The 60,948-nt window shown below is 43.8% G+C and overlaps 2 protein-coding genes across 8 annotated transcripts; one reads left to right on the top strand and one right to left on the bottom strand.

Moving 5' to 3' along the window:
* The first annotated feature begins 1,029 nt into the window (after positions 1 to 1,029).
* On the top strand, positions 1,030 to 18,822 carry ndufb2 (NADH:ubiquinone oxidoreductase subunit B2). Of its 4 annotated transcripts, none has more exons than XR_010976875.1 (5): positions 1,030 to 1,173; positions 3,981 to 4,125; positions 6,928 to 7,025; positions 8,704 to 8,773; positions 18,595 to 18,822. XR_010976875.1 is itself a non-coding variant. In XM_068050726.1 (4 exons), the coding sequence occupies exons 1-3, from the start codon at positions 1,085 to 1,087 to the stop codon at positions 7,000 to 7,002; spliced, it is 309 nt and encodes a 102-aa protein (XP_067906827.1). In that variant the 5' UTR covers positions 1,030 to 1,084; the 3' UTR covers positions 7,003 to 7,025; positions 18,595 to 18,822. The 4 variants fall into 4 exon arrangements, 2 of the variants coding, with proteins under 2 accessions (XP_067906827.1, XP_067906826.1); XR_010976874.1 differs by lacking the exon at positions 18,595 to 18,822 and adding an exon at positions 8,901 to 8,996; XM_068050726.1 differs by lacking the exon at positions 8,704 to 8,773.
* prdm4 (PR domain containing 4) lies at positions 15,158 to 52,912 on the bottom strand. Of its 4 annotated transcripts, none has more exons than XM_068050721.1 (12): positions 52,865 to 52,912; positions 51,620 to 51,686; positions 50,861 to 50,991; positions 46,502 to 46,687; positions 37,990 to 38,787; positions 36,115 to 36,264; positions 35,223 to 35,341; positions 31,642 to 31,727; positions 29,160 to 29,287; positions 27,883 to 28,149; positions 19,209 to 19,377; positions 15,158 to 16,802 (listed from the first exon to the last, which is right to left on the bottom strand). In XM_068050721.1, the coding sequence occupies exons 3-12, from the start codon at positions 50,988 to 50,990 to the stop codon at positions 16,490 to 16,492; spliced, it is 2,346 nt and encodes a 781-aa protein (XP_067906822.1). In that variant the 5' UTR covers position 50,991; positions 51,620 to 51,686; positions 52,865 to 52,912; the 3' UTR covers positions 15,158 to 16,489. The 4 variants fall into 4 exon arrangements, with proteins under 4 accessions (XP_067906822.1, XP_067906820.1, XP_067906821.1 ...); XM_068050719.1 differs by having other exon boundaries at positions 52,058 to 52,904; XM_068050720.1 differs by having other exon boundaries at positions 52,650 to 52,904.
* Between the last annotated feature and the right edge of the window lie 8,036 nt (positions 52,913 to 60,948).

Raw genomic sequence — 60,948 nt, 5'->3', positions numbered from 1 at the left:
GCCCGGCAACCAGTGCCCTGGCCCCAGCCCCGGGAACCAGTGCCCCAGGAACCAGTGGGCCCGGCAACCAGTGCCCTGGCCCCAGCCCCGGGAACCAGTGCCCCAGGAACCAGTGCCCTGGTCCCAGCCCCGGGTACCAGTGCCCTGGCCCCAATCTGGTTTGTTAAGCAAACCAACATTTGCAAACCATCACAAACCAGAAGCATAGATGGGGAAACTGAATTCCTCCATCAAGCTCAATGTCGAACCGCTTCTTTTACTGACAGACTGCACGTACAGAGAGAAGTGGAATTGCTGCTTTGTGGATTATTTTGGAGCTTTCCTCCCCCCCATCACCAGACCCCACTCCTCAACACCATACCCTGCCCTCTCCTTACCAGAACCTGCCCCTCCCCAATCACCAGAGCCCACCCTTACCACATTCTGCCTCACCATCACCAGAACTAGCCCCTTCCCAGATCCCACCCTCCCCAGACCCTGTCCCTCCCCATGCACCAGACCCCGGCTCTCCATCAGACTACACCCCCCCCCCCATAATAACCCCACCCCTAACCAGACCCTGCCTCAGCCTCTTACCAGTCCCCATCTCAAACCCCACCCCTCATCCTCACCAGACCCTGGCCCTTCCTATAACCAGACTACTCCACTCCCCCCTCACAACACTTGGTCCCTCCCCATCACAAAACCCCGCCGCTTCACATAAATTCTGCCCCTCCCTTTACTGAGGCCCGTCCGTCGCATCACCGTACCCCTCCATCCCCCTCACAACTCCCTACTCCTCCCCTCACCAGATCCCATCCCCGCCCCTTACCAGGCCACACCCCCTCGCCATCCAGACCCCGCCCCTTACGAGACCGCCCCTCTCCTCCCTCGATCCCGATCCAGATCCAGCCCCCCGGTTGAATTCTGTGGCCTGCTGTTGTTCAATAGAGGCTGATGTTACTGATGGGTTGTTGTTATCCAATTGACGCTGCTGTTATTGACGGCTTAGTTTTTGTCCAATAGCGACTGCTGTTACTGATGGATAGGTGTTGTCCAATAGAGGCTGCTGTTATTGGGGGTTATCCCATGAACAGCAGACGCCATGTCTTTAATGAGGGCGTTGGGGGCAGCGCTGTGGAGTGGGAGCCGGCTTCTGCAGGGTCGAAGCTCGGGGAGGCTTCTGGTTAGAAGGTGAGTGTCAGTTCTTTAACTGGATGCAGATGAGAGAAAACAAGTTCACACTGTGGCTGTGGTTAGCGAGAGGAGGAGGACAGCAGGAAGAGAGAGGAGAGTGTGGAGGGCAAATACTAAGTGTCACTACGTGCTGAGGATCTATCTGTTCCCAGCTTTGCGAAGGGTGGGTCTTGCCTCGTTGCCACAGAATGCTTCAGAAAGTTGGACCGTGCTGTACCACTTGAAAAGGTTTGTGGAGAAAAGCACCTTTGACCATGTGAAGTGGTCTGCATGTAACATCCCCGAGGCACTGCAGGAAAAGGAGATGGTGGGTGCTGTTGGATGGTTCCTCGCAGACTGTCAGTCATTTCGCAGAGTACCTCATCGCCAGAACTTTCAAATAAGTACCAACATGTAGCTTGCCTTGTCGTGAGAAGGGCCCTCTGTCAATTCCTTCATTAACACCCAGAGTCTCTGCTACTGTACGCTGCTCTCGATGCAGCTGTGGTGGGGAAGAGACATTGACCACCACCTTCTAGAATGTACCATTGCAAAGAAGGTCTGGAAAGAGATGCAGTGATTTTTGTCAGGTTCATTCCTATCAGCTCTGTAACGCAGATGTCTGTTCTGCGGGTTTCTCCCAGGGATGCACACCAAGACAAACATCAACTGCTGCTGAGGACCATCAGCTTGGTGAAGGACGCTCTTTGGTTTGCCCGAAACCTGTTGGTCTTCCAGTGCGAAGAGCTCTGCACGACTGAGTGTTGCAGATTGGCACATTCCAAGGTCCAGTACTGCGTGCTGAGGAACATGCTAAAGCTTGGGGCAGACACCCCAAAGGCTTAATGGGGGAAAGGCCATAGTTTAAGGCCCTCCTGCCATAGTACACTGAGGGACTGTATGCATCAGAGAATGTTTGACCTGAAATGTATGTTATAAATATAACTTGTAATTGTAGGGGTAGCATGGCACCAAATACTCTATTGAAAGAAATTGCACTTTATGTAATGCCAATTTGAACTGTTATGTAATGTACTTTTACAAATTTTATGAATGAGGTATATTTGAAAAAAATTCTAGTAAAAATAAAAGACTTGCATTTATAAAGTGCCTTTCATGATCTCAGGATGTCTCAAAGTTCTTTACAGACAGTGAAGTATTTTTGATGTGTAGCCACTGTTGTGATGTAGGAAATATAATGTAGCACTGCAAAGCTTTGAGTAGGAGGCGTTTGGTCCTTCTAACCTTTTGACCATTTCTTTCCCTAATTCTAGAACTGATAGCCCCTTTATTAATGAATCCAGGTCCTTTAAAATAAAAACCATGTATATTTGTTTCATTACTCCTGCCATTTGTTGCACAAATCCATTGCCCTCTTAAAGTGCAGTTTTTCTTTCCACACCTATAACCTTAAACTGTGTCCACCTTGTCATCAGATTGTGTGTCAGATACAAGAACTTCCCTGAGTTCAAAGTTTCCACACCTGTGAAAATCGCAAAGACCTCTTTTGAAAATGATAGACAACTCTCAACTTACTTGTCCACCGCGCATCCCCCCCACCCCTAATTCTTCTGTCAAGAGAATAATGTCACAGGATAGATCAACTTTCCTTGTAGATCAGCCCTTTTTATTCAGGAATCAACATAGTAGTTCTCCCTCTGGATTTCCTCCAATAATTGTACTGTTTTCCTTTGATATGAAGACCAAAACTGAACACACTGTTCCAGATGCAGCCTCAGCCAGGTCAGGCACAACTTAGGTCAAACCAATATTTTATTTACTTTCTTGACCACCTGTATGCTGAACAGATTGTTTAAATGACCTATCCACCACAACCTAAGAACTCTTACCTACTGTTATCTCAAGCATGTATTCATTTAATGGTACTTCACATTCTTGTTGGCTCCTCTACTTAATTTCGTAGCTTTACATTGGTTGGTATTGATTTCCATCTTGACCTCTCCTCTCCAGGTCCTTTTGCATTGTTGCATCATTGACCACTGCAGCCAGTTTGGTGTCAGTTACACATTTAGTTACCGAGGGGCCAAATGGTATACTCCTGTTCATATGTTCCTAGTTATAAAATAAAACAAACACCAGTGTAAATGTTTTAAACCTGAAAACAGAAATTGTTGCAAAGACATAGTAGTTCTGCCAGCATCTGAAAATAGTAAAGGCAAATTAATATTTTGGATGTAGCTGCTTTTTCAGAATTGTCTCCAGTTAGAAGTATAGAGATAAATGCTGTGCTGGATATTATTCTTAGACCCTTGGAAATGATGCAAGTGTCCTGGTGCTCAGGAACCAATTGTATGGGTTGCAATAGTAAACTTAAATCCTGGAGTATCCCTTAAAGTTCAACCCTGATTTACTGAATTTGACTTACTCCTGAGACTTTTTGTGGTAGGTTGCAGACAGTACTGCAGGGAATAGTGAAAGAGAAATGCATCGAACAAACTGTTCAGGAGAGTAGAGAGGCCCTTTACATTATGTCTGTCCTCTTCTGTTGTTTTTTAAGTCTTCGGTCAGATCAAAATAACAAAATTTGAAAAGAAAGCTATCTTTGAGGCCTTTTTGCGCCCTGAATGTTTGGTCAGTGTAGTCCCCTCTTTCGCTGCTCTGCAACCTCGATTATCTGCCAAAGGGGTCCCCACTGTTATGATAGTTGAGGTTCTGCTGTAACTACCTTCCGTGGTCCAGTAAAATTTGAGGTTTTCTTGGATATTTTATTCCTTTCCCTCAGGAGATTAATTTGGTGTAAATCTATGACAATATTTATGTCCACGTTTTTTAACATATCCCTATCTTAACCCCTCCTTTTTCAGAGCTGGTGGTGGGGTCCATATTGAGCCCCGATATCGGCAATATCCACAACTGACCAAGAATCAAGTAATGCAGGCCGAGCTTCTCAGTAGTTTCATGTGGTTCTGGATTCTGTGGCACCTATGGCATGACCCTGCCGCAGTCTTTGTGAGTACTTTATGAACGTCCAATGTTTCTTGTTACTGTAATGTCCTATGATTTTCACTTCACAGTTTAGGAAGGAATGACATTGTGTCTTGCCTGGCTCTTAATATTCACCATCAAATTGCCAATTGTTTAGGGGGTGGTTCTGTTTTTAAAAAAAATGTACTTTGCCAGTTTTAGTACTTCAGTGTTATTCCAGGCGATACTTAGAACATAGAACTGACAGCAGTAGCAGTGGTACAGTATCTCATTTTCAATTTAAGGAAATTCAAAACAGATTGAAGACATCTGAGCAGCTAATTTGTTGAGTTGGAGATGATAGCGTGGAAGGGAAAACAAGGCAGGAAAGTGTGAGGTGATACATTTTGGTAGGAAGAATTAGAGACAATACAAGCTAAATGGTACAGTTTTAAAGGGGTTGCAAAAACATTTGGGGTTGTTTGTGCACATAACATTGAGGGTGGCAGGATAGGTTAGCAAAGCAGTTAAAGATCTTGGGCTTTATAAATAGAGGTATAGAGTACAAAAGCTAGAAAGTAATCTTAACATACATAAAATGCTAGTTCAGCCCCAACTGGAGGATTATGTTCAATTCTGGGCCACAGACTTTAGGAGTGACCTGAAAGCTTTGGGGAGGTTAAAAAAGAGTTTTACTTGAATAGTTCCTGGGATGAGGGACTTTAATTACATGGATAGATTGAAGAAACTGAGGTTGTTCTCCTTGGAGCAGCAAAAGCTAAGAGGAGATTTGATGGAGGTATTTAAAATCATGAAGGGTTTAGATAGCATAAATAAAGAGAAACCGTTTCAATGGCTGAAGGATTGATGACAAGAGGGTGCAGATTTAACACAATTGATAAAAGAACCAGAGGAGAAACTTTTATGCGATGAGTGGCAGGATTTGGAATACAATGCACGATGGGTAGGGTAGAAGGGTTATTTGGGACCTTGGAGGATGGTCATCCCTGCTGTTTTGTAAGAGTTCCAAACTTGGGGTTACGAGCCGTGGCCAATGGCAGAACCAGAAAATTTCGGTGCTGATGGTGGAAGAGCTATAACCTCGAGGGACAACAGCTGCTTACAGGTGGCAGATCCGTCAGGAAGAGGATTTGTGCTTCCTTTAAAGCACACAGGAAAGCAATTGGAAACCACCTTGTGTACATTTTTCCGAGTCATGTTTCTCATTTCTCATGTTAGTTTAAAAAAAAGTTTCTCACAAGCAACTGAGGAGGAAAGCGCAGGGCCGTGAGGCATGGAGATATGAGCAGAGGACCTGCCCTTGGGCAGATCATTAGCCTGATAGGGTGTTGGACACAGATTCAATAGTAGCTTTCAAAATGGAATTCGATAAATACTTGAAAGAGAAAAAATTGCAGGGATATGGGGAAAGAACAAGGGATTGAGATTAACTGCATTGCTCTTCAAAAGAGAAGGTGCTGACTTGAGAGGTCAAATGGCCTCCTTGATTGTTGTACTATGATTCAATTCTGACAACAACTCATTTGTTTAGCACCTTTAATGGAGTAAAACATCTCAAGGCAATGCACAGGAATGCTATCAAACAAAATTTGACACTGAGCCATGTAAGAGTGAATTAGGACAGATGACCAAAAGCTTAGTCAATCAGGTAGGTTTTAAGGAGATTAGAGAGAGGTCATTGAGGGACTTGAAAACAATGCTGTGAATTTTTAAAATCAAGGCGTTGCTGGACCAGGAGCCAGTGTGGGTCAGCGCGCACAGGAGCAATGGGTGAACAGGACTCGGGTGCCAGGTAGGATACAGGCAGCAGAATTCAATAAACTTTTAACAAACTGCCCTAGTTATGGTAGTATTTGTTGTACTGATAACTTCTGAATCACAATCTAATAGAAATTCATGAAAGTTTGACTTGAACATTCCTTTTGATACCTCCTGACCTCAATTCTCATTCCACTCTAGCCTGAGGGGCTGAGTTGGCGCAAAACTTTTTTTTTTTTATTCATTCATGGAATTTGGGCATCGCTGGCTAGGCCAGCATTTATTGTCCATCCCTAATTGCCCTTGAGAAGGTGGTGGTGAGCTGCCTTCTTGAACCGCTGCAGTCCATGTGGGGTAGGTACACCCACTTTGCTGTAGGAAGGGCGTTCCAGGATTTTGACCCAGCGATAGTGAAGGAATGGCGAAATAGTTCCAAGTCAGGATGGTGTGTGGCTTGAAGGCGCACTTGCAGGTGGTGGTGTTCCCATGCATCTGCTGCCCTTGACCTTCTAGGTGGTAGAGGTCGTGGGTTTTGAAGGTGCTGTCTAAGGAGCCTTGGTGCGTTGCTGCAGTGCCTCTTGTAGATGTTACACACTTGCCACTGTGCGTCGGTGGTGGAGGGAGTGAATGTTTGTAGATGGGATGCCAATCAAGCGGGCTGCTTTTGTCCTGGATGGTGTCGAGCAACCTGAGTGTTGTTGGAGTTGCACCCATCCAGGCAAGTGGAGAGTATTCCATCACACTCCTGACTTGTGCCTTGTAGATGATGGACAGGCTTTGTGGGCTCAGGAGGTGAGTTACTTGCCGCAGGATTCCTAGTCTCTGACCTGCTCTTGTAGCCACGGTATTTTTGTGGTTTGTCCAGTTCAGTTTCTGGTCAATGGTAGCCCCCATTGATTTCCTGTTAATATCAATCTTTAGTTATTTCTCCATAAATTGCAGCAGAATTAAGCAAGCTGTAACAAAAGCGTCCTTGGCATTCTTGGATATATTATTGATTTAAAAGTAAGATTGTGTTTAATCTATTATCTCCTGACCAAATTATTAACAGCTAACACTTTATAACAGGGTCATTTCCCTTATCCTGATCCCTCCAAATGGACTGATGAGGAGCTGGGCATCCCTCCAATTGATGAGGAATAACTTGAACTTGTTTTCCTGCAATGGTAAGTTTAGAGGATCTACAGTCTGTACTTGCAGAGTTGGAGCAGTACCTACAACAACAACTTGTATTTATATGTCATCTTTTAACATAAAATGTCCCAAGGCGCGTCACAGGAATGTTATAAAGCAAAATTTGACATCCAGTCATGAGGCAGTATTAGGGCAGATGGCCAAAAGCTTGGTCAAGGAGAGGGGTTTTCTGGAGCATCCAGGAGAGGAAATAAAGTTGGAGAGTCTGACATTTAGGGAGGGAATTCCAGGTCTTGGAGCCTCGGCAGCTGAAGGCCCGGACAAAATATATCCTAGACTGTTGGGGGAAGCAAGAGAAGAAATAGCGGAGGCACTGACCAATCGTTTCTGGCTACAGGCATGGTGACAGAGGACTGTAGGAGAGCTAACTTTGGACCATTGTTTAAAAAGTGAGAAAAGGATAGACTGTGTAATTATAGGTCAGTCAGCTGAACCTTGGTTGGAAAATTATTGGAAATTCTGAGGGACAGGATAAATTTTCATTTAAAAAGATACAGATTAATCAAAGACAGTCAGTACGGATTTAAGGGAAGGTTGTGTCTGATGAACTTGATTAAATTTTTTGAGGTGGTAACAAGGAGCATTGATAAGGGTAGTGCATTTGATGTAGTCTATATGGATATATCAATGGACTAGCCAGGTGAGCAGAATAGTTCAATCTAGAGAAGTGTGAGGTTATGCATTTCAGGTAGGCTAACCAGGCAAGGGAATACACAATAAATGGTAGGATATTGAGACTTGTAGAGGAACAGAGGGACCTTGGAGTGCATGTCCACAGATCCCTGAAGGTGGCTGGACAGGTAGTCAAGAAGACTTACGGGATACTTGCCTATATGAGCAGTGGCATAGAATATAAGAGGTTAGAGGTTATGTTAGAAATGTATAAAACACTTGAGGCCACAGTTGGAGTCCTGCATGCAGTTCTGGTTGCTGCACAATGGGAAAGATATGATTGTACCAGAGATGGTACAGAGGAGATTTACGAGGATGTTGCCTGGACTGGAGAATTTTACTTCTGAAGATTGAATAGGCGAGGGTTGTTTTCTTTAGAACAGGGGTGTATGAGGGGAGACCTAATTTAAGTGTGTAAAGTTATGAGTGGTCTAGATAGTGAATAGGAAGGTCCTATTGTTCTTGGTTGAGGGGTGTGGTACCTAGGGGTGTGGATTTAGGGTAAGAGATAGGAGGTTTAGAGGGGTTTAGAGGAGAAATCTTTTCACCCAGGTGGTGGTGGGGATCTGGAACTTACTACCTGAAAGGGTGGTAAAGGCAGAAACCCTCATCACAATTTAAAAAGTATTTGGATTAGCGCTTGAAGTGCTGTAATCTACAAGTCTACGGACCAAGAGATAGAAAGTGGGATTAGGCTGCATAGTTACTTGTCAGCCGGTGCAGGCACAATGGGCCTGCTACTGTGCTGTAAATTTCTATGATTCTGGGGTTTGGTTCCATGGGAGTTAATAGATTACCAGTACCTCCCTCAAGTGACCTTTCTTCATGTCTGAATGAAGATGGTGACTGCCAGAAGACAATTTGACTGTGGAGAACACCACCACAAAATTTGATCCTGTCCTCAACCTGTATCCAAATAAACAGGAGCAGGGTCACCAATCCACGTTGTTTTTGTTTTTCTTTTCCTTTTCCCTCCAGGCTCCCCACCTAGAAAAAGTATAGCACTCAGCGAACAGCCAGACCAGGAATCAAACCCTGAACCTTTCTGGTCTGTATGTCCATTAAACAGTCACTTACCTGCTGAGCCATTAGGCAACAGTAGATTTTTCTTGTAAATATTTGTATGTTTAAAAACTTGGATGCCTTAACAGTGTTTTCATATCTTTCTTCCACAGTGTTTCTTCTGTGGGCATCTCTGCAGAAGTTCAACTGACGCTTGGAGAAACCACCTTTATTATAAATTAAATTGGAATAAATATATATTACCTGGACAGTCATCTTTTGTGCAATTTCTTCCATCAGAAACTTTAGTTGTAATTATATACTATACAAAGCAGGTCCATGTACAGTACCAAAATGAGTGTTCTCTGGTAAATACTTCAGTGTTTATTAGCTTCTGTGATGCCTTTGCTGTTGGTCTGGGGAGTGGGTGGTTGGAAAGTTGTTTGACTGTCTCTCCCGTGATTTATTCTATACCTCCTATGGCTGTTAAGAATAGTAATTGTCACTTAGTAAACATGCACTGATTGCATTGTTGACCAGTGCTTCAGTGTGAATATCTTCAAGTATCAACTACAGAATGTTTTACCTGCAGACAAAAGTTATTAGGTAGCCAAGAGTTCTTTTAATGTTTAAACCACTGGAACTGTATTCATGTTTTTATGAGATTACTGCCAGGTAATTAATATTCTGCACTGTGTGAAGAAGGGAGTTTGGTAAGTGAGTGAATTTTAAGGGTTAATCTCAAGACTAGTTTTTGTTTTGTTTATGTCTAGCAATTAATTGAAATTCCTGTTTCAGTTAAGAGGTAAGTTAGGTTTCTTGCAGTTTGAAACAGGGGATACTAACATTCAGAGTAGCCGTAGCTAGTTTTAGATAGCTAGCTTAAACTGGTTTCTGAGCTCTAGCAGAGCTGACACAGCATTGTTTTCAGAGTATAAATTCAGGAGACTCTGCTGCTTGTCTGCACAGTGTGTGAAGAAGTGAGTTTGGTAATAGAGGGAGTGTGGGAAGGAGGGGAACAATAAGAAAATAAATCTCAGTGCACAGAGTGTAAAGTGGGTGTTGCGTGAGTGAGGGAGCGCTCCTTTCTTCCACCTTTTTTCAGCCTCCAGTAGCTGCCTCTGTCTTTGGTACAGGGGAAGAAGTGGATTGGTTAGTAACTGGTAAGTTATTTTACTTATAGTAAGTTTTTAAAGTTACGTTATGGCAGGTCAGCTTGGCCAAGTGGAATGTACGTCCTGCGGTATGTAGGAAGTCATGGACGCACCATGTATCCTAGACGGACACATCTGCAGTAAGTGTCACTGCTTGCAGAAGCTTGAGCACCAGGTTTCGGAACTCGAGCAGCAGCTAGAGTCACTGTTGTGCATCTGCAAGGCAGAGGACTACGTGGACAGCACTTTTAGGGAGGTGGTCACACTGCAGGTTAGGAGCATGCAGGCAGAGAGTGAAAGGGTGACCAACAGGCAGTCTAAGAGAACCAGGCAGGCAGTGCAGGAGTCCCCTGAGTCTATCTTGCTTGCTAATCAGTTTTCCATTTTGGATACTGGTGAGAGCGATGGTTCCTCAGGGGAGTGCAGCCAGAGCAAAGTCCGTGGCATCACTGGTGGCTCAGCTGCACAGGAGGGGGAGGAAGAGGAGGGGAAGAGCAATAGTGATAGGGGATTCGATAGTCAGGGGCTAGACAGGATTCCTGCGGCAGTAAATGTGACTCCAGGATGGTGTGTTGCCTCCCTGTTGCCAGAGTCAAGGATATCAGAGTGGCTGCAGGACATCCTTCTGGGGGAGGGTGAACAGCCAGAGGTCGTAGTTCACATTGGTACCAATGACATAGGTAGGAAGAGGGATGAGGTCCTCTAGATTTTAGGGAGTTAGGAAGGAAATTAAAAAGCAGGACCTCCAAAGAGGTTAGCTCAGGGTTACTCCCAGTGCCACATGCTAGTGAGCATAGGAATTGGAGGATTGATCGATTGAACACGTGGCTGGAGAATTGGTGTAGGAGGGAGAGCATCAGATTTCTGGGGCAGGTGGGACCTGTACAAGATGGATGGGCTACGCCTTAACAGGACCGGAACTAACATCCTCGCAGGGAGATTAGCTAGTGCTGTTAGGGAGGGTTTAAACTAGCTTGGGGGGATGGGAACCTGAGGGGTAGTTCAAATTGGAAGGCAGTAAAGCTGGTAACAGGAGGTAGAAAAGTAGCATGTGACATTAGAAGCCAAGCGAAACAAAGGCGAGCATCAACTAGGCTTAGAATGCAGAATGTCAAGAAGACACGGTTAAGGACACTCTACCTTATGAATGCTGCGTGCATTCATAAGGTAATGATTTAAAGGCCCAAATAGAGGTAAATGGGTATGATCGATTTGCCATAATGGAAACGTGGCTACGGGGTGACCAAAACTGGGAACTGAATATTCAAGAATATTCCACATTTAGGAAGGACAGGCGTAAGGTGGCGTTGCACTGATAAGGGATGGTATCAGTACATTAGTAAGAGAGGATCTCCGATTGGAAGAACAAAAAGTGGAATCTGTTTTGGTGGAGCTAAGAAACAGCGAAGGGCAGCAAACATTGGTAGGAGTTGTTTATACGCCACTGAACAGTAGCGGTAGTGTGGGGCATGGAATTAATCAGGAGTTTAGAGAAGCATGCAGCATAGGTAATACAGTTATCATGGATGGCTTCAGTCTGCATAGAGACTGGGGTAAACCTAATGAGCACTTATGATGTGGAGGATGAGTTTCTGGAGTGTGTTAGGGATGGTTTTCTAGAGCAGTATGTTGAGGAACCAACTAGAGAACAGGCTATTTTAGGTCCAGTATTATGTAATGAGAAAGGGCTAATAAACTTGTAAAAGAACCTTTAGGGATGAGTGACCATAATATGATAGAATTTTACATTATGTTTGAAAGTGAGGTTGTTCAATCTGAAGCCAGGGTGTTAAATTTGAACAAAAGAAATTATGAAGGTATGAGGGGCAAATTGGCTGAGGTGGATTGGGAAAATACATTAAAAGGTGTGAAAGTACATAGGCAGTGGATAGTCTTTAAAGAAATATTACATTGTTTACAGCAACTATACATTCCTTCAAGGCACGAATACCCCAAAAGTAAATAGTCAACCATGGATAACAAAGGAAGTTAAGGATTGTAAAGATTAAAAGAAAAGACCTATAAAGTTGCCAGAAATAGTAGTTAACCTGATGATTGGGAGGATTTTAGAATACAGCAAAGGAGGACGAAGAAATTGATAAAGGGAGAATAGAATATGAATGTAAGCTGACAAAAAATATAATGGACTGTAAAAGCTTCTATAGGCACGTAAAAAGGAAATGTTTGGCTAAGACAATTACATTGTCCATTACAGGCAGAGTCAGGAGAATTTTATAATGGGGAGTAGAGAAATGGCAGAGAAGCTAAATGATTACTTCGTGTCGGTCTTCACTGAGGAAGATACAAGAAATCTCCCAGAATTAGAGATCCACGGGATTAAGGAGAATGAGGAATTGAAGGAAATTAATATTAGTACGAAGGTTGTATTGGAGAAATTAATGGGGCTGAAGGTTGGTAAGTCTCCAAGACCTGATATCTTACACCCCAGAGTGTTGAAAGTTGTAGCGCTGGCGATAGTAGATGAATTGGTGATTATCTTCCAAAATTCTATAGATTCTTGAGCGGTTCCTGCAGATTGGAAGGTCGCAAATGTCACCCCACTATTTAAGAAAGGAAGGAGAAAGAAAATACGGAATTACAGACCTAGCCTTACATCGGTCATTGGGAAAATGCTAGAATCTATTCTAAAGGATGTGATAAACGGACACTTGGATAATATGATTGGGCATAGTTAACCTGGATTTATGAATGGAAAATCATGTTTGGCGAACATGTTAGAGTTTTTTGAGGGTGTTACTAACAGAATTGATAAAGGGGATTCAGTGGCTGTGGTATACTTGGATTTTCAGAAGGCTTCTGATGAACTCCCCCAGAGGAAGTTGGTTAGCAAAATTAAAGCACATGGAATAGGAGGTAATATACTGGCATGGATTAAGGATTGGTTAACAGGTAGAAAGCAGAGAGTAGGAATAAATGGGTCATTCTCGCGTTGGCAGGCTGTGGGGTACCACAGGGATCAGTGCTTGGGCCCCAGCTGTTTAAAATATATTAATTTGGATGTGGGGACCAAATGTATTTCCAAGTTTGCAGATGACAAAAAAAACTAGGTGGGAATGTGTGTTGTGAGGAAGATGCAAAGTGGCTTCAAGGAGATTTGGACAGACTTCGTGAGTGGGCAAGAATGTGACAGATGCAATTTAATGTGGAAAAATGTGAGGTTTCCCACTTTGGTAGAAGGAACAGATGTGCAGAGTATTTCTTTAAATGGTAAGAGATTAGACAGTGTAGATGTACAAAGGGATCTGGGTGTCCTTGCCAATGTCACTGAAAGCTATTGTGCAGGTGCAGCAAGCAATTAAGAAGGCTGATGGTATGTTGGCCTTTACCGCAAGAGGATTTGAGTACAGGAGTAGTCAAGTCTTGCTTCAATTTCATAGAACCTTGGTAATACCACACCTGGAGTACTGTGTGCAATTTTGGTCCCCTTAGGGAGGATATTATTGCCATAGAGAGTGCAACCAAGATTCACCAGACCTATTCCCAGGATAGCGGAACTGGGCCAGTATTCTCTAGAGTTTTGAAGAATGAGAGGTGATCTCATTGAAACCTACAAAATACTTGATAGACTGGGTAGATGCAGGTAAGATGTTTCTCCTGGTTGGGCAGTCTAGAACCAGGGGACACAATTTCAAAATAAGGGGGAAGCCACTTAGGACAGAGATGAGGAGAAATTTCTTTACTCAGTGTTGTGAATCTTTGGAATTCTCTACCCCAGAGGGATGTGGAAGCTGTCATTGAGTATGTTTAAAGCAGAGATTGACAGATTTCTAAATGCAAATGACAGATGGGGATATGAGGATAGTGTGGGGAAAAAGGCGTTGAAGTGGAAGATCAGCCATGATTGTACTGAATGGTGAAACTAAGATGCCTATGTTTTAAATGTGAAAATCAATCTAAAAGTAATCCCTTCAGGAGGCAATTTCATAGAGAATAAATCTCACTTACTGGGCCCAGAGAAAGGGAAACACACAACTGATCGGAGGGGAGCTGCAAAATGCTGATTGCTCAGCTGAGACCTGAGCAACACTGCAAGGCAAACACTCAAATAAACCTGGCAATCTCTTTGCAGCCAGGAACCTGCCCTTTCCCAGGTACAGTGGGCAGCTCTGAAAAAGGTCCTTGGTTATTGGATTTATTCTTGGCCAGTTTACTTACTCTTTAGGCTCCTCGCACTAAAATTGATCCTGGTTGTCTTGCTGTCGTAGGCTGCGTTGCCCACCAGCTCTATGATCAGTTTGGTACTCGAGAATAGCAGTCAGGTGGACAGGAGATCTGGTCCCAACGCATTCTGCATATTGCTTCTTCTACTGGCCATTGCATTCGCATGAAGGTGCCTACTTTAAGCAATGGGGTCTGTATTTCTAGTTCCAACCATAGCCATCCTGTGATCATAAATGTTATAACTTAGTACCCTGATCTTTTATTCTCTAATAATGGGTCACGGTTACCCAAAGTAACTTCCCATCAGTCTGGCTGGATCGGACTCCAGACAAGATGTAAATGCCCAAACCATAACTAATCCAATTACTGAAAATATCTTGACCGGATGGAAAGTCTCCAGTGCAACAAGCCTTGATGCTTTTTTTCTGTTCACCTAAAATACTTGAGTTTAGCAAATTATACAAGCTATTGGAACAACTGGGGGCGGCGCAGTGGTTAGCACCGCAGCCTCACAGCTCCAGTGACCCGGGCTCAATTCTGGGTACTACCTGTGTGGAGTTTGCAAGTTCTCCGTGTCTGCGTGGGTTTCCTCCGGGTTCTCCGGTTTCCTCCCACATGCCAAAGACTTGCAGGTTGATAGGTAAATTGGCCATTAGCAATTGCCCCTAGTATAGGTAGGTGGTAGGGACAGGTGGGGATGTGGTAGGAATATGGAATTAGTGTAGGATTAGTATAAATGGGTGGTTGATGGTCGGCACAGACTCGGTGGGCCAAAGGGCCTGTTTCAGTGCTGTATCTCTAAACTAAATTAAACTAAACTGCAGAACAAACCCTTGTCCCTCCATCACATTTTCAGTGCAAGGCTAAACTTTGATTATTATTGATTTTGAATGAAATATTTAGCTGTGAACGCTCACTGAGAGCAACCACCATGTTTTACACAAACACAATTTATAAAAGGCCCACAGCTAAAACCACAAGGATTTGTACAACAGTTCAGTTTGCATTACAGTTCTCCACATGATTACTGACTTCAGTTGAGCAACTGGTTTTTCTAGGACTGCACGGAAGAAAAAAAGACTACCGGTGCCAGAAACAGTGGTTTATTTGGCTTTTTTTTTTGTGGATCAGTTTCTGAAGGATTAAAGTTGAAACACTAGATGGTATCTTTTGCCTTTAGCATAAAACAATGCTATACTTTCAATTCATTTTTATATTCGTTTGAATGGAACGTGAAAGGAAATTATTTACAATATATTACACAAGTGCAAAGGTTAGCATTGTCCATTTTGGCTAACAATCCTCTTGTCTGTCCAGCTATAGCCTACCTGCTAAATGCATACTTTTTTTAAGCCATTACAGTATCAAGTACTAAATAGGTATGAGGCAGTTACACAAGTTTGAAAGATCAGGAGATTTACAATCTATTTAAGCTTTGCTTTCGTTGTTCATTTCCAGTTTGCAAAATGTGTGAAACTGCCTCACATGCCATGTAATATCAATTATCTCCCAGGTTGCAGTTTGGCACATGGTCTTGTGTGCATATGGAAAGCTTTTTTAAGATGAAAAGTTAATTTCGAAAATGTTAATATACAGAATCAGCTCCTATACAAGATATCAGCTGTGATACCGATATTTAATAGGCATACACTTGTCCTCCACTGAACTGGTTTGCACTGGACCATGCAGTCTAGTGTGAAACAGCAGAATGTGCTTTTGACTTGAATATATCATGAACTCTCGGCTTTTACATTTTACACCTTGAAGCAATGTTAAAGGTGCTTCAATTTTGCGTGCTAACCAAACCCTTCACTGATGTCACTATTAATAGGCAGCAAGGAGCTATGATCCATCTACGAGTGGCAATAACTTTCACAGGTTAGCAAGTGGCTACCCCCTTTGTCAGTGTGGCAGAGATTGTCATACGCCCCTCAGCAGTGGGCCCACTCTGGCCATTAATCAACTTGCTGGTCAATTCCTAAGATATATGAATGATTCTATATTGGAATGAGAAGATACACATCAGGGCACATAAATAATTTAAAATCTGCATATTTAGATTGACCCTGTGTGGGAACTCACCATTTTAGAATTTCACTGTATATAGTCAGCTTATTCAGATTCAGCAATATCAGATGCAGACTCCCTAATATTCCCTTTACTGCTGCATGCTCATCTTTGTGTGCTGTACTGTCAACAATTCTGCATTTGGTGCACTTAGTTCACGGGAAATGGTCTCCAGACTCTCTCAAACCAATCATTTACAATACTGTAACCTCAGATGACACCCGTTAACTTCTTGAGACAATGAAAACTGCGTTAAATCCATGAACAAGGTATTGCTCAGAAGGATAGCCAGTTTTTCAGTCCCATCTGCTTTGCTCTGTCACTTTTTGGACAACCACTAAAGTAATTTGCAACTGCTACTACTGAGAGCTATCTTCTGTGGTGTAATCTTCATTGTTTAACTGGCAGGTCCCACCACCAGATTGTAACAGTTCTTCATCTTCACTATCTATTTCCTCATCCTCCTCTTCCTCCAGATCTTGCATGGGCTTGCATGTCTTGGAGCCTTTGCAGATCTTTAAATGTCTAGTCAAGTGATACTTCGTCAAGAATGCCTTTGAGCACTTCTCACAGATGAAATCCCTCCTTCCTTCATGTGAGTTGAGATGTTTCTTTAAGTGGGTTGTCCTCCAGAAGAGCTTATCACAATTTGGACACTTGATTTGCCGCTCTCTGCACAAAAACATATAAAAACAATTCTTTTAAAAAACTGTTCATTAAAATGCAAAATATGACTATATAGTATATGTTGAAGACAAAAATCCCCCACCCCTAATAAAAACAAAGTGCTGGAAATACTCAGCAGGTCAGGCAGCATCTGTGGAGAGAGAAGCAGAGTTAATGTATCATGTCTGTGACCTTTCATCAGAACTGGCAAAGGTTAGAAAAGAATTAAGTTTTAAACAAATGAAGGCGGCGGGGGGGGGGTGGGGTGGAGTTAGTGGGGAAGAGAACAAAAGGGAAGGTGTTTGATAGGGCAGGAGAGATTAAATAACAAAGCTGTCATGGGGCAAAGAGCGTGTTAATGCTTGTCGTGAAAGACAGCATTAGTCCAGAGACAGTGTTAATGGCAGAATAATGAGCAGCTCTGTCCAAATGAAAAACAGGCACATGGTTATAAAAACAAATATAAAAAAGGCCAGTTATGCACTGAAATTGTTGAACGAGGTTGAGTCCGCAAGTCTGTAGCGTGCCTAATCGAAAGATCAGGTGCTGCTCTTCAAGCTTTTGTTCGTGTTCACTGGAACACTGCAGCTGGCCAAGGACAGAAATGTGGGCATGAGAGCAGGGGGGTGTATTGAAATGGCAAGCAACTGGAAGCTTGGGGGCATTCTTTCGGACTGAGCGGAGAAGTTCCGCAAAGTGGTCACCTAATGTGCGTTTGGTCTCCCCAGTGTAGAGGTGACTGCATTGTGAGCAGCGAATACAGTATACTTAAAGGAAGTACAAGTAAATTGCTGTTTCACCTGGAAGGAGTGTTTGGAGCCTTGGATGATGAGAGAGGAGATAAAAGGGCAGGTATTGCACTTCCTGCGACTGCATGGGAAGGTGTCGTGGGTGATGGAGGAGAGTACCAGGGTGTCGCGGAGGGAAAGATCCCTTCGGAATGTTGACAGCAGAGGAGAAATGAAGATGTGTTTGGTGGTGGCATCACGCTGGAGGTGGCGTAAATGGTGGAGGATGATCCTTTGGATGTGGAGGCTGGTGGGGCAGAAAGAATGGACAGGGTGAACCCTGTCGCGGTTCTGGGAGGGAGGGGAAGGGGTGAGGGCAGAAGTGGGAAATAGGTCGGACATGATTCCAAGTCAGGATGATGTGTGACTTGGAGGGGAACTTGCAGGTGGTGAGTTCCCATGTGTCTGCTGCCTTTGTCTTTCTAGGTGGTAGAGACCATGGGTTTGGAAGGTGCTGTTGAAGGAGGCTTGGCGAGTGGCTGCAGTGCATCTTGTTCATGGTACACAGTGCTGCCATTGTGTGGCGGCAGTGGTGGAGGAGGTGAATGTTTAAGGTGATGGATGGCATATAATCTAGGCTGACACTTCAGTGCAGCATTGAGGGAATGCTTAGTCAAAATTGACGTCTTTTGGATGCGTCATTAAACCAAGTCCACATGCTCAGTTCACATGAAAGATCCCATGGCACTCTTTGAAGAGCAAGTTCTCCCAGAGCCCTCAACCAACAACAAAAACATTATCTGATCATCTCTTTGCTGCTTGTGGGACAAAGGTCTAGGCAAGTCTACACAACATCTTTTTGGAAATGGTGTGTGTTGCTGAATGTAAAGTCTTGTGAACATAAGATAATATTATTGTCCAACCCTACAATTGTTACTGACTGGGCCAGGGGCAGGGAAAATATCAGATGACCACTGAATCAATCCTACACTGTCAATAGCATGTTGTAAGTTAACAACGCCTCAGGTTCTTGCTGTTCATGTCACTTCTTCTGGCCCTTTGTCTTACAGGGTTCAGCCAATATGTCACTGGAGATCCTACCATCTTTCAAAATATAATCGATAATTGATACAGCTGCAGTTAGTTAATAATGTGTACGTGATTATATTGCATCAGAGAGCACATGTTAACTGGAGGATGGATAATTACATTAAACCTATTATTACGACTGTATTGCACTTTAAAATTTGCAATTTTGTATCATGCCCAAATAATTCAATAAAACCTCTAATTACAAATGTGGTAGTGCAAGAGCTCATGTTTCATGGTAACACGACACATGTAGAACAAGAATGCATTCAGTAATTTCTCTGTATAAAATGTTAAGTATTTGTTTTGCAATAGAGTGGCTAAGAGAATCATGATGTATTTTTCCAGGTCTTTTTGCTACTTTCAAGAAAAGCATAGGCGGTGCACTGCTGGCCAGCAGTATACAATTCTCCATTCCTGCAGCAATGCTGAAGAGGGTGATCAGTTGAGTGATAAGAGCATATCTGGAGAGTGTGTTTTGATTCAGTTTGAACTACGTCCAATTGGTACACTAGATTCTGCAAATACCCTGATCAAATACTTAGTGCTAACAGGAAAGGGGAGCCGAACTTCAAACAGCTAGTGGATAACTTACTGTGTGTGGGTCAGCGCGTGCTGCCGGAGGTCCTGCCGCCGCATGAACATTTTCTCACAATAATCACATTTCAGGTTCTTCTCCCCTGTGTGCATTATCATGTGAGAGGCCAGGTGAGCCTTCTGAGTAAAAGACTTGTCACACATTTCACAGCGGTAGTTTTTTTGACCTGAAAGTAAATGTAAATATAGGTATATATTTTTAAAGGTTATTCAGGATACGAGTCTCTTCAATGCAATACACTCATTTGCATTGATGATATAATACTCAATGGCTGGAATTTTACACCGTGCCCCACCCCCGCACAGGAGTGGGGTGGGGGCATTCCCAACGCCATCCCCCCACCACTGCAATTTTACCAGGGGCGGCGGCGGTGAGAAATGGTCCACTCACCCCAGGCCTATCAAGGCCCTAAAGTGGCCAAGTAACTGCCACTTAAGGACCTTCTCCCGCTGCTGCTGGTATTTAACCAGCGGCTGGCAGGTGCCTTAGGCCCCCAGAACACCACCAGAAAAAACCTGCCGGCCTCCTTGCGGGGTGCGTGGGCCCTCCTGATTGGTCATCCTGTGCCTCATGGAGGGCCTCCCCAACGCCCCTACCACACTCCACCCCCAACCAATCCCTCTTGCCTCTTTGGGGCCTTGCCGGGGTCACTTACCTTTCTTCCGGGGCCAGCGTCCCTCTTGTTGCCAATGCTGGGTACAGTCCCAGCAGTAGCCGTTGCTCCCAGCGGCATTGCTGAGACTCAGCGCTGCTGGCTTGCTGTTTGGCCAGCAGCTCTTGGAGGTGGGACTTGCTGCCTGAAGGAAGTGGAAGTCCCGTCCAAGTCCAATTAAGGGCCTGGGGAGTGTAAAGTTCTGACGGGGCTCCCCAGGCCCGGTGGAGGCAGGCTTGCCCCTGACTTTTTGGCTGGTGGGCGGAGCCTCCCACCAGTGTAAAATTCCAGCCTATGTTTCAGTTCAAAGGAAGAATAAATTTGCATTTACATGCCTTGGTCACCTTCAGACTCAACTATTTCAATGATCTGGCTGGCCTTCTGTCCACCACTGTTTTTCAAACTTCAACTCATCCAAAACAGTACCGCTGTTAATCTATCCTGCTTGCCCATCAATTGTCCTGGCTTCTGATTGCCCAGTGCCTCAAATTTAAAATTTTCATCTTGTGTTTAAATCCCTTCATGGCCTCGTCCCTCCCCATTTCTGTTACTTTCGCCAACCTCACTAATCTACCGTTCCCCCTGCAATCTAACTATTCCTTTGAAATCTTACCTCTTGCACATCCTTCCTCCCTTTGCCTCATTACATCTAGGCCCCAGCTCTCAAATCTCCTCCCTAAACCCTTCTGCTGCTCCACTAAAACCCATCAATGAGACCAAATGTTTGGTTATTCCTCCTAATATTATCTTTGGCTAGACATTTTATGCCTTTGTAAGCCTCAAGTGCCTTTTCTACAATGGGCTACACTATGGGCTGCATTTCACATTCCCACCACCAAAATCGGTGGCGGACATAAACAATGGCAGTCCGCCCGCATGGACCACCTGCCGCGCAGCTGCCGCGATATTAAACACAACGGCTCAGTTAAATGTATGAGGCGGATTTCTCCTCTCCGCCCCCGATGATGTGGAGGGGGCGGGTGGGCGGCCCCTCTCCCACCCCTCCAAAAACCATAGATTTAATTCCTTGCCCTCTCCTCCCCCAAAATCTTTATCTTGTGCACCTGACCTTCCCCCCACAAAGTTCATAAACTTTAATCTTTACTCTTTCCCACCATCCCCTACACCAACGTAATGACTCCGCCACCACTCCCCCCCCTCCCCCCCTCACCCAACGTAATGAAAAACTTACCCTCCCCACCAGTGTTCCGCCTCGGACCCCCAGTTGGGGATCCGAAAACACGGGAGTGCTGGCCACCGGCACCAAAATCACTCCGGAACAGATGGCGGGAGCAGGTAGGTAATTTATGCGTTTATTTTAATTATTTTTACATATGTAAATTTGGCTTCCATCACCGAGTGGCAGGGAGGCTGGCATGAGGCATCACTGGTGCCGTCAATATCAGGCCGGGCCTGCCCTGCATTGAGGACCGTGGCGGGCCTCTGCCGGAGGCATTTTCCAGCCTCCCCCGCCACGACCCCCGACATCGGGGTGTCTGTAAAATTCAGCCCTGTGTAAATGCAAGTTGTTGTTGTTGTAGCACCTTACAGCATCCTTCAGAAGCAAGCATTTCAACAATTAATTACACTGAAGTCCAGTGGCTGTTACTATGTTGGCAAATGTGGTAGCTATTTCACACACAGCAAGATTGCATACACAGCAATGAGGTCAATGCCCAGTAGATTTTTTTGATGATTAGTCGTGCAATCGGATCCTTTACTACTTCGAAGAAGAGCAGGGGAGTTATCCCTGGTGTCCTGGCAAATATTTATCCCTCAATCAACATCGCAAAAATAGATTCTGTTCATTATCACATTGGTGTTTGTGTGAGTTTGCTGTGCGCACAGTGATATCACTTATCCAGATTAGTGGAGGGGTACACAAGGAGGGAAGGTTTGTGACATACACAAGTGTTACAATGTGGAGGAGTATGTGGTCTGGCCTGTAGGGGGGAGTACAACTGCTTTAACACCCAATTTCATTTTAGAAAGTTTAAGGCACAGAAAGAGGCCACTTGGCCCATTGTGTCTGTTCCGGCCAAAAAACGATCCACCCATTCTAATCCCACCTTCCAGCATTTGGTCCATAGCCCTGCAGATTATGGCACTTGAGGTATATATCCAATCTCCTTTTGAATGAGTTGAGGGTCTCTGCCTCAATTACCCTTTCAGGCACTGAGTTCCAGACCATCACCACCCTCTGGGTGAAAAAGTTTTTCCTCATCTCCCCTCTAATTCTTCTACCCCATTAAATCTATGTCCCCTCGTCATTGATCGCTCTGCTAAGGACCATTCGCCTCCACTCTATCCAGGCCCCTCAAAATTTTGTACATTTCAATCAGATTTCCCCTCAGCCTTCTCTGTTCCAAGGAGAACAACCCCAGCCTGTCCAATCTTTCCTCATAGCTGCATTTTTCTAGTCCTGGAAACATCCTCGTAAATCTCCTCTGTACCCTCTCTAGTGCAAATACATCCTTTCTGTAATGAGGTGACCGGAACTGCACACAGTACTCAAGTTGTGGCCTGACCAATAATTTATACAGTTCCAGCATAACCTCCCTGCTCTTATATTCGATACCTTGGTTAATAAAGGAAAGGATTCCATATGTCTTCTTAACCACCTTATCAACCTGTCCTGCTACCTTCAGGGACCTGTGGACATTCACTCCAAGGTCCCTTACTTCCTCTACACCTCTCAGTATTTTCCCATTAATTGTGTATTTCTCTGCCTTGTTTGACCTCCACAAATGCATCACCTCACACTTCTCCGGGTTGAATTCCATTTGCCACTTTTCTGCCCATCTGACCAGACCATCAATATCTTCCTGCAGCCTACAGCTATCCTCCTCGCTATCTACCACATGGCCAATCTTTGTGTTGTCCGCAAACATCCTGATCATGCCCCCTACATTTATGTCCAAATTGTTAATATACACCACAAAAAGCAGGGGACCCAGTACTGAGCCCTGCGGAACACCACTGGAAACAGCCCTCCAGTTGCTAAAACTGCCGTCATCAATTACCCTTTGTTTTCTGCCACAGAGCCAATTTTGTATCCACCTTGCTGCATTTCCTTGGATCCCATGGGATTTTTTTTTTTTAACCAGTCTGCCATGTGGGACCTTGTCGAAAGCCTTGCTAAAATCCATGTAGACAACATCAACTGCACTACCCTCATCCATCGTCCTTGTTACTTCTTCAAAAAATTTGATCAAGTTGGTCAAACAAGATCGTCCCTTAATAAATCCTTGATTAACCTGTGCTTTTCTAAGTGACAGTTTATCCTGTCTCTCAGAAAAGATTCCAATAATTTGCCCACTACTGAGGTTAGACCGACTGGCCTGTAATTATCCTTCGCTCCCCTTTTAAACAGAGGTACAATGTTAGCAATTCTCCAATCCTCCAGCACCACAACTGTATCCAGTAAGGACTAGAAAATGATGGTCAGACCCTCTGCTATTTCCTCTCTTGCTTCTTTTTACAGCGTAGGATATATTTACTTTGGCCCTGGTGATTTATCAACTTTCAAGGATGCTAATCCCATTAATACTTCCTCTCTCCCTAGGTTTATCACATCCAATACGTCACACTCCTCCTCCTTAACTACAATATCTGCATCGTCCCCCTGTTTTATGAAGACAGACGCAAAGTATTCATTAAAAATCATACCAATATCTTCCACTCCTACACACAGGTTACCTTTTTAGTCTTTTATGGGCCCTACTCTCTCCCTAATTATCCTCTTACTCTTAATGTATTGATAAAACAACTTTGGGTTCACGTTGATTTTGCTTGCCAATATTCTTTCATGCCCCCTCTTTGCTTTCCTAATTACCTTTTTGATTTCACCCCTCCACTTTCTATACTTATCTCGGCTTTCTGTAATATTGAGTTCTCGGTGCTGGACATGAGTTTTCCTTTTCTGCCTTATCTTACCCTGTTGGCTCCTTGACATCCATGGGGCTCTAGATTTGGCCGCCTCACCCTTTTTCTTTGTGGGAATATGTTTACCCTGAACCTCTTGAATCTCCCCTTTGAATACCTCCCACTGCTCTGACACTAATTTATCTTCAAGTAGCTCCACTCCACTTTCGCTAAATCACTCCTCAGTTTAGTAAAATTGGCCTTGCCCCAATTGAGAACTCTAACTAAAAACAAGAAATGCTGGAAATACTCAGCAGGTCTGGCAGCATCTGTGGAGAGAGAAGCAGAGTTAACGTTTCAGGTCAGTGACCCTTCTTCAGAACTGGCAAATATTAGAAATGTGAAAGGTTATAAGCAAATAAAGCAGGGGTGAGGCAAGAGATAACAAAGGAGGTGTAGATAGGACAAGATCACAGAATAGCTGACCAGAAGGTTGTGGAGCAAAGGCAAACAATCTGTTAATGGCATGTTGAAAGACAAAGCATTAGTACAGATAGAGTGTTAATGGACTGAAAATTGAACAGCCGCAAGTACAAAAATGAAAAAAAAAACAGTGGGTAAGCAAACTGAACAAACTGATAAAATAAAATAAACACAAAAAAAAAATTAAAAAGAAAAAAGAAAAGAAAGTAAAATGGGGGCCCATCACGCTCTGAAATTATTGAACTCAAATGTTCAGTCCGGCAGGCTAATCGGTAAATGAGATGCTGTTCCTCGAGCTTGCGTTGATGTTCACTGGAACACCGCAGCAATCCCAGGACAGAGATGTGTGCATGAGAGCGGGGGGTGGGGGGAAAGAGTGTTGAAATGGCAAGCAGCCGGAAGCCTGGGGTCCTGCTTGGTGTACGGAATGCAAAAATTAGAACTTTGGCTATCACCTCATGCTTTTGACTAGTTTGGCCCAGATTCCAGTTCAGACTAGTTACCATCCCATCCGCAAAGCAGTCACCCAGTCTGCGTTTAGTCTCCCCAATGTAGAGGAGACCACATTGTGAGCAGCAAATACAGTATACTACATTGAAAGAAGTACAAGTAAATCGCTGCTTCACCTGAAAGGAGGTTTTGGGGCCTGGGATAGTGAGGAGAGAGTAGGTAAATGGGCAGATATTACACCTCCTGCGATTGCAGGGGAAGGTGCCATGGGAAGGGGACGAGCTGGTGGCGGTAATGGAGGAGTGGACCAGGGTGTCACGGAGGGAACAATCCCTTCGGAATGCTGACAGGGGAAGGGAGGGGAAGATGCGTTTGGTAGTGGCATCACGCTGGAGGTGGCAGAAATGGCGGAGGATGATCCTTTGGATATGGAGGCTGATGGGGTGGAAAGTGAGGACAAGGGGAACCCTGTTGCGGTTCTGGGAGGGAGGGGAAGGGGTGAGGGTAGAGGTGCGGGAAATGGGCTGGACACGGTTGAGGGCCTTGTCCACGGTTGAGGAAATAGGAAGACATATGAGAAGCACTGTCATGGAAGGTAGCATCATCAGAGCAGATGCGCCGGAGACGGAGAAACTAAGAGAACTGAATGGAGTCCTTACAGGAGGCAGGGTGTGAAGAGGTGTATTCGAGGTAGCTGTGGGAGTCGGTGGGCTTATACTGGATATTAGTAGACAGCCTATCCCCAGAGATAGAGACAGAGAAGTCGAGGAAGGGAAGGGAAGTGTCGGAGATGGACCATGTAAAGGTGAGAGAAGGGTGGAAATTAGAAGCAAAGTTGATAAAGTTTTCCAGTTCGGGGCGGGAGCAGGAAACGGCACCGATACAGTCATCAATGTACCGGAAAAACAGTTGGGGGAGGGGGCCTGAGCAGGACTGGAACAAGGAATGTTCGACATATCCCACAAAAAGACAGGCATAACTAGGACCCATGCGGGTACCTATAGCAACACCTTTTACTTGAAGGAAGTGAGTGGAGTTGAAGGAGAAGTTGTTCAATGTGAGAACCATTTCAGCCAGGCGGAGGAGGGTGGTGGTGGATGGAAACTGGTTGGGCCTCTGTTCAAAACGCCCTGGTGGGGGATGGAGGTGTAGAGAGATTGGACGTCCATAGTGAAGAGGAGGCGGTTGGGGCCAGGAAACTGGAAATTGTCAAAATGACGTAGGGCGTCAGAAGAGTTACGGAGGTAGGTGGGAAGAGCCTGGATCAGCGGAGAAAAGATAGAGTCAAGATAGGAAGAAATAAGTTCAGTGGGGCAGGAGCAGGCTGAGACAATGGGTCTGCCGGGACAGTCCTGTTTGTGGATTTTAGGAAGGAGGTAGAAGCGGGCTGTCCGGTGTTGTGAGGTTGGAAGCTGTAGAGGGAAGATCTCCAGAGGAGATGAGGTCAGTGACAGTCCTGCGGACAGTAGCTCGATGTTCAGTGGTGGGGGTCATGGTCCAGAGGGAGGTAGGAAGAAGTGTCTGACTTGGCGCTGAGCCTCTGCAAGGTAGAGGCCAGTACACCATACAACAACAGCACCACCCTTGTCTGCATGTCGGGGTTAGACCTGAGAGAACGGAGTGCCTCAAGTTCAGAGGGGGACAGGTTAGAGTGAGTGAGGGGGCTGAGAAATTGAGATGACCAATGTCTCGCCGACAGTTTTCAGTGAAAAGATCAAGAACGAGTAAGAGCGGATAACTCCTGTTCTATCTCTGTTCTTTTCCATAATTATGTTAAAACTGACTGAATTATGATCGCTACCACCAAAATGCTCTCGCACTGCCACTCCTTCCACCTGCCCATCTTCAGTTCCTAAAACTAAGTCTAAAACTGCGCACTCTCTTGTTGGACTTGCTACATACTGGGCAAAAAAGTTCTCCTGAATACCCCTCAAGAATTTAGCTCCCTCAATTCCTTTCACACTAAAACTATCCCAGTTAATAATGTGGTAATTAAAATCCCCTATTAATTACTGCCCTATTGTTCTTGCACTTCAGAGCTTTCCCTACATATCTGCTCTCTATCCCCCTTTGACTGTTCGAGGGTCTATAGTACACTCCCAGCAGTGTGATTGCCCCTTTTTTGTTCCTTAGCTCAATCCATATGACCTCATTTGATGAACCTTTCAACATATCATCCCTCCTCACAGCTGTAATAGTTTCTTTGACCAAAAGTGCCACTCCCCCTCCTTTCTTATCCCCTTCCCAATCGCATCTGAAACCCTGTAACCAGGAACATTGAGCTGCCATTCCTGTCCCTCCTTAAGCCATGTTTCTGTAATAGCTATGATATCATGCAGCCACGTGTCTATCTGTGCCCTCAGTTCATCTGCTTTATTTGCTGTACTCCTTGCATTGAAATAGAAACCCTTGAGCACTGCCAAACTCTTTTTTGTTTTCTAACCCTCGTTTCCTCTGTCTTCCAGACTCATCCATTAATTTTCTGCCTTCCATTTTCATTTCTGATTTTGTCCCAGCTGAGTCTACCCTCAGGTCCCCATCTCCCTGCCAAACTAGTTTAAACCCTCCCCAACAGCTGATTGGCAACTGATTCCTAGTAATATCTGTCTTAACTAGAGTGGGTTTAGAACTCATCTATGCATGAAAGGCAGATATTTCCCAGCTGTGAAGTGTTAATGAATGGGACCACAGATGGAAGGTCACTAGTTTCACGAAGTACTGGATTAAAAAAAAAAGTTCAATCAAATATCAGTGTATTTACAGCTAATCTGTACTATTGCTTTGTCTTTCAACACACCATTAACATATTGTTTGCCTTTGCTCCGTGACCTTTTGGTCAGCTATGTGGCCTGGTCCAATCTAGACCTCCTTTGTTATCTCTTGCCCCACCCCCACCTCACTTGCTTATAACCTGTGACTTTTCTAATATTTGTCAGTTCCGATGAAGGGTCACAGACCAGAAACGTTAACTCTGCTTCTCTTTCCACAGATGCTGCCAGACCTGCTGAGTGGTTCCAGCATTTCTTGTTTTTATTTCAGATTTCCAGCATCCACAGTATTTTGCTTTTATATCAGAACAAATGCACTTTTTCTTTCTGTATTTTCATCGTTCTGGATACACAGGGAAAATTGCAGGAAAAAATGTTTAGCGTATTGTTTGTCTCTGATAGGTTGTGTTTCGCAGCAGTAAATTCAGCAGGAAGAGAAGCAGCGAATGCCTACCTGTGTGGATTCTGAGGTGAGTTCGCAGGTTGCTGGGGTCACTGAATGCTTTGCTACAGAACTCACACTTGTGTGGTTTCATCCCCATGTGCCCCATCGTGTGAACGTTCAATTTGGTGGAGGTGGTGAATGCTCTTGCACAGATTGAGCACTTCCACTTCCTTTCCCGGCTCTGTCCATGGCTGCTCAGGTGCGACTTCAGCTCACTGTATGTGCCATACGCCTTCCCGCAATGACACATGTGCACGTCTGGATGCTCAGGAACTCCTTCAACAAAATAAATTCACATACGTACACATTCCACTCCTCTCAGTTGGTGGATGCATTATATCATGGTCTGGTACAGAACCAAATACAGAATAAATGTTTTTGTAATCTTGGTTAGGGAAGGGGGAAAGAAAAGAATTTTCTTTTTACTCTTAACTGTCAATTAGGGCTGCCAATATATCCTGGAACCAGTGAAAGAGGAGGTAACATAACTCCAGGTACCACCCCAGTCCCTCCCCCGATCTGAATTTCCATGAGGGAGTACAGCATATAGAACCGGGATCGCTATTTATACAGCAATATACATGATCAGAAATTGTATAACAGATAACTCGACTGCTCAAGTAAATGTTTCAAAGAAAATCAAAACTTTGAAGACATAATGCCAACTTCTAACTCCCAGAGATGCCAAATTTTGTGGCTACATACAGTGAATGTCCATAACAAACATTAACATCCATGATTGTGTTTCGGGTTGCAATCCTTACTACATTGAATTTCCCAGCTTTTGTATGAATTGAGTCAAAAGATAATGAAGAGGAGAGGGGAAAAGAGGCACAATGAAGAAAAATCAGAGAAAGAAATAGACAATAAATATTTCAAAAAGAGACACACTTTTTCTCTGATTTCAGTCTCTGATCTAGAGATTTTGAAATCAGGCCCCTGGGTTTCTATACATACAGGTCTTTGACTAGTATTGCAGAAAAATTACACCTGACTCCTACAACACTTGCATGCTGGATACCCAGGTATATAACCATGTCCATGCAGTCCCATTACACTGTGCTCAGAAGCCCAATAGGGTATCTAATGGAGACATTTCAGCCCTGTTAAGGAGCATTGGTAATAACTACCACTATTTAAGCATGATATTAAAAATTCATTTTGGGTTGGGATAAGCTAATGGCTGCAGAAATACTTGAGGTTTAGCTATTGCTTCCTGAACCATCCAGAGTAATTATTAGAAATCTAAAAGAAGTGAATGGCAAGACCGACCCAGTTCTACTTACCAAGTTGCCTTGCATAGTCCCTGGTATAGTAAAAAAGTAGCTCATGGTCAGGAGGGACCTCCCTGGATGTACAAAAATAAATCTTCCCATTGTGAGGATAGGCCACCAGGTTTTGCTCCTCCCGAGTCCTACAGGAAATGTAACAGTTGTAAACCGACTAAAAAGGTTTCATTATTAAAACCCCTCCACAATTCACCATGTGACACTTCTGTGTTTTCATGGCACTAGCAGGATGAGGAGCCATGAATCTACAGCCCTTTGACTAGCACATTGGCAGAAGGCTCAGAGATGTGACAGTGAGAGAAACCTAGGAGGTGGAAACAAGATGAACCTAACCTCCTCAAACAGGCTTCCTATGCCCTGTGCCATGAGAATGTGGAACATGCACCTGCCTTCCCCCACTCAAGCAACTGTTAATCTTGATCAAGTCACCTTGAAGGAAAATGTTAAGTTTATTACAAATGCTATTCGTATTTCTGGGCATATGCAGATCTGAAAACATGGTTCCCTGTATTTCCCTCGCTTTGATTTCAAAAGGAATCCAGTGGCAGAGAGCAAGTTGCATGGTTACAAGTATTGATGTTAAATGTTGTTGCAAGACAAGACTTACAACATATACTCGATTAATCAGACAATGGATTTCGAGGACCTGTGTAAGGATTGTCCATTATTGGGGGCGAATGTTAAGTGGCAATCTGATTCTCCAGCAATATTTCCTCTATGCTGTGTGGGTGCAAGACTGCACAGCAGTTGGGCATGTGTTGCGCAGGGAACAAACAGGCTGCGCACAAGCCATGCTCCCTTTAAGATGCACGCATGCGGGGCCGCCTATCAATCTCAAAGGGACTGCGGAATGCACCAAGCCAACTGCGCACAGCAAACAGAAGTTAAAGCGAACATTGTTCTCCAGAATATCTCTTTACTCCGTGCAACTGTGAAATTTTACAGAGAGGAGAAATATTTTTTATCATTTAGTTGGCATATTGAGCATATTAAACTTCAGTTTAAATTCTCAAACAGAATACAGCACTTCCAGATTAGATTACATGCTCAAAACCTGCAGTGAGCCCTGAACTTCTAACACTGAGCCAAGACATACAATGAATAAAAATAAATTAAAAAAAAAATTAAAATTCACAAAGTCAAAGATCCCAGAACAATTCTGTCAGCAGGATTAGAGATGTCACCCACTAGGCCAATCAACCAACTGGTGCTCATACATAGTGACTGCATCACATGAAAGAGGAGAAATAAAAGGGAGAATGGAACAACAATAATAGTGACAAATTATTTAAAACATTCTGAAAGAGGTATGCAAGTGTCAGCAAATTATACAGGATTATGCATAAAGATAATGAGCAATAATTTCAGACTATATTGGCAAAGGATATATATATATATATATATATATATACACACATGCACTGGGAGTAGAATATTTTCTGTTCCCAGCATCAGTGTCAAGCATTCAAAGCTCAGGTGCACCTGAAGCCTCCTCTACCAAGGCCCATCAAATACGCTCAGCCCAATTAAAGCACGAGTTAAATACAAGAGGTACTCTACAGTGCACAATCGTGCACACTTGGAGTGAGTATAGGTCGGAAAGAACTCCATCTACACAGTCTCACAAGGCTTAACCAGAGCATCGAAAGAGCAATCCCTTCATGCCAGTATTTTTCCATTACCCCGCATAAATCATTCACCAGAGATGGAGCTGAAACTGCCCCAAACTTACTTCACTTAAGACCTTTATAGCTTATGAGAGGGTAAACATTTATCCCATTCAATCTGATTTTCAATGTGACTCAGAAGTAAAATGTCAGTCTGATAAGCAACCATGCTACTCAGTCTCCAATCCTATTGGATAGACTTTTCACCATACAGAGAGTCTGATGTAAACTTAGGGTTTTTTGTACTTAATGGGCCACAAATTGCTGCAATGGTAGATTTAGTGGCAAATGTTAATTGGACTTTTATGCTCATCATTGACATCGGATTATATGTGTACTAAAAATTATCAAGAGTAGATGTATAGTCTCTCCTTACCACCTGAATCTGTTTTTGCATCACTTAACCACTGCTTCTTGTTTTACCATATTCTCTGTTACTCTTTCCAGTTTAGGTGATGCCCTAACCTGCACTACTGGAATTGGCACTTTTCCAAAGCATTCAGTAACATGATATTAAAAAATAAACATCTCATCACCTAGGTGTCACGTTCGAGGATGTTATCCCAGGCCACCCAGAAACACCATTTTTTAAAAACAACAGATTTTTTATTCCAAGATTTCACTAATAGGGAAGGTTAAGAATGGAACATTTTCCACAATTTTTATCTAATTTAAGGGACAAGCAGGAATAATTGAACTCTCGAGTTCTGCATCAGCATGCTGTAGCCTGGCAGCAACCAGTATTTTATCCTTTGTGTGATCCGCATTGCTCACCCCCCTATATTCCATACATCTAGTGGAAATTGACTCACCTAGCTCTGCGCACAAACATCATCCAGTTACAGATGTTCTCATCTGCTGTCACTATTAGGAACTCCAGTACATAATTACGAAATATCTGGATTAAAAACAAATAGAATTACACCACTGGCAGAATGTTCAGGGGCTATTTCTCAGCTGCGCACTCTTTCACTAAGATAAAATTGAATCAGAATTTTAAAAATTGGGCGCTATAAGTACAAAACATGATTCCAGACTCAGATCAGTCAAATACAGATTCATAAAATATATCACAGTATTGCAGTGCTCGATTTGCCAACAAAGAGCACTACACTATATACAGTGAGAAAGCTAAGTGCAGATGACGAAGGCCTTTCAGTCCACATAGCTCATTCTTGTCTAGATGTCTTAGAGCCCCTTAAGAAGCTTATGATACTCCCCCACTCCATCACAGCATTTAAGTGAACAAACCTTTGTACCGAACTGACCATTCGAGATATCACTCTTTATATTAAGTGCTTCCAGACATCAAGCTGGATCTTGCTTTCTGTCAGTTGTACCCAAATCCCCTCTCCAGCAGTCATGTTTTAACTTTAAGTAGTGCTCTGGGTTAACCTTTCCTATTCCATTATTATCTTATACACCTCCATATGGTCCACACTCATTTCCTCTCAAGGATGAAGATCTATATTTTTCTAATCTTTCCACACACCTCTGTCCTCTGGGATTAGCTTTATGGCCCTTTTTGTTTCCCTTGTGCCTCAGTTCATGAATGAATTCCGTACTCATGCTGTTGGTCTGACAAGAGTACTAGGTCTACATTAGCACATGTTGGTGTGCCAGTTGTCCAGTGGTTAGTTTCAGAAAATCATGCTATTATCTGTATTTCAGGACAGAATGCAAAAAGAGCTTTATCAAGCCAAGAAAATTAAAATAGTGGCTGATAATTGTTGTGCACTTATTCTTGTAAGAAAGGCATTACAATAATCTGGGCAATTTTAATCTTCATATAGATTGGACAAATTAAATTGGTAAAGGTAGCCTTGAGGATGAGTTTAGGAGTGTATTTAGGATAGTTTCTAGGAACTGTGGAACCAACCAAGGAACAGGCTATGTTAGACCTGGCAATGTGTGACAAGACAGGATTAATGATCTCATAGTAAAGGATCTTCTAGGGAAGAGTGATCATAACATGACAGAATTTCATTCAGTTTGAGGATGAGAAACTTGGGTCTGAAACTAGTGTCTTAAAATTAAATAAAGACAATTATAAGGGTGTGAAGACAGAGTTGGCTAAAGTGGACTGGGAAAATAGGTTAAAAGGTAATATGGTAGATAAGCAGTGGTAAACATTTAAGGAAATATTTCATAACTCTCAAAAAAGAAATATTCCATTGAGAAAAAAAGACTGAGAAGGGTGAACCATCTGTGGCTAACTAAAGAAGTTAAGGATGGTATCAAATTGAAAGAAAAGGCATACACTGCTGCGGAGATTAGTGGTAGGCCAGAAGATTGGGAAAAGTTTAGAAACCAGCAAAGGATGACTTTAAAAAAGGGAGAAATTATAGTATAAGAGTAAACTAGCAGGAAATATTAAAACGGAGTGTAAGAGCTCTACAAGTATATAAAAAGAAAGAGAACTAAAGTAAGCATTGGTCCCTTACAAGATGAGACTGGGGAATTAATAATGGGGAAACAAGGAAATGGCAGAGACTTTGAACAAGTATTTTGTATCTGTCTTCACAGTAGAAAACACTCGAAGCATCCCAATAATAGTAGAAAAATAGGGGGCAAAAGGGAGGGAGGAACTTAAAACAATCACTATCACTAGAGAAATGAGACTAGGAAAACTAATGAGGCTAAAGGCTGACAAGTCCCCTGAACCCGATGGTCTGCATCTAGGGTCTTAAAAGAAGCGGCAGTAGAGAAAGTAGGTGTATTGGTTGTGATCTCCCAAAATTCCCAGGATTCTGAAAAGGTCCCAGCAGATTGCAAACCACAAATATAATGCCTCTATTCAAGAAAGGAGGGAGACAGAAAGCAGGAACCTATAGACCAGTTAGCCTAACATCTGTCATTGAGAAAATGCTGGAATACATTATTCAGGAAGTAGTAGCAGGACATTTAGAAAATCATAATACAATCAGTGGTGGGGCTCAATGATTTACAATCTATATTAATGACTAAAATGAAGGGACAGAGTGTATTGTAGCCAACTTTGCTGATGGTACAAAGATAGTTGGGAAAGCAAGTTGTGAGGAGGACATAAAGAATGTGCAAAAGGATATAGACAGGTTAAGTGAGTGGGAAATTAAATTGGCAGGTGGAGTATAATGTTGGAAAATGTGAACTTATCCACTTTGTGTGGGTGGAAGAATAGAAAAGCAGAATATTATATAAATGGAGAGGGACTAGAGAATGCAGTGGTACAGAGAGACCTCGGTGTCTGTGTACGTGTACCACAAAAAGTTAGCATGCAGGTACAAGTAATTAGAAATGCAAATGGAATGTTGAACTTTATTGCAAGGGGGATGGAGTATCTTGCTACAACTGTACAGGGTGTTGGTGAGACCACATCTACAATATTGTGTATAGTTTTGGTCTCCTTACTTAAGGAGGGTTATACTTGCATTGGAGGCAGTTCAGAGAAGGCTCACTAGGTTGATTCCTGGGATGAAGAGAATGTCTGATCAGGGAAGTTTGACCAGGTTGGGCCTATACTCATTGGAGTTTAGAAGAATGAAAGGTGATCTTATTGAAACATATAAGATTCTGAGGGGGCTTTACAGGGTAGATGCTGAATGTTTCTCCTTGTGGGGAATCTAGAACTAGAGGGCACAGTTTCAGAATTGGGGGTCTTCCATTTAAGTCAGAGATGAGGAGGAATTTCTTCTCTCAGAGAGTGTTGTTAATCTTTGGAATTCTCTGCCCCAGAGAGCAGTGGAGGCTGGGTCACTGAATATATTCAAGGCTGAGTTTGACAGACTTCTGACCTACAAGGGAGTCAAGGATTATGGGGGGCAGGCAGGAAAGTGGAGTTGAGACCACCAGATCAACCATGATCTTATTGAATGGCAGAGCAGGCTCGAGCGGATGAATGGCCTACTCCTGCTCCTAATTCTTATGTTCTTACAACAGAGCTTCAAGATGACTGTCTCAGACTTGCATTCTGCTAATCTGGCAACAGACCTGAGCATTCTGTTTCCTTTGCTAATCACTGCTCTGCAATGACTCGACATAGTCAATGTTGGGTCAACTATCACTCCCTGATTTCTTTGACCCTCTTTCCTCGCCAATTCATCGAGTGCGTAAGGTAAAGAACACATGCATATGCCTTGCTTATACAAGTACTGAGGTCACATGCCCAGTGACAGTGCCGACTACTTATTTTACTATATTTACTAATCATGAATTCAATTGGTTACATCTGCATTTCCAATTAGTTATATGTGCCAGTGGCTAACATATTGGACAAGAATGTGTTACAGAAGTTATTGTGCACCCTCCACTTACCCACGCACACTCTACTGTCTTTTAGTGTTACAGTTTTAAGATACTATCAAGAACATCAAGTATAAGGTTTGATTATATGCTATATTTCAGTCATACTGACCTTCCAGATAGTAGTGCTACTTTTGTTTAACCAATCAGCAACTTCCATCGAGTTAATCTGTTCTCCAATCAGAGGTCCAAAACAGGTACGTACAGGAATTGATTCTTGACTCCACACACCTGCCAGAGATCACACACAGTCAGTGCAGCTGAGGCAGTCTCAGCGAAGAGACCCAGCGACTGGGGCTGGGGTGGTCTCAGCGAAGAGACCCAGCGACTGGGGCTGGGGCGGTCTCAGCGAAGAGACCCAGCGACTGGGGCTGGGGCGGTCTCAGTGAAAAGACTTGGTTAGGGGACGATCTCATTGATCAAACGCTATTAATGTTGCCAGTAGATGTTTCTGTTGGTGCTGGGGTGAGGCGCAGGTTGGCTGAGTGAAAGGGATGTAGAGCGAGGAGGAATCACCAAATGGGTTAGTGGGTGCTGGGGAAAGCACAGATTAAATGAATATGGGGCAGGGTGGAAGGAGGGAGCAGCTGGGTTTGGGTGATTTGGATGGAGAAAGTGTAAAACAGCGAGGTTTGGAGTTGATTGGTTTGGAGTATGCTACAGAGGGTAACAGCCAGATTTGGAGCATGTTGGAGGTAGCTACAGAGGATACATTTTAACATTATACATTTTGGAAGATGTGTGTACAATCTTCACTAAAATTTAAAAAAAAATACCTCTATTAAAATAAACAGCTTGACAAAAGCACATGGTAAAGATTGACATCACAGCAGACAGCACGTCTAATACAGTTTAATTTGTTCCACAACAGCCAATACAATGAATTTTTAGCACAGGCTGTTCCAGGAATTCTCAGAAAGTTCTCCAAAGAATCTTTAAAAGGACAACCTCCTCCTTTTTTATAAATAGGTAGAACATATAATGAAATAAAACCTCCAGCTTACCAACATCTTCTCCTGTGATGGACTGCCTGAGATTAAGCTGTCTAGGAATTGACAGTCTGGCTCGGCTGTTGACCGGTGTGTCCGGAATGAAAGTTACCGCTCCATGTTCCGGACAGTCAGCAGGGTAAGCTCGGTCACACAGAGTACACCCTGAAGGACAGAAAAAACAAACTTCAATATCAACAATGGCACATTTTCATCAGTGGCTGTTAAAGCTGCTTTTACATTAGTCTTTGGCTGCCAGCTCCCAGATCTGGTACAGCCATCAAGATAAATGCACCTGTTTTTTTTAGGCCAGAAAGGTCAACTTGTTAAACAGGGTTTTTCTAACCGCCTAGAGCCAGTGAACAGGCTGCTGCTTGGTGGTTGTCAAAATGTCACAACCAGCCGGCGCTTGAGCAAAATGGCGATTTCCACAGTGCGGCCAGTTTACAGAAGGCCAGCAAAACTAAATGCAGAAGAATGGTGTGGTTAGCTCACTCTCCTAAGACCCAAGCAGCTTCAGTATCATTAGAAAATATTTGCTGTCGTTGATTAAACACACCCAAATTTAAAGCAAGATTGCCAGGCAAGGAAGAGGACATGGGTACTATGACTATGAGTTGCCAAACTGTGACAGTTACTGAGAACATCACAGTGTTGGCTACTGGACTAACTATAAAAACTGACAGATTTCAGATTTCTTGAAGTTGAAATAAAACAAACCATCAAAGGATCAACTCCACCAATGTAAATGCTAGAATAAAAGGAAAACAAATATGTGTGATTTCAACTATCATCTATATTACAACAAAAATATTAAGACTGACTGGTGTTGTGGGTTCAACAATACCGTCGCCTTTGTCAACTATGTTGGAATCCAGCCTAGGCTAATCGGATGAAAATATCCATTCCTGGAAAGTTTTGGCAGTTTCAATCTGACAGTAGATACTTCATAATTCAAAACAAAATGATCAATGAGAGGCCAAAAAGATGGCTGGTGTGTAACATGTAAATGTTATTAGGGAGTCTCTTCTGAGTCAGGAATTAAAAGGTATTGTGTTTGGACAATGCAGAAGGAGCTTTATATTGCAGCTGGATCCAAGATGTTCCTCGCTTGAACAGCAAAAAGAAAAACATTTTTTGATGCGTATATTATTAACACTACCTACCTTCCCCAACCATAACATCTTGAAAACTTATGGAAGTTGGGTGAGGCATGAGGTGAGATTAAAAGTTCACATATAATTTGGAAATGGGTGACACGCTGCATCCAGTGAACCACATGAGTCAACACCAGAGGAGGTGGGAAACGCAGAAAACTGATGAAACAGAAGAAAAATATGGCACCTTTCATGTCCTCAGAAAATCCCAAAGTGCTTCACAGTCAATGAACTACTTTAAAACTGTTCTCACTATTGTACTGTAGGCAAATGCAGCAGCCAATGAGATAAATAATCAGTTAATCTGTTTTGTTGGTGTATGTAGAGGGATGATTGTTGATCAGAACATCTACCCGATTTCTAATAGGGCCATGGGATCTTTCACATACACCTCAACAGGCAGATGGGACCTCAGTTTCGCAGATCATCCAAAAGATGTCACCTTTGACAATTCAGCATTGTCTCAGCACTAACAAGCCTTATATGATGTTCCTCAAAACCCTGCAGGTCAACCCAAGACCTTCTGAGTCAGCGGCAACAGCGTTACCACGGGGCTAAGCTGACATGAGAAACCTGCTCAAATGAACTACTTTACCATGCTTTCATCCATAAAACTTTAGAGTATATCAGTCAGGCAGATGTTGTTAAAAAAAGGCATTTCAGTCTTCAAGACTCAAGGGTTAATAAATATTTCATCCTACAAACAGTGATGTTAATAAACAATATTACTTACAAATTGTAAAAGAATCTGTGAGGTTCTCTTTGTTGGAACTGGAGTCCTCCATCTGCAGAGATCCTGACACAAATGAAAGGTTTTCTGAGGACCCGTCAACCTGATTGGTACTCATGGAGACCTCTGTTGTAATGGTGGAAACAGAGACGGTGTCCAGTCCCACACTGGACCCATGAAGAGGCACTGCCTCAAGTGAAGGCAATGAGTGAGAGGAAGAAAGAGCCACTCCTACCGAGTTTGAGTTCATCGCAGCAGCATGGATGGAGTCACTCAAAGAATTCTCCGGCATATTACTTACACGACCAGTCATTGGTTCTGGTTCTATGACAACTGGCAAGTCCATTGAGGTAGCATGAATTGGAATCACTGTATTCTGCCCTACTACCGCCTCTGCTTCCAAATTATTCCCCACTGAGTCCACAGTTATCGTTTCATGATTTCTGGAGCCAGAGGGCAATGTTTGGGGCTCTCCTGTGACCCCATTCATGGTCAAGTCTTCACTCATCCCTTCCGTAGAGATGGGACTATTAACTCTAGAAACTGTTTCCATGGAGATGTTAGCATCTAATGGGACTTCCTGGTTGTTACTCTGATGCAGATTCTGGGAGTGTTGAGTGCCTACTTGTCTCGCGTCTATGGAGACGATGCTGGACTCTAAGCCCACTCCACCGCTAGGTTCATAATGATCAAGGGTGTGTGGGTTGCTAGAAACAGGCAGTGCAGAGCTACCATCCACACTGATTGCACTGGAATGGATGTATTGGGGAGGTGGTCTGTCAGCCAAGTAAGACAAAATACCTGCAGGAAATAACAAATTTAAATCAATGACAAAGTGATAAACGTTACTTTTATTTCAGATCAAGCCATTTTTAAGAATATACCAGCAGGAGTAGGCCATTCAGCCCTTCGAGCCCGCTCCACCATTCAATGAGATCATGGCCGATCTTCTACTTCAACACCATTTTCCTGCACTATTCCCATATCCCTTGATATTTTTAATATGTAGAAATCCATCGATCGCAGTCTTGAACATACCCAACGACTGAGCTGCCACAGCCTTCTAGGGAAGAGAATTCCAAAGACTCGCCACCCTCTGAGTGAAGAAATCCCTCCTCATCTCACTCCTAAATGGCCTGCCCCTTATTCTGAGCCTGTGTCCCTGGTTCTGGACTTCCCAGCCAGGGGTAACATCCTTCCTGCATCAACCTTGTTGAGCCCTGTAAGAATTTTGTATGTTTGAATATGATCACATCTTATTCTTCTAAACTCCAGAGAATAAAAGCCCAGTCTATTAAATTTTTCCTCATAGGAAAAGCCCTCCATCCCAGGAATTAGTTTGGTGAACCCCTCTATGGCAAGTATATCTTTCCTTAGCTAAGGAGGCCAAAACTGAACACAATACTCTAGGTGCGGTCTCGAATTGTAGTAAGACATCTTTACTCCTATACTCAAATCCTCCTGTAATGAAGGCCAACATACCATTTGTCTTCTTAATTGCTTGCTGGACCTGCATGTTAGCTTCCAGTGACTTCATGAACAACCACACCTTTGAAATTCAACACTTCCCAGCCTCTCACCATTTAAGAAATACTCTGTACTTCTGTTTTTCCTACTAAAGAATTTCGAAAGATGACCACCAATGCATCTACTATCTCTACAGCCACCTCTTTCAACACTCTGGGATGTAGCTCATCAGATCCAGGGGATTTATCTACTTTTGGCCCCATTCATTTCTTTAATACCTTTTTTACTGATATTAATATCTTGCAGTTCCTCGTTTACACTAGTCCCTTGATTCTCCATTATTTTTGGGAGGTTCTTAGTATTTTCCTCCATGAAGACAGACATGAAGTATTTGTTTAGTTTCTCTGCCATTTCCTTATTCCCCACTATAAATTCTCCTGACTCCGTTTGTAATGGACCCACATTTGTCTTTGCTAATCTTTTCCTTGTTACATACCTATAGAAGATTTTACAGTCCGTTTTTATGTTTCTCACTGGTTTACTCTCATATTCTATTTTCCCTTTCTTAATCTTTTTCTTGGTCCTCCTTTGCAGAGTTCTGAAATGCTCCCAATGCTCAGGCTTTCCTTTTTTTTGGCAACTTTATACACCTCTTCCTTTGCTCCAATTCAATCTTTGATTTCTTTCGTTAGCCACGATTGGAACACTTTCCTTGCTGGGTTTTTGTGCATTAAAGGAAGGTATTTTTGTTGTAAACTATGTAGTAGTTCTTTAAATGTTAGCCATTGCCTGTCTACTGTCATACCTTTTAACTTAGTTTCCCAATCCACCAGTCAATTTGCGCCTCATACCTCAGTTAGATTTAAGACCCTAGTTTCTGATTGAACTATATCACTTTCAAACTTAATGTAAAATGCTATCATATTATGGTCACTCTTTCCTAAAGGCTCCTTTATAACATGATTATTAATTAGCCCTTTTTCATTGCACAATACTAGAACTAAAATAGCCCATTCCCGTGTTGGTTCCTCAACGTACTGCTCTAGAAAACCATCTCGCATATATTCCAAGAATTCGTCCTCTACAACATTAGTACTAATAAAGTTTACCTAGTGTATATATAGATTGAAAACCCCCATGATTACTTTATTACCTTTGTTACATGCACCTCTAATTACCTGATTTATACTGTGATTTACATTACCACTGTTGTTTGGTGGCCTATAAACAACTACAACCAATGTTTTCTGCCCCTTGCTGTTTCTTAGTTCCACCCAAACTGATTCTACGTCTTGATCTTTAGAACTAAGGTTATCTCTCACTACAGTACTAATACCCTCTTTAAATAACACAGTTACCACACCACCTTTTCCCAGCTTCCTGTCCTTCCTGAATGTCACGCACTCTTGGATATTCAGGTCCTAGCTTTGGTTTCCTTGTAGTCATGTCTCTGTAATGGCTATCAGGTCATACATATGAATTTCTATTTGAGCTGACAATTCATCTGTTTTATTTCGAATGCTGCAGGCATTCAGATACAGAGCCCTTAATTCAGTTTTTTTTAACTATTTTTGCAATCACTGCCCCTTCCTGCCATACTCTGATCATCATTACCTTTATTGCTACCTTGATCTATTGCCTTGTCATTTCCCTTTAATTTACTCAATCTTCCCCTACATGATCCCTTACCCCTTCTATTTAGTTTAAAGCCCACTCTACTTCACGTGTTATACGACTCGCTAGAACACTGATCCCAGCATGGTTCAGGTGAAGTCTGTGCCAACGGTACACTTTCCCCAGTATTGGTGCCAGTGCCTCACGAATCGGAACCAACTTCTCCCACACCCGTCTTTGAGCCACACATTCAACTCTTGAATCTTATTTGCCCTCTGCCAATTTGCACGCGGTTCAGGTAATAATCCAGAGATTATTACCTTTGAGGTTCTGCTTTTTAATTTAGTACCTAGCTCCTCAAACTCCTTATGCACAACCTCTTTTCTAGTCCTATCTATGTCGCTGGTATCTACATGGACCACGACCAATGGATCCTCCCTCCCATCCCCCACCTCCCCACGACTGCACATTCCTCTCCAGCCCTGAGCTGATGTCCCTAACCCTAGCACCGGGCAGGCAATACAGCCTTCTGGACTCTCTCGGATGCACAGAACAGTGTCTATCCCCCTGACTATACTGTCCTCTGCTACCACTACATTCCTTTTAACTCTCCCCACTTGAATGACTTCCTGTACCATGGTGCCATGGTCAGTCTACTCATCACACGACAGCCCTCGCTCTTGTCCATACAAGCTGCAAGAATCTTGAACTTGTTGTTCAATTGCAAGGGCTGAGGCTGCTCCACTGCCACCTTAGCGATCTCCTTACCTGCCTGTCATGCAGTCACATCCTCCTGTCGCTGACCACTGACCAAATCAAATGACCCTATCCTAAGGGGTGTGACTGCCTTCTGGATCAAAGTGTCCAGGTAACTTTCTTCCTCCCTGATGCATTGCAATGTCTGCAGCTCGACCTCCAGCTCATCTACTCTGAGCTGAAGCTCCTCAGCTGCAGACACTTACGACAGACATGGCTGCCATAGATTGCTGTGGCATCCAGGAGCTCCCACATACTGCAACCACAACACATCACCTGTCCTGCCATTTTTATTGTGTTAATTAAATCAAATTTATTTTTCTTAATTAACTTATAGTCCCCTCTTCACTGAACTCCCTCACTCACCAAACTCCCTTCTTCACATTCTGTGTACTCCAGCAGCATTCAGCACTCTTATACCAAGCATCAATAATGAAGAATAATGAACAGAACAGGGAGACGCAGTGGCGTAGTGGTATCACTGGACTAGTAACCCAGAGACCCAGGGTATTTCTCTGGGGACATGGGTTCGAATCCCACCACAGCAGAAGGTGGAATTTGAATTTAATTAATAAATCTGGAATTAAAAGCTTGTCTAATGATGGCCATGAAACCACTGTCGATTGTTGTAAAAACACATCTGGTTCACTAATGTCCTTTAGGGAAGGAAATCTGCTGTCCTTACCTGGTCTGGCCTACATGTGACTCCAGACCCACAGCAATGTGGTTAACTCTTACGTGCCCTCGGAAACGGCCGAGAAAGCAACTCAGTTGTACCTAACCGCTACGAAGTCAATAAAAAGGAATGAAACTGGACGGACCACACGGCATCGACCTAGGCACCGGAAATGACAACGGCAAACCCAGCTCTGTCCACCCTGCAAAGTCCTCCTTACTAACATCTGGGGGCTTGTGCCAAAGTTGGGAGAGCTGTCCCAAAGACTAGTCAAGCAACAGCCTGACATAGTCATACTCACGGAATCATACCTTACAGACAATATCCCAGTCACTGCCATCACCATCCCCAGGTATGTCTTGTCCCACAGTGGTATACAGTAGGGAGGGTGTTGCCCTGGGAGTCCTCAACATCGACTCCGAACCCCATGAAGTCTCATGGCATCAGGTCAAACATGGGCAAGGTAACCTCCTGCTGATTACCACCTACTGCCCTCCCTCAGCTGATGACTCAGTACTCCTCCATGTTGAACACCACTTGGAGGAAGCACCGAGGGTGGCAAGGACACAAAATGTACTCTGGGTGGGGGACTTCAATGTCCATCACCAAGAGTGGCTCAGTAGCACCACTACTGACTGAGCTGGCCGAGTCCCAAAGGACACAGTTGCTAGACTGGGTATGCGGCAGGTGGTGAGGGAACCAACAAGAAGGAAAACCTACTTGACCTCGTCCTCACCAATCTGCCTGCCGCAGATGCATCTGTCCATGACTGTATTGGTAGGAGTGACCACTGCACAGTCCTTGTGGAGACGAAGTCCCGCCTTCACATTGAGGATACCGTCCATCGTGTTGTGTGGCACTACCACCGTGCCAAATGGGATAGATTTTGAAAAGATCTAGCAATGCAAAACTGGGCATCCATGAGGCGCTGTGGGCCATCAGCAGCAGCAGAATTGTACTCAACCACAATCTGTAACCTCATGGCGTGGCATATCCCCCACTCTACCATTACCACCAAGCCAGGAGACCAACCCTGATTCAATGAAGGGTGCAGGAGAGCATGCCAGGAGCAGCACAAGGCATACCTCAAAATGAGGTGTCAACCTGGTGAAGCTACAACACAGGACTATCTGCGTGCCAAACTGCGTAAGCAGCATGCGATAGACAGAGCAAAGCGATCCCATAACCAACAGATCAGATCTAAGCTCTGCAGTCCTGCCATATGCAGCCGTGAATGGTGGTGGACAATTAAACAACTAACTGGAGGAGGTGGCTCCACAAATATCCCCATCCTCAATGATGGGGGAGCCCAGCACATCAATGTGAAAGATAAGGCTGAAGCATTTTCAACAATCTTCACCCAGGAGTGCCAAGTTGATGATCCATCTCGGCCTCCTCCTGAAGTCCCCAGCATCACAGATGCCAGACTGCAGCCAATTCGATGCACTCCGCGTGATATCAAGAAACGACTGAAGGCACTGGATACTGCAAAAGCTATTGGTTCTGACAATATTCCGGCAACAGTACTGAAGACCTGTGCTCCAAAACTTGCCGCGCCCCTAGCCAAGCTGTTGTACAGTACAGATACAACACTGGCATCTACCCTGCAATGTGGAAAATTGCCCAGGTATGTCCTGTACACAAAAAGCAGGACAAGTCCAATCCGGCCAATTACCGCCCCATCAGCCTACTCTCAATCATCAGTAAAGTGATGGAAGGTGTCATCAACAGTGCCATCAAGCAGCACTTGCTTAGCAATAACCTGCTCAGTGACGCTCAGTTTGGGTTCCACCAGGGCCACTCAGCTCCTGACCTCATTACAGCCTTGGTTCAAACACGGACAAAAGAGCTGAACTCAAGAGGTGAGAGGAGAGTGACGGCCCTTGACATCAAGGCAGCATTTGACCGAGTATGGCATCAAGGAGCCCTAGCAAAACTGAGGTCAATGGGAATCAGGGGAAAAACCCTCCACTGGCTGGAGTCATACCTAGCGTAAAGGAAGATGGTTGTGGTTGTTGGAGGTCAATCATCTGAGCTCCAGGACATCACTGCAGGAGTTCCTCAGGGTAGTGTCCTAGGCCCAACCATCTTCAGCTGTTTCATCAATGACCTTCCTTCAATCATAAGGTCAGAAGTGGGGATGTTCGCTGATGATTGCACAATGTTCAGCACTATTCGTGACTCCTCAGATACTAAAGCAGTCCGTGTAGAAATGCAGCAAGACCTGGACAATATCCAGACTTGGGCTGATAAGTGGCAAGTAACATTCGCGCCACACAAGTGCCAGGCAATGACCATCTCCAACAAGAGAGAATCTAACCGTCTCCCCTTGACATTCAACAGCATTACCATCGCTGAATCCCCCACTATCAACATCCTAGGGGCTACCATTGACCAGAAACTGAACTGGAGTAGCCATATAAATACCGTGGCTACAAGAGCTGGTCAGAGGCTAGGAATCCTGAGGCGAGTAACTCACCTCCTGACTCCCCAAAGCCTGTCCACCATCTACACGGCACAAGTCAGGAATGTGATGGAATACGCTCCACTTGCCTGGATGGGTGCAGCTCCAACAACACTCAAGAAGCTCGACACCATCCAGGACAAAGCAGCCCGCTTGATTGGCACCCCATCTACAAACATTCACTCCCTCCAGCACCGACGCACAGTGGCAGCAGTGTGTACCATCTACAAGATGCACTGCAGCAATGCACCAAGGCTCCTTAGACAGCACCTTCCAAACCCGCGACCTCTACCAACTAGAAGGACAAGGGCAGCAAATGCATGGGAACACCACCACCTGCAAGTTCCCCTCCAAGTCACACACCATCCTGACTTGGAACTATATCGCCGTTCCTTCACTGTCGCTGGGTCAAAATCCTGGAACTCCCTTCCTAACAGCACTGTGGGTGTACCTACCCCAAATGGACTGCAGCGGTTCAAGAAGGCAGCTCGCCACCACCTTCTCAAGGGCAATTAGGGATGGACAATAAATGCTGGTCTAGCCAGCGACACCCACATCCCTGAATGAATAAAAAAAAAGTATCACCATTTCTTGGGGCGGGGGGAACAGAATTTCGCATCTGGAAACATGGACATATGAAGTGGAAAAAGATTTGAATTTTTTGTTGTTCATGTGCCCAAAGTAAGAAAGTATTTTGCAGCTACTTAAATATATTGTTGGAGAAAAATAACATCACATATAACAAAGACCAATGACCCAGCTTGCTAGAGTTTTCAAATGCGCAGAGATATAACACAGGTCGGCACTTAACTATCTCTTGGCAGTGTATTCTCAATATCAGCACTACCATCATACAGATGTGGCCTGTGGAATCCAGGCCTTTCCCTGCAGGAAGGGAGGTCCTGTTAGGCTGCTGTCACAGCCCTCATGGTGGCCAGTTATACAATAGTATTGGTGAGACACAGGAGCAGGTAGTCTGCTTGTTCTTCTAGTGGAGGAATTGTGTTTAGCTTAGAGACTAGGAATTGAAGACAAAATAATAACTATCAACAGTAACAAAAAGGGCTGCAGCTATTGAAGAGTGTTTACATGAGAAGATATTAGATCATAAAAACATGATGAGTAGGAAAAGCTAGTCAAGGTATTGGAATTACAGCAGAAAATGATGAAAATGCAAGTCAGTCACCATCTGAAAGGGAAAGAAATGAGAATATACTCTCTAAGTGCCGAAGAACAGCAGTGCAGAGAAGGCAGCACAGACAGATGAAGGGAACGTGTAGGCAGCAGTAATGACAGATGAAAGGCTAACAGAGGAGGTAACAGAGACAAACAATAGTACAAGGAAACATGGCAGACAGACGAGAGGCACATGGAGGAACAAGGGGTACATGGGGGAGCAGGACTGATAGACAAGAGGCACTGGGAAGCACTATATGTCTGGCAATTGTTGGAACACACAGTACATTTTTTGCAGGATATCAAGTTTAGAAGAAAGCAAACACTAAATGTTTTCCTTCCGTTGTCAGGTCTTTACTTACCTGGCAGAATGTGCCGAAAGTAACTGTTCTCCAAGTGTGGATATGGAGGAGGGGGTAAAGTATAATTTCGCTCCGGAATGCTGCACATTACTCCACGTTCTCCAATGCTCATTGGAAGCATTAATGAAAGGGCAGATGGGAGAGAGCCTAAGGAAGGACTAAGGTTCGGTATTGCCACTGGCATTCCTGCAGTTTAAACACCAAGAAATGAATTAAAATAAGCAAACATGTACTAAACGCTCCCAAACATACTGCATAACACAGTACGCTTTGCTTGAATAAGCGCAAGCTAACTGCTAACCCCTCCAATGACCAAATAAAACATTATTCTTGTGCATTGTAAATGCACAATAACTGCAATAGTACACTATCATCAAGACTGCCAATTTATGGTTTTGATGGAAAGGAGGCCGGAATCACAGAATTAGATCCTGAAATGCCGGTAAGACTGCTGAATCCTACATTACAAAGAAAGAACTGAAACTGACATGTTCAGTTAATGCATATCAGTGACCCTGATTATGATTTCACACCATATGAATTATTTGCAGCAATGTGACATTGCATGAATCTTTCAGCAAATCCTAGCACTAAAATTACTCAGAAGGCAAAGCATCCTGGTTACAAATACATCAAAACTTGATAATTTGTGAAATCCGAGAAAATCAAATTACCTACCGACATCCAGATTAGTCGTCTGTATTTCTTCAAATGTAGTTTACCCTTCACTTATCACTTACTCTTATTACCCAATCACACCTTGGTCTGCCCCCTTACTCCTCTGGCACTTTATCTTAAGTATACCACCTTATTCCACTCCTCTTGCCACTCATTTAAAATCTTTGTTCTCTGCAGCCTACTCAAATACCATGCCAAGTCTCTCACTGAGATTATCTTCACTGTTTTCCACCTTTAGCCTCTTCTCATCCTTGTCATTTCAACCTCCATCTCAATTCATCATGCTTTCTCTCCTCCAAGTTCACTACCCTTATAGCCTCTTGTAATATCTCCCTTCATATAAACTCCCTAACCTATACTCATGCGTACCCCCTTCATCTTCCCTCGCCACTTCCAATGTATCAGACACTTCATTGTATTGCTCTCCACCCACTCCCACTTTCCCCCCTCAACCCTACTTCCCTGTCTCTGCCCCTGGAAAAAACTATCCCCAAATTCACTTACATATGCACTTTCAAAATCCCAATTGTCTAGCCTCATGTTCTCCATTCACCACAACATGCCTGCACCTATTGATCAGCTCAACCACACCCTCACCTCCACCTTTGATGTCCCCATTAAAACTAATCCCCTTTCTCACCGTGGCCATTTCCCCGCTATGGTTCTCATCTCCGCTCCCTTAAGTCCAAATGTCGCAAACTTTAAAAGAATATGGCAGACAACTGTTTAGTCATTCATCACCAGATTGGCTGGATCACGTAAAAACATTACTGGGTCCTGCTCTCCTCTGCTAAAACTGCTCATTATTCTACGATTATCCTGAAATGCAAAGATAACCCCTGATTTTTCTCAACAGCAAACCATCTTCTGAAACCCCTCTCCACTGTCTCCTTCACCCTCACCTCCAACAACAAACATATGGACCTCATGGACTTCTTTCCTACTAAGATTGAGATCATCCGATCAGTTGCCTCTGCCACTTCCCTCCCTTCCCCTAGCCCATCAGGCCAAACTTCCTCTAATGTTCCTCCCTGCCCTAGCCCTGAACTTGCATCTTCCTCTAGTTTCTCTCCTATCTCCTCTCTGAACTCATCTTGTCCATGACACTCACCTTCTGCTTCCTCGACCCTATTCCACGAAACTGCTGACCACCCAATTTTCCTGCCTGGCTCTATGTTTGCTGTTATTGCTAACAATTCCCTCTCCTCAGGTATATCCCCCTCTCCTTCAAATCTGCCATCATCACTCCCTCCATCTTTGCAAACGAAAGCCTCCTCTCCAATCTCCACTTCCTTGACGAAGTTCTTGAACGTGTTGTCGCCTCCCAAATCCATGCCCATCTTTTACAGAACTCCATGTTTGAATTCCTTCAATCAGGTTTCTGCTCTGGTCATAGTATTGAAACAAAACTTAACAAAATCACAAATGGCATCCTATGTGACTGTGGAAAAGGTAAACTATCCCTCCTTGTCTTTCTCGAACTGTATGCAGCCTTTGGCACGGCCAATGCCTCCCCATTGCCATCCATCTGGACTAAATATTGGGAAGACCAAAGCCACTGTCTTCGGTACCCGCCACAAACTCCACTCCCTAGCCACAAATTCCATCCCTCTCCCTAGCAACAGTCTGAGGCTGAACCAGATCGTTCGAAATCTTGGTGTTAAATTTGACCCCAAGATAAGCTTCTGACCACACATCTGTCCATCACTAAGACTGCCTATTTCTATCCCCTTAACATTATCCAACTTCACCCCATGTCAACTCATCTGCTGCTGCTGAAACCTTCATCCATGCCTTTGTTACCTTTAGACTTGCAACAATACACTCCTGGCTGGTCTCCCAAGTTCTATCCTCCGTAGACTTGAGGCCATCCAAAACTCTATGCCTGGCCTAACTTGCACAAAGTCCAGTTCACCCATCGCCCCTGTCTTCACTGACTTACATTGGCTCCCAGTTAAGCAATGCCTCGATTTAAAAATTCTTATGCTTGTTTCAAATCCCTCTATAGCCTGGCCCCATCCCTATCTCTGTAATCTTCTCCAGCCCCAGAATCGTCCAAGATATTTACACTCCTCTAATTCTGGTCTCTTGAGCATCCCCACCATTGGTGGCCGTGCCTTTAGCTGCCTAGGCACGAAACTGTGGAATTCCCTCCCTAAACTACTCTGTCTCTTTACCTCTATTTCCTGCTATAAGACACCTCTTAAAACCTACCTCTTTGATTAAAATTTTGGTCATCTGCCCTAATAGCCCTTCAAGTGGCTCAGTGTCAGATTTTGCTTTATAATGCTCCTGTGAAGTACCTTGGGTCGCTATATAAATACAAGAAATTATTGTTGTTACCTCTCATATTAAAGCCTGGCTACCTGACCCAAACCCGACTACATGTGTCGGGTTTGGGTTGGATCAGGTCTGTATTCTGCGTCCAGCATCCAGGCTTGGGTCAGTCAGGTTGTACTGTACTGTTTTGTTTCGTATTGTTTTCGTTTCAAACTACAATTTTTTTCTGTTTCAACAATATGTTTGTTATTTTCGGGTCGGGCATTTAAAAAAATGAAAGGACTCGGGCATGGGTCGGGGTCGGGTTGGGTTTTAATTTTATACCCAAGCCAGGCTTTATCTCACATGCCCACTGGTCCCTGGGCTAAATTAACTAGGCAGTTCTCAAGTCCCAGAGATCTGAGAGAATTTTATACCCAACGGCCGCAACCACCCACAAAAACCTCCCACCAAAGCCAAATGAGATTCTTAAACTGTGTTACTAGCCTCAAACCCAGTCCTTGGATAGTGATATTTTTAAAGTGACCATTTTGCAACTCCAGCTGTGGCAACTCTTGCAATTCTCAAAGAGCTTCCCAATAAATTGCTGAAATGGATTTCAGATAGATTGTTGGTCTACCAATTTGTGACAAAGATACACATTTCACACCATGCCCAGAAATACATTGTTAGGTGATGGGGCCACCTAACCTTTTAATTTTAAATTGAATAAATAACTGTCTGGATTTATATAGTTCTTTGGCCCCACTAATACAGTATGGCAGAGCTTCAGAGACATTCACATAATAAAATCTGCACTCGAATTCTAAAGTAATACAGAAGCAAAATGAATTTGGACACCAAGATCTCTTGAGAAAAAAAGCATTGAGAGATCTTATAAACTTCAGCTGAAGCTTCATTAAAAGCCTAATCCAAATGCAAATAAAATTACTGATTCTACAGACAAAACTGTTACAATCCCAATAAAAGGCTCAAAAAGACACACAAAATTTCAGTGAAACCTGACAGTCTGATGGAGGCAGGTTCAATTGAAGCATCCAAGAGGGTTAAAGTGATTCTGTGTTGATCATCTACAAAATTTCCAATTTGGAGCTGGTAGGTGTAGGGGTGGGGATGAGAGTGGGACCGGGGGTGGGAGTGGGGGGTCGGAGTGGGAGTGGGGGTGGGCAGGCTTGCTAATTACAGCAAGGAGCTACAAAGTTACTCATTCAACGAGGTATGTACATTGAGAAAGATAAACCACAAAGCAACAGGAGACACTTGCAAGAAGTGGTAATCCAAAGAAAAGAAAATGCAACTGGCACTCAAGAGTTTGCTGGGTGACTAGTCAACGTGGAATGTGCAGTCTGCTGGCTGATAGCTAGCAGAGAATATTAGGTATTGCAATCTGAATTCTCATACCTGGAGCTGGGAGAGGGTTGTGGGTGGGTGAACCCATGCCCAGGTGACTTCCTGTAACAGGTAAGGTGCTGCTAACAGATGAAGCACTCAGTTGATCCATCCCTACAGGGCTCAGGTTGATGTCATTCATGCTGAAAAATACGCAACGTACATGTTATTAATCAGTGACTGTGGACTGAGATTAACTGCAGGTCTAGCATTTTCTCACAAGCAGTTTATTTCAATAAAATTATGCAGGAACCAAGTACAGACAGTATAACACAAGGCATTTCCTTCCATTAAAGGAAAGGCATCAACCAATACTTTCAATGGGATTTACTGCCAAATGTAGCATTGTATATGGCCACCTCTGCCTCTCAACTCCAACAGGGAACAAGCCTTCTGCTCCTACATTGCAAATCTGACCATTCACTTACTGAATCAGAGGTCCGATTTTTATGTATTCTCTGGAAAATCCAATGTCCTGTATTGTAATGATCCTCATTCTGTGCCTCTGAACAGCACTAACTTACTTCACTGCTGGGTCAGAGACTAGGGCCAAATGAGTTTACTGCACTAAACTAGTACCATGCTCAAATTCCATGGCTTTTATAAAACATCCCACTCTTTCACCCATTGTCATACCACAAGTTCTTCCTTTCTTAATCACCTCCTTACTATATAACAAACAGAAATATTCTGGTATTGCATCTTAAGGGAAAATAAATTGGTTCCCTCAAACAGTAATCACACGATTCCAAGATAAAAGCAGGAATTTACCTGAAAGAGTCTCCTGGTTTATCCTACTCCAGAACGTTTTCACTGCTGAAATATCCATCTGTTCCCACTGTGGAAAGCAAGAGAATATCAGGGTATAGACAATATATGGACCTCAGTACATCCAGATCCAGCCCTGTTACAACACAAATCCACCCCGTACATATCTACTCACACCAGACCTTACATGATTCCCCCCCCCCCAATACTAATACCAGTAAAGCACAGACCTAAACAGAATACAATTCTATAGCCGAGACCCAGCACAAATTTATCCTACTGAAACCTACCAAGGTCACACACCTGCACAGACTCTCTCAATATACAGACATGCTTACCAAGTACAAACTCAACCAGCACACACCAACAAAACCCATTAAATACCCAACAGGAACTCAGTACAAAGGTAAGCACAAACACAAAGTACAAGGATACACCTACCAAATCCATTAATATATACAGGTCCTTTATCACAGGTGCTCAGTCTGTGGAGCATACAAATGGTGTGCAGACAGATATCCTGCCAACAAAAAACAGGACAAATCCAACCCAGCCACTTAGCCTTATAAGATGCAGGCTTTATGCAGTGCAGACATGGGCCGGGCACAGAGTTGGTGCAGGCACAGGCCAGGCAGAGAACTGGTGCAGGCACAAGCCTGGTAGAGTTGGTGCAGGCACGGGCCAGGCACAGAATTGGTGCAGGCACAGGCCAGGCACAGAGTTGGTTCAGACACAGGCTGGGCACAGAATTGGTGCAGGCACGCGTCGGGCACAGAGTTGGTTCAGACACGGGCTGGGCACAGAGTTGGTCCAGGCACGCGTCGGGCACAGAGTTGGTGCGGGCACAGAGTTGGTGTGGGCAAGGGCCAGGCACAGAGTTGGTGCAGGCCGGGCACAGAGTTGGTGCAGGCGTGCAAAGCTAATACAGAAAGCACCTGTGCAGTGGCAGCCCGGGCCAGTATAAATATTGCACAGTAACAGAGACAGGGCTGGACTTGTTGCTACATCAATCAGAGTGATAAACAATGTTTACCCGGGTTAGTAATGGGTCAATCTGGGAGAATGATGTTCACTCCTTGGCCCAGATGGAACCCCCGGCCTCACTGATTCCAACACTTGCTGGGAGCCAGACTACTGCCTGCCCGGGACAGGCCTGGATAATGTTATCCTACCAGGCTGTCCCACTATCCCGGGTCTGTTACTTTGCTCCTTCTTGTTGCCTTTTTGTATCGAATATTTGTCACGGACCTGACAGCGCACGCAGCCGCACATCCACCACTACCCTCACAGAGCCGCACTGCGCCTGCGCTAGCCCCACTGCGCCCTCAGCTGCTCATTCCCAGAAATCACATCCTCAGGACTTCCAAAGTGCTTGGTTTCCAATGAACGATATTTGCAGTGTAGTCACTGTATAGAAAGCCCCCAGCGAGTTAACATCCGTAGCACTTAAAGTAGCCAGAAGCGCTGCACAAAGAACAGCCAGGCGCTGTGCAAATGATTACTGGCAACACCTATGCAGTCATAGTCAGCTGGCCTCTGACACCGGAAACATCAGAGGAATGTATGATGGCATTAAGAGAGCTTTTGGGCCAACCATCAAGAAGGTCGCCCTCCTCAAATCTAAATCAGGGGACACAATCACTGACCAACACAAGCAAATGGACCGCTGGGTGGAGCACTACCTAGAACTGTACTCCAAGGAAAATGTTGTCACTCATTCCACCCTCAATGCAGCCCAATCTCTGCCAGTCTTGGATGAGCTGGACGAACAGCCAACAAAATCGGAACTCAGTAATGCCGTTGATTCTCTAGCCAGTGGAAAAGCCCCTGGAAAGGAAGACATTACCCCTGAAATAATCAAGAGTGCCAAGCCTGCTATACTCTCAGCACTCCATGAACTGCTTTGCCTGTGCTGGGATGAGGGAGCAGTACCACAGGACATGCGCGATGCCAATATCATCACCCTCTACAAGAACAAGGGTGACCGCGGTGACTGCAACTACTACCGTGGAATCTCCCTGCTCAGCATAGTGGGGAAAGTCTTCGCCCGAGTAGTTTTAAACAGACTCCAGAAGCTGGCTGAGCGTGTCTACCCTGGGGCACAGTGCGGCTTTCAAGCAGAGAGATCCACCATTGACATGCTGTTCTCCCTTCGCCAGCTACAGGAGAAATGCCGCAAACAACAGATGCCCCTCTACGTTGCTTTCATAGATCTCACCAAAGCCTTTGACCTCGTCAGCAGACATGGTCTCTTCAGACTACTAGCAAAGATCGGATGTCCACCAAAGCTACTAAATATCATCACCTCATTCCATCTTCTTCTCACTGCTGCTCTCACCTGCGTTCAAGTCTTCAGAAGAAGGAATTTTCCTCCACACAAGATCAGATGGTAGGTTGTTCAATCTTGCCCATCTTAGAGTGAAGACCAAAGTACGGAAGGTCCTCATCAGGGAACGCCTCTTTGCTGACGATGCTGCATTAACATCCCACACAGAAGAATGTCTACAGAGACTCATCAACAGGATTGTGGCTGCCTGCAACGAATTTGGCTGAACCATCAGCCTCATGAACATAATGGGACAGGACGTCAGAAATGCTCCATCCATCAATATCGGCGACCATGCTCTGGAAGTGGTTCAAGAGTTCACCTACCTAGGCTCAACTATCACCAGTAACCTGTCTCTCAATGCAGAAATCAACAAGTGCATGGGAAAGGCGTCCGCTGCTATGTCCAGACTGGCCAAGAGGGTGCGGGAAAATGGTGCACTGACACGGGACACAAAAGTCCGAGTGTTTCAAGCCTGTGTACTCAGTACCTTGCTCTACGGCAGCGAGGCCCGGACAACAGATGTCAGCCAAGAGTGAAGTCTCAACTCATTCCATCTTCGCTGCCTCCGGAGAATCCTTGGCATCAGGTGGCAGGTCCGTATCTCCAACGCAGAAGTCCTCGAGGTGGCCGACATCCCCAGCATATACATCCTACTGAGCCAGCGGCGCTTGAGATGGCTTGGCCATATGAGCCTCATGGAAGATGCAGGATCCCCAAGGATGCATTGTACAGCGAGCTTGTCACTGCTATCAGACCCACCGGCCATCCATGTCTCCGCTTTAAAGACGTCTGCAAATGCGACATGAAGTCCTGCGACATTGACCACAAGTCGTGGGAGTCAGTTGCCAGTGATCGCCAGAGCTGGCGGACCGCCATAAAGGCGGGGCTAAAGAGTGGCGAGTCGAAGAGACTTAGCAGTTGGCAGGAAAAAAGACAGAAGTCCAAGGGGAGAGCCAACTGTGTAACAGCCCCGACAATCAATTTTATCTGCAGCGCCTGTGGAAGAGTCTGTCACTCTAGAATTGGCCTTTATAGCCACTCCAGGTGCTGCTTCACAAACCACTGACCTCCTCTAGGCGCTTACCCATTGTCTCTCGAGACAAGGAGGCCAAAGAAGAAAGAAGTAGTCACTGTTATACAGGCAAACCAGGCAGTCAATTTGTGTTCAGTGAGATCCCACAAACAAGGGTTACAACAAGCCAAGCTTGGGTTTTCAAGGCCCAAATTTACGTATGGAAAGGTAGAACAAAATCTTTCAGTTTTGAGGAACTGGGAAGTAATGAGCTGGAGGAGGAAACTGTGATTTCAACACTGGGGAGTGGCAGGACATGCAGGTTACTGAGTTTGAGGGCAAATGAGAAATGAAAGTTTGAAGCCTCCATTACCCTAATATCGTTGATGAAAGAGAAATAGACACAAATGATTGTGCAGAAAGAGTAAGGTTGGATGCTAGATATCAGAGCAGAGTTACTTTATCAAATAACAGACTTTTTCTCGTATTCTTTTGAACAGTGCGCGACATGTTTTAGAAGAGCCTCTGCAGACACTTGAGCAGAAGTGGACTTCATAGGAAATTAAATGTTGTGTTGTGGGCAGGAAGAATTGTTTGCCATGAAAGAAGGAACAGGTTTTTCTTTGGAGGCAACACCAGCAATGGAAGTGATGTGGGAGTTCCATTTGAAATTGGAGGAAGCTTCCAAAATCTGCGCAAAGAAAACGACAGAAAAATGCTGTGAGTTTCCTGGTAATCATTTTTTTTACTGTTCTGCATATGTAAGGATCTCCTCAGAGTATGAATGTCAAAAAATTAAATCTTTTTGGCATCTTTAAAAATTTGTCCTGCCCAAATTAAATGTGGAGCACCCACATCTCCTTCCCCTATCACTTCAGCTAAAGAGGCCACCACTGTCTCAATTGCCTCCTCCTGCTGCTGAGTTAACATATGACAGTTTGATCCCATGCAATTTTCTTCTACACCAGAACAGAGTGGTTGTTACTTTCAGTTATTTAACTATTGGAGAACCCCTATCACTTATATTATGGAGTTCCCACAGGGAATATGAATCATCAAAAGGCATGCACACTTTGCAAGATTCTCCAGTGATATCATTTAATTGCTCCATGTAAGGTAGTCTGTACAGTTCATTTAGTTCAGCTGCTTATACTGTTAAGTTTGTGCTGCACATTTAGAGTTAATATTGGCCTTCCGTTTGTAAAGTTTGAAATATAGAAAAACAGCAGCTTGCTGCCATCACACTTGCCCTTACTGGCTTTGTGGTCATTAGGTCATTAGAATTATTCCTACACTGGAGGGTAGCCGGGGGGTTAGGGAGCTAATCCTGATATTTTGCGGGGTGGTGGGAGGAAGTTGGGAGCATAGTATTGCGGAGAAACCTCGGCAAGGTCGGGGATGGGGAGGTTCTACTGAATTTAACAGCAGGACTTCATTATAATTTTTTCTTACGTTTCCCACCCAGTAGCCAGCCAAATAGACAGGCTGGCCGGCTGCTGGGCAGGAAGAGAATGTCGCAACTGGGGGCCATTGGGGATAGTCCCCAGCAATCGGGTGGATGGAGGGAGCAAAAGATCAGGGCTTGGGGGGGGGTGGGGGGAGAGGCTGTGATAGGCTGAGGGGTGGTCAAAGGTATCCTTGAGGGGCCAAGGGGCCCACAAGCAGTGCTATAAAAACAATTACCTTCTTGAGCCAGCAGCTCCCACCTCCCTTTCGCTGTGGGCTTTCCTGAAAACACACATGACCGCTGTTAAGTTTAAATCAGGCTCCCAATTGCACATTTCTTGAGCTTTCTGCTAGCTGCTTCTGTTTGAAGAATTGTCCAGCTTTAAGTGCAGAAACTGCATTCTTACAAGTGCGTTTTTTGTCCCCCCATATGTTTTCTAAGCCTCCTGGTATAACTGACTGGGACTTGCATTTTGTGCTGCCTAGCAATATTTGAATTAGCTGCCTCTGGAATATCTGATGGGGTGAGTCAGGCTGCTGGCCGAATAGAAATGCCGGATTTAGAATTTTAGGGCCCTTGTTTTTAAAGTATTAATTATGGATAAATATAACAAGTTCAGGGCAGCTTTAATCAATTGCAATCACTTATTCTACAATGGATCCCAGATTGCAGTGTCAGGTTTACGTAAATGGAAGATATTATACATGTTCTTTCCTAGTAATTTTGGGGCACCTCACAATGTAACTGTCAGACAGGTGTCCTTTTCACAATATAGTGCTGCTGCCAATGGCAGTCTTAACTGCAGGAGTACTTCAGCAATGTAGATATTGCCATTAACTGAGAGAACAACCTCAAGGGGCAGCAGTGCTCCACTCAGTAAAAGTAAATGCTTGATTTTGGAGAAAAAGTACTCAGCTTACCATATTGGGTGGTGCTGTGGTTTTCACATTGCTTGCACGTACACACCTTCCCTGTAACAGTTTGTGACTTTTAAATTCTATGCCCAGTTGTTTCTTTGTTCCTGCCACGATGGTGCAATGCACAGGGGGTGGGTCCCACCGGACTGGCAGCCCCAACATATTACAGAACTCTTTCTTCTTGATGTAAAGCAAACGCTATATCACCACAGTGCTGTTGAGTTCAGTAAGAGGTAAGTTGTGAAATTCTACTTTGTTCATTGCTTCAGGGATGTGTGTAATTGTCGGCATTGTTCTATCCTGAGATACCTTTATGATTCTCTGAGTCCCATGGTGCAGCAAAAGTCATTCAATGTTACTGGAGTACAACCTACAGAAACTTTCTAATATACAGCTGCCCTCATCATCATTATCTATCTACTGATCTTTTTTCTATCAGTCTACCTAGCCTTCGATATATCACTTTAGCTATCACTTTGTATTTATCTGTATTAAAGTTTCCATCTATGTTTATCTATTACGCTATCTTTTTGTAACTATCTCTCCTATCCATCACCATGTGTGTGTTTGCATACATTTGTTTTTATATTACTACATCTCTATATTTCTGACTGTGTCTGATTTTCCAGCTCTCTGCCCATTTATCCATCTTTTCTGGGGTGTAAAGCTGAAATCTGATCACTGATCTATGCTGTAGTGAAGTTATTTCAATCACCACTATTCGAACATTTCCAAGTGTCTGGGTGGGAGGAGGCAGCACTCTGAAGAGTCTGTGCAGCTCTTTGATCTGAGAGGAATTATCTGATCCCAAAACATAGAAGCCTGAAACAGTCTTTGGTATACTTCGTAAAAAGAGAAAAAGAAGCCATTTGCTTCTGGTCTGCGAATCTTTCCTCAACTCTTTGAGGCCAGAGGACAGGAACTTGAAAAGCTGCGCAAACACTGGGAAAATCGTAGAAGACATTCCAGGCCCTAAGAAATCAGAAAAGCCTGTGCTCCCTATTTCTCTCAGAGAGATATCAACCTGCAGAGAGTGTGACAAACAGTAAAAATGACCAGAAAATCGTAGAGCCAAAGGTAAGGAAAATTGTACACAGAACAATCACAGCAATTGAAAATAAAATTCCTGAGTATTGTGCTTTTCTCTTCAAACTTTCTTTTTATCCTTGTACACCAATTCTTAATGCAACCTCTTTTCATTCTTTCTCTTTACCACCTTTTTAAATCTATGTCTCGCTTTTTTTTTGTATTTTTTCTTCATTGTTCTTCCTACTAATTCCTTTTTTCATTCTTTTTTGATTCTCATTTTCATGTACCAATGATTTATTTTCCTCCTTCTTTTGATTTTCTCCCATCTTTTCACTCCATCCCTAGTTGAATTCCCCAGGTGGCTTTTGATGTTGTTTAATTTTTCAAACCTATATCATTTTTTAGCGAAAGCAAATATTGCAATTTTTCCAAATTTTGCAATACTTGGTATAAATTTTCTGGTCAGAGACCTTCATTAATAAAGTTCAACTCATTTCTTTATTTCTGTCCCATTCCTCCTTTGATGTGCTCAGTAGGAATTTATTTCATTCTCTTCATTTTCTGAAACAGATTAATTACTATTTCCCCTTTATCATCTTTACGTTCTGTTGTTCACCTCCCCTTTAATGCATTTCATTGTGTTACATTTCTCATTTTACTTTATGTGTTATTAATATTTACTTCTAGCTCCACTCATTTAATGTGCTGGCACAGACACATTTTGGCCTCTTTAATTCCTGAATATCCATGCGCAGTAAATCCACACGGTAAATAATTTAACCCATTACACTGATTCTCTGACACTGTTTCTTTATGTGGTATTTGCAAAAAGAAACTCCAGCAGTGATGCAAGGCTAAAAAGCTTCAGACAAAGCCAATAAAAATCTGCTCAAAAGCAACAGGAAGTCCCATCTAGCCTTGAATTTCAATGCTTCAAAATCTTACTGATTTCTGGCTTTGAATAATTTTGCCTTGATATAAACTCAGCCTCCATCCCATCTGAGTGACATAGTGAGGAGACAAATTGCTTCTGTTATAACTTATAGAAAATATAGTGATGTACAATATTCTTGAAGGAGTATCTGTTCGGGCTGGTGAGCTTTCTATTTTAGAAAGCCAGGCAGTGGAGGATAGAACTGGAGCCGAATCTTTACACACTTTATAAGTTTTTACTTGCAGAGATACGCATTAAAACATGCACCTCCAAACCCAAACATCACAGTTTCAGTCTGCTCCTATATATAGGAGCACAATGAATCCCCAATTAATACCCACCGCCTGAATACAATTAAATGCTCAATTACTGTACAATTAACAGTGAGGTCTATGGAAATCACCTCGTCTTAAGGTGAACAGAGTGGTGTTTTAAAAAACATTAGATCAATATTATCAGCAAGGAATATTTTTCACATTTTGCACAGCAGTCAATTTTAACTCCTGGGTGGGGACGTGACCTAGCGAATAGCTGGCCTGTCCAGGAGTGCAGCAGGGAGGCCCAGCTAATTTTAATGGCCAGGCCTCACTAATATTCTGCAGGACAGACTCACACCTGAACTCAAAAGAAGCCAGCAGGCGCGAGTGGGGTTTTGGGTGGCAAGAGGCCACAACTGGGTACGCAAGGGAATGGATCCCGGCATAGGGTTGGAGGAAGGGAATCCAGAGGCAACCGTAGTTTGTGGGGGGAAGATAGGACCAGGGCAGGTCCAAAGTTTCCTTGTGAGGCTCAGCCCTGCACTTCTGCTCCGACTAGCCCACAAGAAAATTCAATTCTTTTTAAATGAACTTGACATGCTGTGTCTTTTCTAGCCTTGGTTCTTGTGTCCCGCCAGTTTGGCCTGCCAGGGAAGTGCACGCCTGGGGTTAACATTGCAGTAGGGTCCTGATTGTGTCATTGGGACTCAATCTGCATATTTAAACAAGGACTCCACTGGCTTTGGGCAGGTGACCTTGGCCAGCAAGTAAGTTTTCCACTCAATTTTAACCGATGCCCCCTCCCCCATTCCCCTCATTTCTGCTGGACAGGGAGGTGTTAAAATTCCCCACAATGTCACAATTGAGAGCAGATGAACAAATAATATTTACCCAGAACGTCTCCCTAGAAGCATAGCGCAACAAACAAACTTACAGCCTTAGAGTTGTTGGATCACACATTAGGTCATGGCTCTTCACTCAAAGTGTTGGGAATCTTTGGAATTGTCTACCCCAGACGATAGTGGATCCTCAGTATATTCAAGGCTGAGATAGACAGATTTTTGATTTCTCAGGGAATCAGGGGATATGGGGAGAGAGCGGGGAAGTGGAGTTGAATATGAAGTTCATCCATAATCATATTGAATGGCAGAGCAGGCTCGTGGGACCATATGGTCTACTGTTCCTATTTCTTGTGTGTTCTTAGTGCCCCAGTGTAATTCCGCTAGGTCTTCCTGCATTCTCAGTAACCATCAAGGTTAATTTATGAGCTATTTGACTTGTAATATCTGCTTCATTCTATACCATTATGTGTCTTAAATATAAAAAACAAAAAAACTGTTACTTCTATCAAAACGTTATAACATTGTTTGCTATAATAACATGTGCATGATGGCAATTGATGCTCTG

The sequence above is a fragment of the Heterodontus francisci genome, chromosome 18 (assembly GCF_036365525.1).
Source record: "Heterodontus francisci isolate sHetFra1 chromosome 18, sHetFra1.hap1, whole genome shotgun sequence".
Taxonomy (NCBI): domain Eukaryota; kingdom Metazoa; phylum Chordata; class Chondrichthyes; order Heterodontiformes; family Heterodontidae; genus Heterodontus; species Heterodontus francisci.
This window is presented reverse-complemented; position numbering and strand designations above follow the sequence as displayed.

Excerpts from the sequence above, each read along its gene's own strand:
- ndufb2 (XM_068050726.1), top strand. The coding sequence starts at position 1,085 with ATGTCTTTAATGAGGGCGTTGGGGGCAGCGCTGTGGAGTGGGAGCCGG. Across the intron at positions 1,174-3,980 it reads GGGAGGCTTCTGGTTAGAAG|AGCTGGTGGTGGGGTCCATA; the intron begins GTGAGTGTCAGT and ends CTCCTTTTTCAG. Across the intron at positions 4,126-6,927 it reads ATGACCCTGCCGCAGTCTTT|GGTCATTTCCCTTATCCTGA; the intron begins GTGAGTACTTTA and ends ACTTTATAACAG.
- prdm4 (XM_068050721.1), bottom strand. The coding sequence starts at position 50,990 with ATGAATGACATCAACCTGAGCCCTGTAGGGATGGATCAACTGAGTGCT. Across the intron at positions 38,788-46,501 it reads CTTTCGGCACATTCTGCCAG|GTATTTTGTCTTACTTGGCT; the intron begins GTAAGTAAAGAC and ends TATTTCCTGCAG. Across the intron at positions 19,378-27,882 it reads TCACCTCAGAATCCACACAG|GTCAAAAAAACTACCGCTGT; the intron begins GTAGGCATTCGC and ends ATTTACTTTCAG.